The sequence below is a fragment of the Rhinolophus sinicus genome, chromosome 3, assembly GCF_057876585.1.
Source record: "Rhinolophus sinicus isolate RSI-liver-muscle chromosome 3, RSI-T2T, whole genome shotgun sequence".
Lineage (NCBI taxonomy): Eukaryota > Metazoa > Chordata > Mammalia > Chiroptera > Rhinolophidae > Rhinolophus > Rhinolophus sinicus.
Window position 1 is genome coordinate 19308340 of NC_142503.1, and position 72089 is coordinate 19380428.

Sequence of the window (72089 nt, forward strand, 5' to 3'; positions counted from 1 at the left end):
TAGAATGTTATTTGTTCTGGTATCTAATGATGTGTGGGCAATCTGTTTGTGAACATTATGAAGAAATTCAAGTTTATACTTCTTTCCATTCCTCTCGGGTAGAGCTCAGTTATAGGAAAGATGAAGATGCTATCTATTAGCATTAATCAAGTTGATGCTCTATTCTTAAATATGGAAAGACAATCAAGATTAGAAGGTATTTAGGGCTACCAGTACAGAGGGACAAATGAAGGTAATATAGCCAATCAAAAATATTGACCCTAAAGGAACCAATTAATTCATAGAGGGAAAGGTAATTAAAACAAAACAAAACTATGATTACGTGTTGTAGATTCTAGTTTTATCCCACTTTAGTAAAACTTATATCTGTGGGAAATCTGTCCATGTTATAAAATTGATCCACTCACTCGACTTAGGGATCTGCAGTCCATGGTTGCCAGAAATAATTTAATTCAGCTGTTTTCTTTCCAGGGTTCAACACTCTCTCCACTGCACCATTTTCACTGTGAGTCTATATAGACCTGTATTCTCACAGGTACACATATATATATGTGAGCACACATACATAATTTACACAAACTCATACTATTAGAAGACAACAAAAGAGAATCACTCACTTTCTTCTTTCCAAATTGGAAGTATTGGTAGAAATTCATAGCTGTTCACTTACTTATATGTCGAACATGTGTAATGAGAAATAGTTATTCTTGGAAACTAGTGCAACTCTCACCAGAAACTCCCCGTCCTTTCATTGGTCACTAACTTTGAAGCTTGTAATAGTTATTTGTTGATTTATGCCCTACCTCAAGTGGTGACCATATTGATTTTTGATATCTAGGTAAATTATTTTAGAGGTTATTCTATAATCTAATTTACTCTGGCATATATATTTACAACAAAATTCCAAAAATTGTACCCAGGACATATTAATGACTACTAGAAAGAATTAAGAATAAAATAACAAATTATTTTTAAATATGACAGCCAGCAAAGACAAAAATATCAATACAATATAAGCATCCTTGTTACTTAAAAATTATAGAAGCAATGTATTAGGAATCGAAAAGGATTAAAACCTGCTGCTAGGAATATTTACTTCTAATGAGGAAAATTTTTCATTTACAGTGGGGAAGGGTAATTTCCATCAAGACCTACAAACTCTTAAGATATACAGAGCTAATATATTTCTTTTCAAAGAAAAAGAAAAATTCAAGAGACATCTCAGTACAAACAAACTATAATAACTAACACATTGGACTTGGACTTCTCACATGTCATTCAATATATACACACTCACAAAATAAAAACAAACAAACAAACATAAAAACCCAGTTCTACAATTGTTGAAACAACAAATGTGTTAGCTAAGAAAAATATAAATCATTTTTGCTCAAGTACCACAGCAATGTATAGAAGTTCTAAAATGTAGATACGATACAAAGTACATGCATTAACAAAATAAGGACAATCTAAGATAAAATGAACTCAGAAATGCAAACTTTGATTAAAATTGTTGTGGTAAATATATTTTAATTATAGAACTACTATCAAAGTTATATTTTAAAAATAGAAGTAAACAGGCTTAACAATATAAAATAATATAAAACAAAACTAATTTGTACATTCAATAAATGGTAGTAAATAATTTCTAGTCTCATTTTTTATATTTACGAATTAAATATCTGTTTAAATTTTAAATATATAATTCAAAACCATAATACAAGTAAACTCAATCTTTTCCATCACTGTGATATTTTGGAAGAATGTAATTATGTTGAAGAAAAATGCTACTTAGATTACCCAATTTTTTTTCTTTTTCAGTTTTAGCTCATTTTCTTTGTAGTTAAACTGTGCTTCTTTGGTTTTTATCAAATATGGATAACTTTGAGGAAATCTATTTACCAACTCATACTTCTAAAAATGTTTAATATCACTAGCTCAATTTTCTAGGACCCTGTGGAATTTGATCTATGAAAGAAGTAACCCTGCTTTTATCTACTCTATTAATTATACTATTGTATATTATAGGACAATCACTTTTCATACTGAAATGTTTCAAACATATTGACCCTGAAATAAAAAGAAAGATGAGCTGTAGACTTCCTTCTCTCTTCTGGGAAAACCACTATCATTGATAAAATTTCAGTACTTTGTTCAAAAGCTATACATTTAAGTTTTTACAGAGGTCTGCTGATAGCTAAAATCATTTTCTCTACTTAAAAAAATACTACTAGCATATTAAATTTTATTTTAAAATATTTTTCTTTTCAGTTGAGGTTTTTGGTCTAGGTCTCAGATGACACATTATTCTAGGCATGTTGTCACTATTTACTGATTTTATAATAATGGAAATGTCAATTATTTTTCTGAATCTCGGGTGTTTTTCCAATAGGTAACATAAATATAAAATAGCAAGCTATTCTGTCATGAAGAGTAGTTGTGAGGATGAAATGAAGATTGAAAGACTTCATTCCCTGGGATAGCAAATGGTCCTGATTTTTCTCATATTTCACTGAGAGTGTATTCTCATCCTTCCTTGATAAGGCCTTCCTCTCTTTAACACCCCCACCTGTTAAGTGTAGCATCTCCCAGAATGTAATTCTTCCCTCTTTTCTCTTTTCTCCATCCAGCGCCTTGTTGCACTATGTCATCAATCTACCCCAAATATGTTGATATCCCTCAAACATCTATCTACTGTGAAAATCTCCTCCCTGCACTCCATAATCATGCATCTGTCTGTCGTGGATGTTACAGACATCATGAACTTTACTTATAGTAATATCTAAGTCTTTCCCACCATTTCCTACCTCAGTAAATGACACTGACATTTTTCAAGCTATTCACATCTCAGAACTCAAGAGTCATTCTTATCTTTTTTCCTCACATTTCAGCATAGTTTAAACACAAATCTTATTTGATCGAATTTCACAATAAATATTAAATCCAATCATTTTCCACATCTCATATACTACCATCCTAGTCTAACCAAAATGTCCCTCATGGAGCTTGAGCAATACTCAGCCTCCTAATTAGTCTCCATATTTCCTCTTCTGGTTCCTTATAATCCGTTTTTCACACCACCAATAGAGTGCATTATTCAAAATGCCAATTAGATCATGTTACTCTCCTACTTAAGATGGCCTCCCAGCCTCCCAACACAGTGGTATTGAAAGGTAAAGTCCTTTCCAATTCAGAGATGAGAATCAAAGTTTGGGTCTTTCAGAGAGGTAGAGTCCAATGATGGGCTTCAGGGGAAGAAATTCTCAGCTATGCTGTACACCCTCCCCCCATATATTTCCACACTGAAGGGTAATGTGTTCTATATGAATCCTCAGGTACATTTTAAAGGTATTTCAGGAGCTCAGATGTCCGTTTGAGCCATGTCATTGGGCGCATTAAAGGGATATTGGATAAAAAGGTTTTGGCATTCGGGCATTCCTAGATGTGTGGCTTAATGACATCTTAATCATGATCCCTTTTGACATGAGTCCGTAGGTCAGAGATGGTGTCCCTTGAGATGGGATAACATTCATGATGTTCCTTGTGGATTTTAGTTCATAATTTTAAAAAATCATAATGAAAATGACCAGTTTAAAACAACTCTGAAATATTCTGTCTTGTCTCATTCTAACTGTCCCCTCTTCTCTTTATTCTACTGCTAAATAATCTTCAGGTTATTATGTGTCTCTCTCCCTTCTCTTAAGCCTAAACATCATTCTTATTTCTATCCATGCCACTCCTCTATTTAAAATGCATTGGTTACTGGTCATTTCCTACAGAGTGAATGCTAAAGCACTTAGACTTTCACAACGATTTCCCTCCTGACCTGAGGCTGTCTATTCAGTCTATTCCTCATCAGGAACTCTCTTCCTCAGTAGTACTAAACCAGTGTATGTATTCTTTTAAACCCGTGTTTGCTTTTCTGGGTCCATAGTTCTCTTTCTATTTTCCTTCATCATGGGCATGTACCACATTCAGTAACTCGGTATCATTAAATGCTATTTATCATGCTAGGTCCATATCAAAAGCAATGCCTATATGAACTTTTTAAAATCACCCTAACATGATTCAATTTCTCCTTTAATTTCATATAGTCTATTTCGAAATAGTTTTAGCTATGTGACATACACATCAAATTCTTCTAATGATGGATGGGTCACTTGTTCCCTTTCATTGGCAATATGTAAGAATAGAATCAATATTTGATGGGACAACAATAGAAGACATTGCAACATTGCCTCTTGCCTGGGGATTTAGATTAAAAGAATAGCCACATGCCTTTTGATGCACTCAGTCCTCTCATCTTAAGTGACTTCATACATTTCTATGACAGGGTTTCCATCCTTCAATCCAGTACCTAACTACTTCCGCTCCAGGATTTTTTTTTTTTTTCTTCAATTGTGCTTTCTGGAAGGTTGATTTAAAGCAAAGCAAAACAAATTTCAAAATAGGCAAAAATAAATCTAGACAAATAATCGAATACAAGTGTTCTTTTTTAAAAACATCTGCTATTCATTAACTCTGAGACAGTTGCCTCTGCCTGCGGAGTGTAAACCCGGGACTCTCCGAAGGATACTGCTTCCCCAGTAGCCTCATGAGAAACACAGCTACTATCGTTATACTGAAATCAATGAGGTTGTAAAGGCAAAGCCTGCTCCTCTGTCAAGTTCCTAATGCTAGTTGTAGACCTATACAAGGCTGAGATTTCCTGTAAACTTGGGACTCCACAGGGTCTGTTTCTCTTTGTGTTTGGAGGGTAATAGTGACCTTCAGTTTGTAATATTCCATTCTTTCCCCTACTCCTGTCCTTTTATCCACAGCATAGCATCTATTCACTTTATCTCTCTGACCCCTATTTTCCAATTTTTTCTGACATTCATTTACTTTTTTATACAAACTAGTCAATTTTTGCGAGCAACCTTTCAACTTTGATCAGTCTATGTGTGCTATCCTGGTACAAATTCCTAGATTCTGTGGTAGTAACACAAATTGTCAGTATCAGGTCATTGCTTTACAGGATGGAAGCTGTCTATTGAAAGTATATGTGCTTTTTGCCTAGAGGTGTTTTTCTGGCCTGAGGAGATCACTGATCCAAGTTCAGAGAAAGTCAGAGCGCTGGAGCATATGTGCCCCTGAAAAGACCCTCATCCACTGACATTAGAGGTTTGGTAGATAAAATACCACATAATTCTTGTTCCTTAGTGGGAAGACCTCTGAGCATTTATTATATTGTCCCCAGAGCACCTACAGAGAAAAACTGACCTCCAGGTGCACACAGTGGTAACTGGTTTGATAAATGCACACTTTATTGCTCTATTTTTCTCCTTCCCATTCTCACTTCCCTACTCCCCTACTAATGTTTAATTGGGTCATTTTCTAAAGAAACAAAGTGCACTCAAATCCTTGTTGTCTCAGGTCTGCTTACAGGAGAACTCAAATCAAGAGAGTTTAAAACAAAAGAGGTTTTAGCAATAGACCCAGAAGATGGGATTGGGGGATCAGATCATTGCTAGCCAGATGGTAGGAAGCTGGGTATTGAAAAACCCTGGCTTGCTGAAGTACCTCAGTTCCTAAGACTTTATTAACCATGTGAATTATGGTAAGATATCGGTAGAAAGGCATCAACCAGTTTAATGAATACTTTAAGCACCTAAGACATGTAGCGATTGCTGTTGTATGAATCACAGAGTTGTCTAGCTATAATAAAAGGAATCAAACCTTAGCCACTTGAACAGTTGTTCTGCTGGAGGTAGTGTGATCAATTAGAAAAATTCAGCACACTTTCTAACACATTGTATACTGCTATTAGTTTGCAAATACATTCCTTCTGATCCTTAATGAGATGGAGAAGCAGGAGTATTTCACATTCATCTGACATGGACAGTAGTTCATATTAATGACAGTGCCCCAGGGACATATTAGTCCCTTTGGTATAAACAGACTTATTATATAGATATCCCACAAACAATCACAACAATCACATGGGTCCACTGTATTAATGATATGCTATGAACAAGACCCGGTAAGCAAGAAGTGACAAATAACCTGGATGCTCTCATAAAATGCATGCACATGAGAAGATGGAAATAAATCTTCTAAAGATTCAGAGGCCTGTTGGGGTGTTTATTTTGGGGTCCATTTGTCTGGGGCATGCTGGAACATCCAACATAAGCCTTTTGTACCTTGTATCTTTTTCCAGAAAAAGAGTAACAGCACTCACTAGGCCTCTTTAGGTTTTGGAAAGAGCTCAGCACATTTTGGAAAATAGATTGGAACCATTCAGCAAGGTACTTGGTGGTAATCTCTCAGTTTTAAAAGGGGCCAGAACAAAACTGGTATCTGTAGCACGTCAGTGCGTCAGTGTACATTACCCCAGCTGCTGGAGCATTTGAACAACTAGATCCCTTGTCCTGGAAGTATCGGTGGTGAATAAGGATGCAGTGTAGAGTTTCTCCACTCTTAACAGGACACTTTTGGTAGCAATCTACAGTTCTGGAGAGAGGGCATGCCATCTGCAGTTGAGAATTACTATGTGAAAAGTAGCTTCCAGCCTGATGAAAAGGCCCTATCTAGTAAAAACTAAATAGTAATAGGACTGCAAAAGCTCACTGATCCTCTGACGTCATTGATTTTTTATAGGTGAAGCTTCCTACTATAGTGGTTCATTTATTCATACACTAATTCAAAAATAATTTCTGTGTGTCTGGGGTTGTAGGCATAGGACTTGGAACTGGTGATATACTGTAGGAAAAATAGTCATATGTACCTGATTGCGCTTTAGTGGACCATGATGAGTATATTTTATTCTTTTGACATGCAATTAGTCTCAGTAATTCTCAGTGATTTTGACATCTTGATATTACTCATTATTATGTGATTAACTCAGCCCTGGTAATGAGTAATGAGCATGATTTTGATATTTAGGATTAACAAAATTGAGTGTTCTAAGTAGGGACACAGGTGATGTTAACATTTTTATAATTCAGTAAACCATACATTTCCCAGTAGAATTTTGTCAATAATCTTACAATGACATGGGCAGAATATTTATAGACTATGCTGAAATAGGAGATATTTTCTTTACTGCTGTCATCCTACTTACATGAAGTTTAAATTCAGTCTATGTAAATCTTCTCACACAGTTAAGCTTTTGAAATTTAGTTTTCTTAAAGATCTTGTCATAATTTCTTTGTGGGGCATGCTTAAATAAAGGAAACATGTCTTTTCTTAGTTTGATGTAGAGTTGTTTTTCTTTAATCTCTTTCAAATCCAATCTTTTTCTAAGTTTCGTTTTTTCTTCCTTTTTTTTTTTTTTTTTTAATCTGTATGATCACAAAAACTCGGGGAGAGAAGGAAGTGACTCTCAAAAGACTTTAATGGAGCTAATTTTATTTATTTTGCCTATTTTGTAATTATTGCTGGAAATAAAGATTTGCCAGTTACAGAATTAAATAACGCTCTCAAAGAATCTATTAAAGGTTATATTTTCTTTTATTTGCTCTTAACTCACAAGGATAAGATTTCCACAAAGTTCAAGAGAGACTATATTTGTCATGACATTTGGATTGTAAATCGCATGACTGCACCAGATGAATGGTGTTTTTTCTATAGAGTAGATATATCAATTTATTTTCCCCATGCATTAGGTAACTACCAATATATTGAGAAAAGAATGTCCAGGAATTAATAATATATTCTCTTTATCTGCCCCTCCTCCTTTCCCCAGGTAGGTAGGTAGAGACAGGAATAGATTCCCTTACTCCCCTTCTCCCACTCTCTCCTTCCCTCTCGCAATATAGAGAAATTGACATATAGATGTAGAAAAGTTCTCTCTATATTCATTTATAGAGAGAAATTGTATTTACATATAATCTCTATATCTAGGTCTCTCTGTTTACATATCCATACATATATATGTATGGATATATTGATCTATCCATAGATATAGACACAGACATAGACACAATATATCCAGAGATATAGATAAATAGGGAGATAGGTAGAAAGATAAATATTGATAGATAAAATGATGTAGATACTACTTGTGAGCATCCTATCAATAATTAAAAGCCTGTAAATACTTATTATATACATGCTAAACAAGGAATTTGGTGCTAAAAATTTAAGGTATATTTTCAAAACTTTTACCTATTGTCTGCTTCAATTGAACGACCTTACTAGAAGTGTTTTCTACTGATAGTCCATAGATCTCATTGAATAACACTGTTTACCATGTAAAATGTTAGCCTTAATTTTATCAAAGATCAACTTTTTTATAAATATATATAAGTTATATTACCCTATAATTGATATAGAACATTTTTTAACTATACCATCATTTAAATATATCTGCATTTAACAGTATATTTGTATATCTGACTTGAATGAAAATGTGTAAAATGTCCATTACTATATGTATAAAGCTAATGATCATTCTGTTAGGTAACATTTGGGATCTTACTCATAGGTGCCATTTAAAAATATATATATTTACATGTATGAACTCGTCCCATTATCTCAACAAGTTGAATTTATATAGAAATCAGGAATCTGAAGTACAAATAAATGAGATCAAAGTCATGTACATAGAAAGTGACAGAGCTGGAACTGATCACTACAAGCAAGTTACTTTTCAAGGCAGGATCATTGCTATCAATGTAAAAGAACTGTGAGGACTAGATTATTTTCCCTGATAAAAAATAATGTCAAGAACACATTTTACTACTATCAAGAAAATCTTAATGATGCAACAAAAATTCAGTGAGTATGAAAATGTTTTTAGCACATTTTTGATCCCAAACAAAAGCCTGTTACTGCTCATTTTGGCTTTTTATTTTAAGGCTAACAATTGTTTCTTTCATTGTACTTACTAGAGGTTTAATTTATTTTTCCAAAATATGTATGCATCCAAATAATTTTATTACAAATTACTTTAGAAATCTGACAGAGGCCAAATAGATTCAACAATCTGAGAAGTGTTTTTAATTATAAGGTAACATTTCATGAGATAATGTGTATACCAGTGTTTTTGTCTCAACTTTAATACAATCTTAAATATTTATGTGCCAAATAAGAGTGCTTCAACCTTTCTGAAAGCAAATGGACCGAATTAAGAGGTAAAATAAATCAATAATGATGACTGAAGATTTTTAAAACATTTATTTCAGTAACTGATAAAACTAATGATAAATTAATATCAGAATATAGAAGATGTGAGCAGAACTATCAAACACACTGGCCAAATTTGCATTTATAGAACAGTACAAGTAGCTGTTACAGAATAGACATTTTGCTTTTTTCTAGTATAGACTGACATTCAGCAATACTGACCAGCTATTGGGCCAAGAAACAAAACTCATTCAAATTTAAAGGACTAAAATATAACTTAGTCTGTGCTATGTTAAGTTGCATATTAATAATTATAAGTATCGAGTAAATCATTAAATATTTGGAATTGAATAACACACATTCAGTTGAATCAAGTGATCACACACAAGAAGTATATCAGAAATAAATCACCAGAGATATCATGAAACATTTCAAAATGAATAATGAAAATATAACCTATCTGAATTTGTGAGACAAGGTTAAGCCTTGGTTAAAAGAAAAATTTTACCACAAAATTTCTATATTTGAAAAAGGAAATGTTTAAAGCAATGGTAGATATTTCTACATTAAGATAATTTTTAGAATAGCAATTAAACCCCTACCTAGTAAATACATGGAAAGGAACAATTGTTAACTTAAAAATAAAAAGCCAAAATGACAGGCGACAAGCATTTACTTGGGATAAAAAATAAATGCAATTGCAGCAGCACAGATTCAGGCAGAAACCCAAATTATGTCCTGATTTCAGGGTGAGGGTAAGGGTTTTTTATGAGAAAAAGAAGGGAATAATTACATGAATAGAAGAAAGAAATTTCTATAGGTGCTAAGAAACTGAGTTACTCTTTAGCTATACATGCCTGGTTACTGATTCTGTCCTCAGAGAGTCCATAATCATCAGTCCTTGCCTCCAAGATGTCTGCTTTTACTCTTGGCTTTACAAACAACTGTTTGTAAGACACTGTTGCTATGGGCCAGTTCAAAGCTTATGTCACCCACAAGAAAGATTCCAAAAATGTCAAGGAGCAAGACAGGCAAGGCAGTTCCTCTGGAATGACTGATCTGACTCCATTTTAAAATGACTCTGTTTGTGTCATTTTTACACAATGATCATAAAAGCAGTCATAAGTGGAAGAGCAAAGTGGCAAAAAGATGCTTTAAAAAAGAGAAAACAAAGGCAAAAGGTAGCTATTTGAAAAAGTAAATAAAGTTGGTAAACTCTTTATGATAAAATGCTTAATTTATATTTATAAAATTTGAGAAACAATTTCAGAAACTTTCGAAAAGCAATGTACAAAACTGACTCAAAAAATAGAATAACTGATTAACCTCACATCTATTAGAGATATTTCATTTTTAACCACAAATCTTCCCATAAAGAAAATATATTAAAATTACTTTACAGGTAAATTCTAAATGAGAGAATACTTACCAAGCCATTTTTGAGGCTAGCATATATCTGATACCCAAATGTGACACAGATGTCATAAGAAAAAAAAAAAATTACAGACTGATATCACTTTTGAACACAGATACAAAAATCCTCAACAAAACATTAGCATTATAAGTGACAACATATTAACTGTTAAGTTGAATTTATGACCATGGATGTATATTTCTTCAATATTTGAGAAGCAATATAATTCACCTCATGAACAGAATAAAGAAAAAAGTAACTCAACATTATTTCAAAATTGCCAAGAAAGAATTTGCTATAATCAAAACCCATTCATGATTTTTCATAAGTCAAATAGGAAATGAACAAATACTGTCAGTAGTATAAAAGTCACTTATAAAAAACCTAGAGCTAGTATCATATTTAATGATGAAAGACTGAATATTTTCACTCTTACGATTTGCAACAGGTCAAAGATGCCCCACTCTAAAACTAACTACACTCCCCCCTCAAAAAAACAAACAAAAAACAACTGAAAGAAATCTAAATATGTACAATAAAGTAAAAAATTGATGTTGGCAAGTTTCAAAATATAAGGTTAACACATAAAACTAAATTTCATTTTTAGATACCATGGACAAAATATTAGAATATGAATTTAAAACAGACATCATTTAAAATAGTATAAAACCCAACATATCTAGGAATGAATTTGACAAAGTAACTACACTATAAATTATAAAATTGCTTTTAAAATTAAAGAAACAGATTATTGAACTAAGTATATAAATTTGGAGACTTTATAGCTTCACTTCAATCCAATCAAACCCCCAGCAAGAAATTTTGTAAACTTGACAATCTTTACAATTTATTGGAAATGCAGTTTGCCTAGATTAGCCAAAAAACTATTTTGAAAAAGAATTTAAACAGGGGTGTCCAAACTTTTTTCAATGTTTTTTACCAAGGGCCATATGCGGTAAAATACACAAACAGCCAGGCCACTCACTCGAGGTGAAGTATGTATTGCCTCAGCTGGTTTATTTAAGTAAACTAAATATATTTTTGGAATTTGCTGCGGGGCAATTAACAATGGATTGCAGACTGCAGTTGGCCCCGAGGGCCGCAGTTTTGACACCCCTGATTTAAAGGTTGTCAAACACTTAACTATTCACTGTCAAGACTTACAATAAAACTATAGTCATCAAGACAACATCGCTTTGGCATGAGTATGTTTTTATTATATTTGAATTATATTAAACTATATTTCATTTAAAAATCTAAATAAAAGCTAGTGATGTGTTATTGCAGTGATAGCTGCGCTCCTATAATCTAGCAAATGAAATTCCCTTCCATTTAAAATGCCAGAAATAATGTTTCAGCTGAATTGCATACACTTGCTGGGGCAGGTAGTCTCTGATATTTCTTTTGAGAAACTCTTTCCCCGCAGTGTGGTGAGCTTCTCTAATGTAACACTAAAAAATGTGCTGCACAGAATTCGGCTTCCTGTCCCCTAACGCTCATTAGTAGTTCATACCCCCTTGTATACTCACCCACCCACGATATACTGGTTGAACAAAGAAATAAATGACCCTGACCCTGCAAGCTGCAGACAACATACGAGACCGGAGAGAGCAAAATATTTCTCTAACAAGGGCAGCTTATGTCTAGAACTGCTAAAACTGTGGCCAGAGCAATACCCAATAGTTTTTTTTGTTTGTTTGTTTTGCCTCAGGCTCTAGAGAAACAACTCACTTGTTAAGGTAAAATATTTTACTATAACTTGTGTATTTTGCCATCATGAAGTAAAAACAGCCAACCTATCAGGCCACAGAAAATGACTGAATCAGGAAAAGACTAAATTGTGAAATTACTCTAATTTCAGTTTAGATGTGACTAATTTTCATGTATTTTGTGGAGTGTCCCCATTTTGGAGTTTCCCCCCATATTTTGACTGGTTCCCCCCAAACCTTGGGAACAAGTCCCTCAGACTTCAAAACGCTGCTTCCACCAGATTGGTCCAACAGTTTTGCCCCAGGTCCCTTCATATTGTCTTCATTTCACCACTGCAGGTTGTGACCATCTGGCAGGCTGCTTCTCAACAGGGCCAGTGTGTCCTCTGTCACATCCCACATTCCCAGGGGGTATCCTAAATAATTGCTCATCCTAAGCAATAACAACACCTCTTAAGGTGAGGAACAAGTTGTTTATATACTGCACTGCCCCCAGCATTATCTAGGCATTTAAATTGAAAAATTAAATAAGCATTCTATTGCTAGCTATTAACTACTACTCAGTAGACCTCTGGGGATGTAGGCCAGATACTGCTCATGCAAATCGCAGGGACCATCCCAGGTTATTTTGTTCCGGTGGACATGATGCAAGGAAAGTGATCTGTTGCTACTGGTGCAGAGATGAATTATGCAGAGATGGAAGGGCATCTTTGTATAACAGGTTTCCCTTCAATGGCCATCTTCTTTTGAGCTACAAGAACGTTCAGTAAGGAGCATAGATTCCATTGGATTTGAGTAGAGAAAATCAGAATGTGAATAAAAATCCAATGTGTCCTGAATGTCCTCACCCAGTTCCCTCCTGCATAATAGAGCAAACCATTAAATCTGACCTCATATGACTTTCCAAGGGTTTTATAAATGCAGTGTTTCACTGAGAGTGAAAAGGTATTCTATCAAATCTATCCAGAGAATTCAGAGAAGGTATGCTTTTAAAAAGTTTTTTAAAGTACTTGGAAAACTAATACTGATTGCTATGTTTCAGAGGGTTGGTATATTAGCAGAGATATAAGGATTGAGAAACTATTGGTGATAGGAAAAAAGTGTATTTAACCTAAAAGATCTGACCCGTAGATAGAACTCCTGCCATGTCACAACAGAAAGAGTATATAGTATATTTGTATGTATGTATGTATATGAATAGATATGTTTATGTATGCTGTGCTTTGAAAGAAACTACACTTTAACAGTGTAACAATGAATTCTTTCCCACTGAAATTACTCATGTTTAATTTTAAAACTGAATTCCTACATATTGCGTTGATAGAGCAAGTATATAAAAACCATAAAGATATAGATATTTGATCAACACTGTCAACTAACTTAAGTTCTGTAGATTTGATTGACGGAATCGACATTTAAAAGATGGATACAATCCACCATTGAAGCATATACATTCAAGTAACCATGCAACATTAAGATGAGTCCTCAGGTGGACTATAGAAACAACTCTAAATGAGTATAAATTAGTAAGTCAAGCAGAGCATATTTTCTGACCCATGTTTATTTCCAGTACTCTTGATTCTTTTTGTGTAACTATATATTTCCATCTGTTGTTACTTTCTTCTTGTGTGAAGAACTAGAACTGCATTTAACATTTCTTTTAGCACCAACCTCCTGAAGAGAATTATTTCATATTTTATATGTCATTAAGATATTTTTGTTTTCATTTTAAATGATATTTTCACTAGGTATAGAATTCTATGCTCAGAAGCATAGAGGGAAAATAAAAAAGATCGGTAGTGCGGAGACTTCAGACCATAATGCAGGGAGAGAAGAGAAGGAGAACTGTATAGAAAGAGCTTCAGCCTGCAGTGCTGCTCTGAGAAAGTGTTGGCCAGGATAATACAAGCCCCAGAAGAATGATATCCCGTTAGAGCCATCACATGTTAGTCAGGAATATCACAGCTCAAGAAACCCCAGCATCTTCAGTCATTGTCTGGGAAGGGTGTGGCTTTAATCAAATACTCTGGTAAATCCTGAAGTTGTGACAGCTGAAGACTGTCAACCAACTTTTGTTCCCAGCAGATTCTCTCTTGAAGAGAGTTGTGAGTGGAGCGCTAGGATGGCTGCCGGAGAAATAAACTTCCGAACCTGCATATGGAGCATCTTAGATAAAACTACAACTGATATCTTACTTATGATGAGACTGAAAACTTTCCTCTTGAACTCATGACAAGAGCTCAACAAGACAACACGGTCAGCTTTCACCTTTTCTATTAAATACTTTACTACAAGTACGATGTGTGTGTGTGTGTGTAAATGTGTGTTACATCTGATTCTTTTTGATGCTGTGTTCTCTGATATCTTTAAGAGTAGAAAGTAATATTCCTTCCTCATAAATAAACTGATTCTCTCAAGTTGCTTTAGTTTGTTTTCAAATCAGTTGTTTTTCTGATCTTAATCTGTAACGTATAAGACAGTGTTACTAAAAAGAAAGTTCAAATGGCATGCAGGTAGGAATCCTGGCTGTCACTTTTACTCTAGATTGATCTGGCTAGCACTTATCATTGTCAAAATAACTGCTGATAACATTTTCAGGTGTTTCTTCTTTTGTTGTTGTTGTTTGTATTTTTGGACTTCCCATACATTTTAGAGAAGCTAATGCCCATCTCGTTCCTGAAGGGTAAACACCTGTTTCCCACTTAGAATACCAAATAGAAGACCTTGGGTATCCCTTAATACTCACATAAACAGTGCAGGCTTCTAAGTTTCAATCTCTCCTCCCAGGCAAGAGAACGTGTGTTTTATACTCCTTAGAGTATAATCCTTCAGTCTTCTCTTAAGTACGGGGTGCTGCACTCACATGGCTGCATGGAGTGGAGACAGGATATTTAGGTATAATTTCTTCTCAATTAGACTTTCAACTAGTCCACCTGCTTTAAAGATCACCTTCCTTTACCTTTCAAAATGTACTGCTACCAATTACTATAGCTTCTGAAAGCTCTATGGGGATATATTAACTTCTTCCTTGACTTTCCTCCTGCTAAATTAAGATTCTGTCTTCTCAAGCTTACTGCATTTAACCAGAAGACACTTTACCTCTAATTCTTTTTAACACACTTAAGCTATATCTGTGTATGCATGTGTGTGTGATTTTTCCAGTCATCCTAGGAGCTCTGTTCTTCAGCTTTACTTTGAGGTTTTAAACCCAATAGCTTGAGTTCCCCCAGTGTGTGCGACTGCTGACTTTCACTTACCATGAATTTTGTAATTTCTGATTTTGAGCTTGTGAGCTCAATTAATCTGGCCTCTTTTGATTTTTCCCCTTTATAAATCCTACATGGACTAATGTGTCCCTCCAGAGCAATTTTGGATTTGATTTCTAGACCACACAGGGTTTGTACAACACCAGGATCATTTTTTAATTGCTACTTTCTCAGCTTGAGGTAACTTCATATCATGAGCATAGTGTAAATTCATGTTCAGACACAAAGTTACAGGACTGTTCTTTTGATTTCTTGTGAGAATTTTTGCCCTCCTCTCAGAGTCATGGCTAAGACACGCTTAATTTTCGCTGATGACAGATTCAGTTAGTTCTTTTCTCACTGATAAAAAAGGCTTTGATGGTTACCTACTCTGTAGGACGTTGAGGGGCTGGAAAGCACAGTAATAGTAACCATTACTATTTCAATAACTTCATAGGATTCTTACTGTATCATCTTAGTTACCTCTCTGTCTAGTTCTCGGTGCATTCTTCACTACTGGCATCTAGAATTTTCCCTTCTTTTTTTTGGTAAACTACTACACAATTTTTCAGATCATCGTATTTTATCTGGAATCTAGTTTTTATTTTTCAGGAAATAAATAATTGTAATTACTCTAGTTCATAACACATTGTAAGTAGTGTTGTAAAGAAACCATTATTTATTTATGTTTTGTATAGTGATATATATTCATTAATCTAAAGGACTTACTCAGGAGACCATGGCATGTGTATGTGTTCTCCTTTCAGTATCCTTTTTGAAAATATCAAGGTTTACGGTGCTACTGCATGCGTTCATGTGTTAGCCCTTTAGATCTATACTTACACTGGTTGTTGGTTTGCTGCACTAAACACAGAATTTTTCAGTCCTCAAAATAAAGTCTCGGCCTTTTTCTACCTTCTCATCTGTCTTCCTGGTGGAAAGTTTCGAATGTGTCTTAGGTCACATCTTTTGGCTTGACATTTACTCCCAGCTTATCCTTAAGTAAATTCTCTGCAACAAGTCAGGTAATAGTTGCTTCCTTTTTCTACTTTCATGGATCTCTTTGGGAATTTAATACTAGTGATCTAGTTGATCTGTAAGGCAGTCGTTTCAGTTTATGGTGAGGATGGCACATAGTGACATGCTGCAGCTTCTCAAGAAGCTAAATGTGACATCCATGGCAAGTCTGTGTTCACAGCAGGAGAGATTTTGTGCTCAGTTCTGCTCTATTGACCTTTTGCTCAATTTGTCCTTTCGTGCCATAAGCCATGTTTCAGAAATAGATGCTGGCTTTCTCTATTTTTCAAGTATTTATCACTTGCCAAATCATATACCGCATGACAAGGTTGCCTAAGAAGAAATTTGTGCAATTTAACGACATTTCTGATTTATAACATAAATCACTATACTTTCAGGTGTTTTTTTCCAGGTATTTATTATAAAACACATCATCAATTATGTTCAAATAAGTGTGTGTATATATGCACACAAAGTAAGTGTGTGTATATATGCATATGCATATATATGCACACATTAAACATATGTAGGTACAGGAAATTATAGAGTGTGTCTGTGTATGATTTTATTTAACTCATCTAGTTTCATGGTTTTAAATATCATATCCTTAAATTTTAAAATGTATATTTCAAGCTTCATTCCCTCTCCTAAACACCAGCCACACAAATCTATTCAATATTTGTACCCAACTGTGCAATCACTATGTGATAGAAAGTTCAAATTTTCCACTTTCAAAACTTACTGTTTTTTTTTAATCACCCAGTTCTGTTCTACACCAGTCTTCCCCATTCCATGTGATTCCCATCCTTTTCATTACTCAAGTGAAAAATCTTAAAGGTTTCCTTAACTCTCATCGCTGTTTGATAGTCCCCTGGCCAGTCAGTCATGACCTCCTGTTGGTGTTTCTTTGAAATATGAGTATGTCTGAAATCTAAAATTTCTCAACAGCTCCACTGCTAGCACAATATATTCATTGTCTCCCACCTGAATTGTTGTAATAGTTCCCTAAGTGTTCTTTCTTTTACTTTTTCATGCTTTCCTCCTATAGAGTATTATCAATACTCTAGTCAAAGTAAACTTTTAACATATTGAATGGTATCACTACACTCAAAAATCTGGGGCTCCCCATTTCACTTAGTGTAAAATAATAGCTAAGAACAGTCTTCTGGTATTGGCAGTATTATTACTGCAATTTTACAAATGGAGTAACTAAAGCACAGAGAGTTTCAGTTTCTTGACCCACAGTGCCTGGCTAACAGTGGTAGTCTAGAATTTAAGCCCAGGAAGTCGTTTCCCAGTCTCTACGCTTTTTGCGGTGACAATATATTACCTCTCAGCTGTAAGGTATCTAAGAAGCCCTGAATGTGTTGTACCTATTCTGTCCACCTACTTCTCACTGACTTTTCTTACTTTATCTCCTTTTGTTTTTCCACTTGTTCAGTCAAACTGAATTTGTCCCCAAATATTCCACTCATAATTCTGCATCAGGACCTCTGCACTGGCTCTTCCCTTCTGCAAGAACTCTCTTCCACCAGCAATGTGTTTGGTTCACACTCTCATCACATACCTGCACTCACATTACTCCTTCTCACTCAGACCTATCTGGACCTCGTCATTACAAATTTCAACATCCCTTCCCCCTACCTCACTGGTCTAGATTCTCTCGATGTTTGTTCATAAACTTGTCACCCTCTAATATTAATTGCACTCAGCTTAATTTGGTGTCATATAGAACAAGAGGAGAAAAAAATTAGTAATTCATGAAATGGTAAATGTCAAATTTTATATAGCCTAATCACTCTTTAACTTATATAGCCTTTTTCTCGGATTTCATTGTGAAATAGTCAATCTTGAAATACTTAATAATTCTCAATTACAATAAATGAAAATACACTTGAATTTTTAGTGCACAGTTAGATTAATTGAGGTAAGAATTTCCAATTTTCTATGGCTGAATTTAAAGACAAAATAAACTAAATAAAATGAACATCAATAACTGACATATTTATCATCCTTATCAGCATCACTGCAATTTCTCCTTCAAACAATGTTCACTATATACAACTACTTTCATAAACAGAGGTAAAAGTATTTTGAATATAAGCTATGAACAAATATTTACTGAGCACTTCCTATCTCTAAATAGGTTTATAGAATCTCATTTAATCATCACAAATGTTTAAAAGTTTTCATTCAATCCCACATTTTATAAATAAGGAATTTCGTTTACAGAGTTCAGTGTTTCAATCAAGTTTATCCAGTTAGTGATTCGTACAGAACATAAATTCAGTATTTCCTCTCGATAGAGTATAGATTCATCCATTGTCCACTGAGATCCCCAAATTTCTCCCTCTGTTCTTATATTGAGAAATGAAAACTCATGTGCATATATTAGTAAACCTAAGAATATTTATTACTATGGCTAGTGTCATTTCATAAATGCCCATTTTTATTAATAAATTATGTATCCTCAAATGTTTTCAAATATTGCTATAAGTCTAATATAATTATTAACTGTCCTACTGATTTAACTTCTTCCCAGGAAATCAAATATGTTCTCATGTACACAGATATAATTTATAAAGAGAAGATCAAATCTGAGACAAACTATGTTGGCAGGCATAAACATAATTAATCCCTGCTCGTTTTCATATGTATGCCCTGGAATTCTTTTGAGTTTCACTTTTCCCTGGGTATCTATTTCATGGTCTCTGATATTCAAGGATGTTTTTCGTCAAACTATCTTTATCTTCTCAATAAGCTTACCTATGGTGGACTGAAGTCTGTAAAGCAGAACGACTTTCAAAAGCTTTCACAGCATTTCTTGAATGTTAACATAGATTAATCCATAATGGAGCTCTTTATTGAAAAGACTAATATGTCCACATACATTAGCAAAAATGAGACACTCCATCCTTACCCTGTATAATCTATTAATGTTAAGATATTTTGCATTTGAATTTACTTTGTATCTTCTGTGTAAGTTAAATTAAAAAATAATATTTGAAGAAAAAATACAGACTTGGGATTTGAGATTAACATGTTTCAACCACTTTTTTTAGATTTCTTTGCTCAGATTGGAACATTATTTGACTTAGAGGTGAGATATATCATCAAAAATGGCTATGCACTTCAAATCTGTTCATATAGTTTAGCTCTTATTAATACGTATCTTGTCAAAAGTAAGTGGTTATTGAAACCATTCTTTGGACTATTTACCCAAATGAATCTAGAAAATAAATTGTAATATCTTCTTAAAGCATATTAAGAAAAATAATTGTGCTAAACATAATGGGTGATTTTACAGGGAATTACATTCAGAACAAAATCAAGGAAAGACAAAGAGTTGGGATGCCTCAAAAATAACAATTATTTTTAATTTAAAAAAAAATGTGAAAAACAGAGGAAGCTACAGTAAAGCTCAAGTATTGACTTAGCTAACTTCAATATATAACTGGCTAACTTCAACTGATTTGTTATTTGCTCATCTGTAATATGAATGTAAGTATGCCTTCTTGATCGTTCTTACAAAGATTTTGTAATATCAAAGGAGTAGACAAATATGGAAATATAAACTATTAAATCCAACCTGTTTAATCTATTTCTGCTGACATTTTTGATTTGGCATACACCTATATTACCACCTTCACCTCCAAACACATTCTATTAAACAAAGTATGCAATGCACTTCTATTATATCATGCACTGTTGCTGCAACGAATTGTAACACTGCAGAGCTGCTCGCCTGTGCTCCAGTGTCCCTCTTAAAGGTGTTTCTTCATCCTAATTTGTCTCTCTGTTCAACTCATTTCTGTTGCCTATTTTGTATCAGTCAGTGCAGACAGGAGAACTTAAGTACCTTGTGGATGTTTCAAGCATATAAATATTTAGTTACAAATTTGTTTGAAAGGCTTAAAATTGAAAAAACAAAAAACAGAAAAAAAGAAGAAGTTCCATAGAAACTTGGGAAATGCTACCACTCTAACTGGAGCCCACAAGTTGACCTTTGCCGCTGTGCGTCTGGAGCCTTCCCTGTTGCCACCACTGCTAGTGGTGTTGAAGCTCAGTTTCCTGGAGGTGCCCAAATCAGCTGTTGACTCTACTACCACAGTCAGAGCAAGAAAATGTCCTTTTCTCTTTTCTATTGCCTTCTATTTTCCCTTCAGGGATTCCAATAGCAACAAATAAGTAGAATGTAGAAACACAATCCTCCCAAGTTCCTGGAAAATTCAGAACTAGAATATTTATGAAAAAAGCTAATGTATTCCCAGCCATCAGTTAGTAAAACTTTTCTAAAAGATGTTTGTACTTCATTAATATATGTTTTATGTGTATTCCCAAGAATTAGCCTACAAAATGGGTCCTTAGAGTAACAAGATAAATCCATTTTACCATTCTTAATTTCAAAATTCTCTGAATCCCTTTCTCTAAGCTAAGGCAAAGGAATTCCACAATTTCTCATTTTCTTTAGTGTGGGTCAGGGTTGAATTCAAGTATTTACTAGCTCAGCTCTGTTTTTGAGTCTCTTTGTTAAGTGTACATATATCAATACCGAAAGCTTGAAATTACATTTATTTCTTATTCAAACAATTTTTAAATTTATTCCAAGTTTTATTTTATCCCTTCATTTGTTAATGTTGTGAATTACACTGAATGATTTCTGTATGTTAAGCCATATTTGCATTCTTGGTATAAATGTCATGTGCTCATACAAATTATTTTTATATACTGCTGAATTTCATTTGCTAGTACTGAATTTTCTCTCATTGTTCACAAAACATATTATTCTCTATATTTTTTCTTGTAATATTTTTGCGAGATTTTGCTAGTAGAACATGCTTAGATCAAAAATGAGTTGAGAAGTATTTCCCATTTTTAGCTTTTTGCAAAAAAAAAAATTTGGCTAAATACCCTCTCTCTGCCATTCTACACACAGATTTTTAAGAAATAATACAGTACTTCCATTTTAAGCTTCCAATTTGTATGGTTGTATTACACAATGGATACCTGAAACAGAGGATTAAGAGGGAACAAATGAGGGAGGAGAGCAAGAAGGCTTTGAAATGAGCTAAGAGTCCTGGATATAAAGGATGATGGGGCAATAAGCAGATTATCATCTTTGCTGCTCAGACTTCAATTTATTAGCAATAACAGTGTCGTGTCAGGAAAGTATAAAGTACTAGCATATTTGAAAACTCCAGAAAAAGAGATTTGAGCCTAGAAAATGTATTGTGTGAAATAGAAAATCCCCCATCTGTGTGGAGATAAATGAAATATAATGCATCGTTTCTCGGTGGAGAATAAAATCAGTGAAACTTTTGGAATTACTATTTTTTTTGTGCCTTTTGGGGTGTTTTTTTACAGATGTTTATATTTCAAATGAAAACACTTAAAAATGTATATCATCATTGTCAACAAAAATATTAAAAATATATATTATGAATTTCCTGATTCAAAGTAATTTTCCAAAATCTACCTGTATTACGATTATCCAGAGAAACATAAAACAGGTGGTGGGAGAAAGAGAGAGAGAGAGAAATAGAGATTTGTCTCATGTGGATGTTGGAGCTGGCAAGTCTAGCATCTTCAAGTCTGGTTGACAAGCTGTAAACCCAGGGAAGAATTAATGTTTTGGCTCAAAGTCAAATGCTATTTGGAGTTAGTATTCTGTTTTCCTCAGGGGACTACAGGTTTGTCCCTGAAGACCTTCAACTGATTGGATGAGGCTCACCCACCTGATGGAGGGTATTCTGCTTTACTCAATATCTGCTGATTTAAATGTTAGTTTCATTACAAAAGAAAAAAAAAAAAAAAAAAAAAACCTTTCTAGAAACATCTAGACTAGTGTTTGACCAAATATCTGAGTATAATATCCTAGACAAGTTGACAAAATATTACTATACTACCATTTTTAGAAAATAAAATGGTTATTATTAAAAATATAAGAAATAGCAAATGTTGGTGAGAATGCAGGGAAACCCTTGCACATTGCTGGTGAGGATGTAAACTGGTACATCCACAACGGGAAACAGTATGAGGTTTCCTAAAAAAAACAACATAGAACTACCTTATTATCCAGCAATTATACTTCTGGATATTTATTTTTTAAAAGTGAAAACAATAACTCAAAAAGAGATATGCACCTCAATGTTTATTACAGCATTATATATAATATTCAAGATATGAAAACAACCTAAGTGTCCATCAAGGAATGAATGGATAAAAAAGATGTGAGATACATAAACATGCATGTGTACACACACACACACACACACACACACACACACACACACACACTACTATTCAGCCATAAACAAGAACAAAATCTTGTTATTTGCAACAACATGAATGAACTTTGAGGTCATTATGCTAAGTGAAATAAGTAACAGAAAGACAAATACCATATGTCTCACATATATGTGGAATTTAAAATGAACAAACACACAAAAAACAATCTCATAGGTACAGAGATCAGACTGTAGGTTATCAGAGTCAGAGGTGTGGCGGAGATGAGCTAAATGAGTGAAAAAGTCAGTATATACAAACTCCCACTTATAAAATAAATAAGTCATGGGGACATAATATAAATCATGATGACGATAGTTAATAATAGTGCATTAGATATTTAAAAGTTGCTAAGACAGTGGATCTTAAGACCTCATCACAAGAAAAAAACTTGTAACTATGTATGGTGACATATTAACTAGACATTGTGGTGGTCATTTTACAATATATGAGATACTGAATTCTGTTATACACCTGAAACTAATATAATGTCATATGTCAACTATACTCAATTAAAAAATAGCATATTTTCATGTTCACAGATTTCCTACTTTAACTTACAACATGCCAAATTATAATAGTCAACTGAAAACATACCTCTGCACTGCACCTCAGATTTTCATTTTTAGGGGCAGCATTTTCCCTAATTAAATTTTACATTAGTAAATAATAACATAAAATATGCCATATAAAATTTTACATTACTAAATAATATAAAATATGCCATATTAGTTAAACTGCACCACTTTATTACTTCTAAAGAATTTGCTAAATTTAAACTTTCAAATAATGCCAAAGTATATATAAATATTTGTGATAGTCAACGAAAATGATCAATTTCTTGTCTATTTACTCACAATTTTCTGATACATAATTACACTTTCAGCCTGCCCATTTCTAACTTTAGTACATTTGAAACAAAATGGTGTCTATAGTAATTCCCTGGAAAGCTCATTCATGTTGGGGAAGTAGTTCCATCTTGCCCAAATGATATCAAATCCTGAGAACAAATTGAAGCTATGAATAACCTGAAACTGAGATTGACAATTGAAAACAATATGACAATGATTGTATTGAATTTGCCTTTTAGCCACTGAACGTATAACTCTCCATGTGATCATGCAGTGTTTCTTGTATGGAAGTCAAGGGTTTGGGGAAATATGTAGCAATGTAGAGAACTATGAATAGAGAAATGCACAGTTTCCAAATTTGCCTCATTATATTATATGTTAGTAGTCTTTACCTCCTTTACATTTAGAATTCTTTAAAATATCTGATTAGTGTTGATGTTTTCATTTGAAAAAAAAAAAAAAGTCTACAGAATTAGCAGATGTAATTAGTCTAACTCCAAAGCCATAATAAACAAAATACACTTTATTCTCCTCAATATATGCTATTCTTTTCTTCATTATTATTTGTATTTGTTACTCCTAGAAAACAACTATTTTTTGTTAACTTGCTCTTTTGTTAACAGTGTAATTAATGGGCTTGTAGAGTACTTTTTCTTTACAAATGCTGAAAGCACACCATCAAGGCTTAACAGAGTTATCTTCACAACTTTGTAATCTCATTAAAGACTGCAATTTTGATGCTATGCTCTAACATGGTTTGTGACTTACCATTTGATACAAGTGTCAAGCAATAAAAATGAGCACACAGGTGCTGCCGGATGGCTCGGTTGGTTAGAGCATGAGCTCTGAACTACAGGGTTGCTGGTTTGATTACCACAGGGGCCAGTGAGCTGCTCCCTCCATAACTAGACCGAAGACAACAAGCTGCCTCTGAGCTTCCAGAGGCGTGGCCAGATGGCTCAGATGGTTAGAGCATGAGCTCTCAACAAAAAGGTTGTCAGTTCAATTCCCCCATGGGTTGGTGGGCTGCACCCCTTGCAACTATAGACTGAAAACAGCGACTGGACTTGGAGTTGAGCTGCACCCTCCACATCTAGATTGAAGGACAACAACTTGGAGCTGATGGGCCCTGGAGAAGCACACTGTTCCCTGATAAAATTTATTTAAAAAAATAGTAAAATTGAGCACACAGTGTTTTATTTTATATATTATCAGCTTTGTCTAAGAAACTCCTTTCAGCAATGTGCCTAGAACACATAAAATACAATGAATTATTACACTACAGTGACATATTTTTAACATGAAGCTATCAATGATTTATTTTATGTTATTTTATCAATTTACTAAATTTAAAAATAGGAAAAACTGACAGAAGTAAGTAACTAAAATTATGTAATTAAATTCACTGTAGAGAAATTTAATGATTTTTGAAAGAGGTGGTTTGAACTCTTTGGATTAATTATATTTTTATAATAAAATATAATTTTCCAGCCAGTAAAATAATACTGACTTGTTATAAATTTATAATATTACATTCTTCATTTTTAAAAATATCCCTTTTAACCAATTCACATACAATATTATATAACACAAAGTTATGATTATATAATTTTTTTGTGTGTGTACACAAAGTAAATATATTTCAAAATTAAAGTGTGGTAATGAGAATAATGACCTCCTGAAATGATCGATATGCTAATCACCTTAATTTGTGAATACTTTAGGTTACATGACAAAGATGATTAAGGTTTCAAATGGAATTAAGGCTAATAATCAGTTGACCTGGAAATAAGGAGATTTTCTCAGATTATTCAGATGGGTTCAATGTAATCACAAGGGATTTTAAAAGTGAAAGAAGTAAGTAGAAGAGTCAGAAGGAGATATGCTAGCGAAGAAAGGCAGAGAGTGATGCGATATTGCTGGTTTTTAAAATAGAGGACTGGGAGTTCTAAAGGCTGGAAAAAGCAAGGAAACAGATTCTTCCCAAGAAACTCTAGGAAGGAACACAGCCCTGCAGACACCTGGATTGTTGCCCAGTGAGACCTATATCAGAATGATGTCCTTGAAACTATAAGATAATAAATTGTGTGTGTGTGTTTGTAAGCTTCTAAATTTGTGAAAATTTGTTATGACAGCAAATAGGAAAGTAATACTGTTTCCCCAAAAGTAAGACCTAGACAGACCATCAGCTTTAATGCGTCTTTTGGGGCAAAAATTAATATAAGACCGGTCTTATATTATAGTAAAATAAGACTGGGTCTTATATTAATTTTTGCTCCAAAAGACGCATTAGAGCTGATTGTCTGGCTAGGTCTTATTTTCGGGGAACCGGTATACCACTGAGTTTTCCTTGAAAGCATATACTGGAATGGGCATTTAACCCCCCTCCCCCGCATTTTTATTTTGCCAATTACCTTTATTGATGTAACACCATAAATAAGAGGACAGTGTCAGAAACTTGAGTGGGGTTTCTGAAGCATCAAAACTCAAGATATCTAGGTGTTCGAGGATAGAAAGCTGACACAGGACCAAAATTTTGATGACACAACAGGCAATAGATATGATACAATGATAGATTTAGAAACCTTTGTCCATTTAAAGGTGCCTGACTTATTGGGGAAAGTGGGGGGTGGGGAAAGGTAGAGGTACTCGATCTACCTAATTAATAAACTAAAACTTGCATTGGTGATCTAAATTATTTATAATCTTTCAATTTTGGAGTGGACTGTCTTTTGCATTTAGATAAATTTGAGAAGGGAGAAAATGTCACCCAGCAACTGAAAAGAGGGATATGATATACTGTTTGACACAAATCCCAGAACTGCAAAATATGTATTTCCAAATTTTGAATAAAGAAATAACTGAAAAAGGAATAATCATTTCTGAGAAATGAATTCATTTCCTGAAATAGAAACTGAATAAAAATATTTCATAATTTAGAACTAAGTCAGGAAAGTGGAAAATTATTTGTAAAAAAATCAAAGAAACAGGCTACTGCAAAATCAGTACTTATGGGGAAATTTAAAGCACTGAATGCATGTTAGAAAAGCATATCTAAAGTCCAGTAATTTAAGTTTCTACCTTAAGTAACTAGAAGAGCAAATTAACTCCAGACTAAGCAGAAGAAATAATAAAATTGGAGCAGACATCAATGAAATTGAAAACAGGAAATCAGTAGACAAAATCAATGAAACTAAAAACTGGTTCCTTGAAAAGATCCATGAACTTAAATAAGCCTCCAGCCAGGCAAAGAAAAAGAGATGACACAAATCCGTGCATCATTAATGACAGAGAGAACATTACTACAGATTCCATGGACATTAAAAAGACATTAAATAAATATTATGAACACTATGCCAGCAAATTTAATAACCTAAAAGAAATGGATGGATAAAAATGAACTGGCACTTTAAGAGAACTGATCCAGGAGCTGGGAGCTTCTATGGACAGAGCTGGGCTTCCTGTTGCTCTGTAGTCTTGACTTTCTGTTAGAACTCTATGGTTCTAACTTCCTGCAGGAAACTGGGGGGATATATAGCAGCTGTCTTAGAAGGGGAGCGGAACTGCACATGGGTGGCAGGCCGCAGGTGTGCATTCCCGCCTGCTGCTGTGGTTTTGCTTTTTCCTTCTCCCAAATAAACCCTCTTTTTGGCGGACTACCTAGAAAATTATTTTTGTCTAGTCAACAGGACTAATTTATTGAAAGACACAATCCGCAAATTCACATAAAAGAACAAACAGACAACAAAATAGGCCTGTACTATTAAATAAATTTAATCAATAAATAATAGTCTTCCAAAACAGAAAGCACCAGGTCCAAATGGGTTCACTGATGAATTCTATCAAACACCTAAAGAAGTCATACCTAGTCTGTACAATCCCTTTAACAGGATAGAAGCAGAGAGAATACTTCCTGACGCATTCAATGAGGGCAGTATTATGAAAACCAGACAAAGACATCATAGGAATTACAGAATAATGTCCTATGAACATAGTTGCAAAAATCTTCAACAAAATACTATCAAGTTGTATCCAACAATGTATAAAAAGAATTATACACTACAAACAAGTATGCCTTAATCCACGTTTGCAAGTCTGGTTCAATATTTGAAAATCAATCAATATAATCTATCATATCAACAGACTAAAGAAGAAAAAAAAATCCCATTTCATATAAATAGATGGAGAATGACATTAGGAAGTACAAATTGCCAGTTATAAAAATAGTCACAGGGATGTAAAGTACAGCACAGGGAATATAGTCAAAAATATTGTAACTATAGAGTCAAAAAATATTATAACCAAACAATAATTATGTTTGGTGCCATTGGGTACTACTAATTGGGGGATCACTTCATAAGCTATGTAAATATGTAACCACTGTCTGTGCACCTGTACACCGGAAGCTAATATAAAATAATATTGTCAACTGTAATTGAAAAACTAATAATTTAAAATAAAGAGAGGTCATCAGTTAACCACTGCAGGGAAAAATCAACAAGGCTTGCTTACATTCCTGACTCTATGTTGAAACTGACTTAATGTTCAAGTGGCTATTTCTGGAATTATTTAGCAGGAATAGTGTAGTCAAGTAGCCGACCACCAGGTATCTCCGCATCATGCTTATGGATGATCTTTCTGATTTGTTGCCCACAACCAATCCTGAAAGCAAACATTTCTTCCTTAGGGACTATACACCTATATCAGAACTATCCCTGCTTCACCTTCTCCCATAGCCCTCTTCACCCATAGCCAGGGTAAATGCTTTCCAAACAAGTTAAATCTTTCTTCCCCAAACTGTCTGCCTAAAAGAGCGCTGTCAATCCCAGGATGACCGACTTGCGGTCTTTTCGACCTATGCCTGCTGCTGGTGGTTCAGACTGCAGGCCCAGGACCTGGTCCTTTTCTTGTTTGTTTAACATACCATATTATATATAATTTTACTTTTCCATATTTTTAAGTGAAGTGTAGACTCCTTTTATATAAATATACTGACCAAGTATGAAATGCCAAGAGCTGTCTTAAGTGTTACGATGCAAGAGCTTAAAGGCTATATAGTAAGAAAAAAGGACGTCTTTTTAAAAACATCTAAAGAGTATTAAAAAAGAACGGAGAGAAATTCAAAGAATGTCAAGATTGACAGTCTATTCTAGTTTGGAGAAGATGTGCAGAAGAATGGGATACCTGAGCTATGCTTTAAAGGTAAGTAAGATTTCATAAGGTTGGATCAACTTGGGAAAGAAGTTAGAGAAAGGGGTTTGTGGAGGGCCTTGAATGTTTTGACTGTACAAATTTAATCAACAGGCATGACAATTTGAAAAGAATTCTAACACCTTTAAACAGAATCTTAGAATGTACAAATCTATATTCACTGAAGTGTTTCTTTTTTATAAAAATATTTTCTTTCCAGAGATATCATAACAGAAGAACCCTAATATAAACTCTCTCTTGTTGCTATGGTCCAATAGTTCTGACACTCCAGAGTAGTGGATCAAACATCCATTATCTTTACTATTGCTTAAGACACTCTTTCAGGAAAATTAGGTATTTCTTTTTACTTCCTTGATCTACTTACTCATAGGTTGCATTGAAATGAATGGTCAATCTGGGAACCTGGAATAAAACAAATTCATGTTGCTTTCATTTTGTTTAATTTATTAGCAAAGAAAGTTATAAAGTCAGGAATAAAGATAGGGAAGCAAAGAAATAACAGCATGTGTGGGACATACGATCACTGCCTAAATCTTCCAACAGAGGAACTTGAATCGACTTTGAAAAGCTAACTTTTGGAAAGCCTTTTCTTACCGGTTCCCTGTAGTTTAGTGCCTAACTTTGAGAATGGTAAACCTCGAGGAAAAAAAGCAGTGAGAAAAGACAAACTGGTGAGTCGAGTCAATTTGACAAAGCACAAGGCTAGCTTTATTCTCTTTTCCTTGCCAGCACTGGAAATACACATAATGTGTATTTCCACATAAATCACTATGTATGTGGCTTCCTAAAGTTTAGTCCTATCCAATCTCTATATTCTTTAAAACAGAACAAAACAAAACAAACAAAAAAATGAGAGAGAGAAAGGAAAGTTTTGAAATTATTGAAGCAACAAAAATAAGGAACGCTATTACTTTCAGCTTGGCCTGACAATGAGTCTTGACCTTCCACAGCCTTCAAAATTCTAGAAGGGTAGCTACCTATGTTTTTCTCAAAATAACAAATACATATTAGTAAACATTTTTAAACAAAAGAGATGCTGAATATTCTCTCATGTGTACCAATAGGTTAATGAGTCTTTTAGGAGAGTATCCTTGATTTTTGAGTAACACTGATATCTTCCACAAGCAATTTTCTCAAGAAGTTGGCAGAACTGAAGCTAGAATTAAGTGTATTTATAGAAATTTTTGGCTGGTATTAGAGTTAAGCCTATATGCAAAAATCAGTGCTTGTTCTTACAGTGATTTAAAAATATGCATTAATTAATTGGAAATAAAAATGAAACAGTAAAAACATATTTAAAATGTTAGTTGAAATGACAAACTGAGGAAAAGCTCTATCTAGAGACATGCATGTCCATACATACAAATTACAATTATTTTATATGATTCAAATATCATTAGATTCTTGGAATTACATCTATGAAGTACACTAAATCTGCTCTCATGCTACTATATGATGATGACATTAATATGTAAATTGTGTTACAATGATAATCACGTATCTGCCATGTCTTTGAGAATCAGCTGTGTCAATTTCTTAAAATAACATTTTCAAACATTGTAATGAAACAACAGATTATTGAGTAGGTTAGCTGTAATTAAACTTCAGGTGGCATAACAATAATTAAAATTTTAACATGTCTCCCAATGTCTGAAAAAATGATAATTGTTTAATATAACTATAATTCAATTTAATCAGTAAAATAAATTTTCATATTCATATTAAAATATAATGAAATACAGCATGACATGAAGTCCAATTCAAACTTACCAGCTTATAAATAAAAACTGGAAACAACTTCAATGCAGATGACAATTTCTGACTACTTTTCTTTTTGTTTGTTGACTACAATATTGGTACTTATGATATAAATTTAAACACCTTTTTTTTCCTGAGAGAAAATTTAAGGTAATTAGAAATGTATTTTATCAAGCTTAGAGACCATCATTGTAATATACATAATTATTCTATCTAGGGCTAAGAATATTGAAAAATAGCTATCAATAACGTGATATTTTCTTATCACTGTGACATTTTATTTACAAAAGGGCTCATTTATATTTATTTAGATATAGACTTCTGTAATATAATCACACTTGTATATGTGAAAAAGGAAAACATTATGAAGTCAAAATGCTAAAGTATTCCTAAAACTTTATCACTTATAGAATCCAACTCTTCCAAATATTGTTTTCTCCTAAGGTTATTTAAGTTTATGTTATCCACTTAATATTCTCCTCTGTGCCATCAATAATGTTAGTGGTAAAGAATTTCTTTAAAAAATGAGTCTTATCCTATCTCAGAGATATTTCCCAATGTATTTACATCCGTCCTCTAAGTATTAAGATCCTACTTTTTTTGACCACATTTAAAACAATGAAGATTGGCAGAAAGGTAGGTAAGATTCATGTTTTTCCCTCAAACAATTCTTAAATTATTGCTGACTAAAAGTTCAAACAGTTAATGGTGTTTAGTCATCCTAACAGAAATAAGATTCACCCAAGTAAAAGCTGTGACAATCAGTGATATTGAGACTACCACATGGCCAATGACAGTTGTAGTATGCTTTGTAATATGCCATTGAACTTAAGATGGGTCCTAACAGACACATAAACATATGAAAATATGTGTATCTTACAATTGAGGGAATATGTCATTAAAATTACAGAAGGATGCAATATTTTAATAATATTTTATTATACTATTAGTTAATGACTAGCTCTTTTTTCATTTGTCTTCTCCTTAAAAATCCCTCATTAGATTTACACAATATATTTATGACATTGTTCATAACTTTTATGTAAGTATATGTGTATATGTATACATATACTTATATTTGAGTGTATGCCATTTTTCATCTTCATCAAGGCTATAGAACCCTTTCACTTTCAGTTCCTTTTACTTAAATATTATTTGTTTTGATAGTTCTGCAGTATGTCATAGTAGCACAATTCCTTTAGTATTTATTGAAGTACCAAGTTATGATTCAGGAACTAGCATAAATATCTTTAAAATAATGCTGTATCAGGCATGCACAGTTATTTATGCCTGTGTTAGAAAATAAAACAAAACAAAATGGTGAAAGGTGACCGCAAAACAAATGGATAAACTTTTAGAACCAAAGTATACGTTATTTATTTTCATCACAGTCTTCCAGGCTTGAAACTTATAAGAAACAATGTGGAGCTGTATACCTGGTATCAAACAAAATGAAGACTCTGATTGCATAAAGTAAAGCACACTACACAATGTGTGGTAGCCCTTTTCCCTCCCGTCTCCTCTGGGAGCAAACATTACAATATCATATGAAAGGTAGTGAAATGATCCCCAAATGGCCAATGCTCAAATACATGTAAATCTTACACTTAATCCTTTTGAGTCCTTCTGCTAAAATTGACTAGTTTGATATATTTGTACATTTTCAGGTTGAGTAGTTTAAATTGTGTTTCCAGAAGCTGCGGCAGAAAGCTTTGTGATTACTGTTTTAAGGAGTAGTTATACACCTGGAAAAATCCAGTTCCGGATTGGAAATACCATATCTGTACAAAACCAAGGAGCTGCTGAGATTTCCTTGGTAGAAAAAGTGACTACTAAGGTATCTTCAGGCTATTATGTTTTAAAACATACTATTTAACTTTAAAGTATTCAGTAAATATGATGAGAAATGTTGCCACCCACACAGTACAAAAAAATGCCGAAAAAACTTTCCCATTTGTCTTGTATTCTTTCTTCTGAGTACCTTAATTTATCATTTTCAAATGTATTTAAAGTATGCTTTTTATCTCATTTGATTCTTACCCAATATTCTGAAGTAAACTGCGTGTTGGTATTACTAGCCACGTTTTAAACATAAAAAGGAACGAAGACTAGTGAGGTTTTAACAGCTTGCCATAGTGACAGAAGGAAAACTGGATTGAAGGAGTCGTAATTTGCCCAAAGTCACCCAGCAGGGAAAGACAGGCTGGGATCAAAATCTGGGCTACCTGGCCTGTGCTCCTCTCTTCTTAACCTTTGCATTCATCTGCATCTCTCTATCCAACTCCCAAATCTGCTTCTCCCTAATTTGTCTTGTAAGCACATGAAAGTGAGACTCCTCTTGTGTTCCTAATAAACTCTGCAATTTCCTCTGTCTTTCATCAAGATGTGTTACATATTTCTTTGTCTGTATCACTCTAAGCTCCTTGACTTTAAATTTTAACCCTAGCACATGCTTAGGAAAAACTCCTACTCAATAAACTATGCATGAGGAAGGAAAGGTAGGATGCTTGCATTATTGTATGTCAGCTATGTGCTAGGCAAGACACAGCTACTGTTAAAACAGCATTAAACAGAAAAATAGCAACAAATTATGTTGCCATGGAGATTATATTTGTTACAAAGGTCTTAAACACATTTATATAATACTGAAAGAATAAATATTATTTCAAGTTGAGTTTCCTGACATTTGAGGTTAAAGTGGTCAATATTTACTATTTTCTAAATTATGTAAATGTCCGTCCATTTTATTTTTTTTTTCAGTTTCATTGAGAAATAATTGACATGCATCACTGTGTAAGTTGAGATGTGCAGCATGACTGATATACATATATTGTGAAATGATTATCACAAAGGTTTAGTTAACATCAGTCATCTCACATAGATAAAATAAAAAGAAAATAAAAACTTATCTTTGTGGTAAGAACTGTTAAGATCTACTCTCTAAACAACTTTCCTATTTATCATAGAGCAGTGTTAACAATAGTCACCATCTTGTACATTACATCCCTTGTACTTATTTTGTGTACATTACATCCTTATGCCTTATTCATTTTATAACTAAAAGTTTGTACCTCTGGAAATCCCTTCCCATTTTACCCACCACCCAACCCCCTTCTCCTCTGTCAACCACCAATCTGTTCTCTATGTCTACGAGGTTTGGTTTGTTCATTTGTTTTGTGTTTCAGATTGCACATATAATTGAAATCATATGGAATTTGTTTTTCAAAAGTTCACTTAGCAAAATACACTCAAGGTCCATCCATTTTGTCATAAATGCAAGATTTCACTTTTTTATGGTTGAGTAGTATTCCATACCACTTTTGTTTTTGTTTTTTTTTATGCATTTATCCATCAATGGACATGTAGTTTGTTTCTATATCTTGGCTATTATAAATAATACTGTAAAGAACACTGGGGTGCATATATTTTTTTGAATTAGTATTTTCATTTTCTCTGGGTAAATACTCAGAGGAGAAATTGCTAGATTATATGGTTGTTCTAGTTTTAATATTTTAAGGAACCTCCATAGTGTTTTCCACAGTGGCTGTACCAATTTACATTCCCACCAACAGTACACAAGGGTTCCCTTTTCTCCATATCCTTAACATTTGTTTTTTTCTTGTCTTCTGATAATAGCCATTATAACAGGTGTGAGGTGTTATCTTATTGTGGTTTTATTTTGCATTTCCATGATGGTTAGTGATATTGACCATCTTTTCAAGTGCCTATTGACCATCCATATGTCTTTTTTTGAAAACCATCTATTCAGATTCTCTGCCCATTTTTTAATCAGATTGTTTGTTTGTTATTGAATTATGAGTTCTTTATGAGATACACAAATTGTAAATATTTTCTCCTATTCAGTAGGTTGCTGAATTTTTCCACTTTGTTAATGAATTCCTTTGCTGTGCAGCTTTTTAGTTTGATATGTAAACCTTTGATTTAAACGTGTCAAAACTATGTAACTTAAATCTTCATACAGTTTATTTAGACTTTGTTAAGATGTGCCACTTAAGCTTTTAACTACAACTTTTTAAATCCAAAATTACATATACTCTACTATCCTTATGTGTGTTTTTTTCTGTTTCTACTCCATAAATATCTACTTTCTGACAATTTCTATCCAATCATACACTGAGATAATTAAAACAAAAATCTCGCATGGTCAAAGTTCTTGAAAGAAGTGCAGGAATCAGATATCATCACTCTGGTCAATCTTATAGCTTATTTGTCACAGCTAAGTGTACCACTAAGAAGGTAGCCAAATGATTATCTTAAAAATTTTACAGTTGTCTCCTTAAAACCTTAGTATACGTTTGTACTGAGTATTGTAAACATCTATAATATTCAAAATATACAAACCTAAAAAGGAAATGTTTTATTATCTCACTTCTGACTTGAAAAGTTCAGTTCTTACCATATTTGGTATTACTAGTATGTATGCGAGTTACATTTGATAATTGTATGCCAGTAATGTAATTACTAGTACATTTGCTATTTATAAAAAAATTTTAAAAATGCTTTAATATTTCTAGGTGTGTCATTTTATGTTTTGTAGCAATAGAGTGCTACAAACTACAAGCCAAATTATGAGTCAGAATTTACCTAGAGTTTGTATATTTAGTGTGATACCTTTTGTTTTTGTTTTAAAGCTTCCTAGATGATTACGATCGGTGTGTCTTGGAAAGACTTACCATTTCTCAACTATGAGAACTTATGCATTTGACTTACCATCTTAGTGGCTAATTTCCTATTACCATCTCTAATGTAGAGATAATAATACTTCAGAAGTTTATGGAGAATAGTCATAATGTTATATCACTAAATGTGTGTAGTATAGTAACTAATATTTAGAATTAAATGTTTGTTTTATTTCCATATCTTGATTTCATTCATTAATTTATGAAAACTTTTGGGGCATCTTTTCATGCCAAGAACTGCATAAGTACTGGTAATTTAAAAATATTCAATAATACAGTCTCTACTTCGGGGAGCTAACCGAGGGTCATGGACATTTAAAATGATGACACAATATAAGATGTCGAATGTCAGATGGGGTTACAGCTAATTCCACAAATATGAAGTTCCATCAGTATGAACACAGGAATTAGGGGCATCGATCCCAATTAGACAGATAACTGGGGGGAAAGGGAGGAGAGGTATTGGGATTGATAAAAAAAAAAGAAAGGACAAGAAAAGCAGGTATATAAGAAGACAATGTGGTCAGCTCTAAAATCATAGATCTAAGTAGAGAAATCTAGAAGGCAGCTGAGATTCTAGAGGACTGTTGTAATAAGGAAATACGATTGGAAACGTAGTCAATATCTAAAGTTAATAATATCATCCAGGCAGAAGAGCAAATAGAATGAAAGAGCCATTTAGTGCCTAGCAAAGCGCATGCTAGATACACTAGCATTTAGGCAGCATGAAGAGAAATCCTTGAAAAGTAAGAAAAAGGCAGATCTGTCTTAAAATTATATGGTGGGTAGAATGTTTTCAAATATACAAGAACTAGGGAGTAAAACATTTTGCAAAGAGATCTGTCCATTTAATAATTGAAAACCTTTTTTTAAAATTAGTATTAGAAGTTCCTTAGTGACTTTAGAAATAGAAAAATTCAGTAGTCTATTTCAGTAAGATTATTTCATAAATTATTTTATATGATTATTTTAGAAGACTTTTTAAATACAATTTCATTGTACTAAATTGAGGAATAAATTTAAGGTGAGGTAGAAAGTTAAATGTAAACTACTCTTTCAAAACACAGGATAGAAAGAAAGGGTGATAATTGTCAAGTTCCTTACTTGACAATAATAACACAGCCTCCCACGCATATAATTAGATTGTTACATGATGCATCATCTTACACTTTCCTCCATTGACTCATATTTTCCACTATACAGGCCATTCACATAATCTCTACTCTTCTTCCAAAGAGACTTCATGTTTTCAAGTTTATCACCATGGATTGTGTTTTCGTCATGTAATATTTTTTTCAAAGACTTTACAAAATGGAAGACAAATAAACTCCCAGTGTAATCCCTGCAGAACATACAGATAAATTCTCCCATTTTGATTAACATATTCAATGAGTGCTAAATATAAGTTACATGCAACCTACAAGCAATATTTAGTGACTGATGAATATTGATAACATGTAATTTAAAAGCCTGTCTCTATTATTTTTCCTATTTAATTTTTAAATATGTAAATTTATATGTAAATTGCAAATGTCTAAATGTAATGTTAAATAATAGGCTAAATATTTTCTAAAAAAATGAGGAAATTCTCTTTAAGTTCCTTGCTCAAACTCTCCTATTTGGTAAATTTTCTTGTTGGGGATTTAACTGAACTCTTAGTCTTCCAAATTTTGCATGTTTTCTATATAAAATCCAGATGATTGTCTTTCATTTCTTTTTTTTTTTGTCTTTGATTTTTTTCAATTTAAAAATTAATAACCCTTCTTATATGCAAAATTCATATTCCCCTTTTCAGGAAAAAAAACAACAACAACAAAGAGTATTAGGACCTCAAGTTGGAAAAATTCACATATACTTTTAAGTATTTATCTTTCCTATGATTTTGTCATATTCTATCTCTTTTCTTTCTATACCACCTCTTGCTTCCTGCCCTAGTAAGGCAGTCATTTTATTTTATATAAAAATGTGGACAGGAAGGATGAGCCAATCTGAAATTCAATTTTAAAAAGTCAAACAAAAGCTGCTGAACTGTTTGGTTCTCAGATTATGACTTTTCTGAGTCTCTTTTCAGTCATTAGTTTCCTCGAGTCTCAATATCATTCATCCTAGGCTGACTGGTAGTCATGGATATTTTAAAATCACAAAATACTCAGATGATCGTTGTTTTCTATACTCTTTCTGCACCTATTATTCCACTCTTTCCTTCTTTAAGATGTATAATAAAAGGAACTCTACAAAGCTTTTTTTTTTCAATTACTTCTCTCTCTCCAATGTCTACCTCTATCGTTCGAGAACTCTCACTCCTTCTCTTTATTGTCATTCAATATAAATATCTAATTATGTCCCTTGTTTTCTTTCTTCCTATCTTTCTGTATCAATCTTTGCATAGAACTTTCTGAGATAATGGAATGTTCTCCATCTGCATTGGTCAATATGGTAGCGACTCAGCTTTGCTGAAAATTTGAAATGAGGCTAGTGTGGCTGAGGATATGAGTTTTTAATTTTATCTAATTTTAATTAACTGAAGTTTGAATAACCTCATGTAGCTAATGTCTACCCTACTGGACAGTACAGTATTACATCTTCTCATTCTTTTGCTTGTTACATTCTCTCTCTCTCACATCCCTCTGCCTTGGTCTCTATTTTTCCCTTTTCTCTGTCTCTATCTCTAATTCTGCTTAAATCAAAGGCAGAAGCTATCCCTCAAGTGAAAACACGAGGCACTGATTTTGTTCGAAACACAAACTCCTCTCCCAGCACCCCCAGGGGCTACTGACTGGAGCTGTTGGAATCTTTTGCTGGTTCAGTTGTGATAAACTCTGGGGGGTTCATCATGCATACACTTGTTCTTTTGGTTATTGTTCTTGAACTCCACAAAAATCATAAATCTTCAGGGCACTTTCAAGTTTATGATTCTTGAAGCGAGTAGAAGGCTAGGAATAACTTACAAAAGACTTTAAACTCATACAAGGTAGGCCTTTCGGCTCTCTGCTTGTATTTACTTTTATTTCCTACTCTTGTCAACACTGTTCTTCACGATATTTGATTTACTCATGAATCTTATAACTTTTATAATCTTATCTTTCATAGACATCATTTATTAAAACGTGTTTTCGGTCTTTTCTTACAGTACTTAAGCCATGTCCAGAATTTGGTTTATTCTGTATCTTAAAGAGTAAGTGAAGCCTTCATTGAAGCAAACACCATTCAATTTTAAATTTTAGAACATTATTTCTAAAACTACTTGTATTATAGACCCATTTACCTTTCAAACTCTTAGATCCATGAGAAATTATATTATCACTTATATATATATATTGTATATTTCACTGTTTAGGAGAAAATTGACATATTAATCAGACAAATGAATCAATAAAACCCTATAAATATTTTATCTAACACAAGTAAGAACATGCAAAGGATTTTTAAAAGGAGTAGCTAGGCTTGGTTCCAGTCAAACTTATGAAACATAGCACTTTCATGTTGAATTGTAATCTCTCAGTTTATGAATTCTATTATTTTAAATGGTGTAACTGTGTTTCCTAAATTTTCTTTCTTGGTGGTGAAAATGCTCCTTTTTCTATTTGTCACACACATATATACAGACACACACATAGGTTTTCAAACTTGTGTACTAGATTTGAAAAGGACCTGAAGTCAACAGAATTTAAAAATAGGTTACCAAACTTATGTGTTGATTTAAGAAGCTCCTAAAGCCAACCAAACTAGTTTTACTCCCTTTGAACTAAAATAAGCAACCTGTCGTCTACATCCTTGAAAGTATTGTTCTAAGAATATGTTTAGTAAAATGTATGTCTTTTAAAGGTTAACTTCCTTGGATTTTTTTTTATGGTGACATTCATATTCCATTTTGGAAGAATTTTCAGAAAAATCATAAAGCAGAAACTTTAAATTTCATTTAAAATTAATGTCTCTATATGTTTACATTTATTGGTCAATTTTAAGATTCCTGAGAAACCCCAATTTCCCAAATACAGTTGACCCTTGAACAACACTGAAACTGTGTGGATCCACCTATACACAGATTTTTTTTCAATAAATATATAGATGGCCCTTCATATGTTTTTTACATACTCCAGCACAGTATGAATCTGGTTCGAAATATGTAGATGCAGAGGGCCAACTGCATGCACTGTTCTACACCATTTTATTTAAGGGATTTGAGCATCCACATTTTGGTATCTGAGAGGGATCCTGAAATCAATCCTCCATAGATACTAAGGGATGACTGAGTTTGGAGGGAGTCGAAAATTCTACGCAGATTTTCAACTGTTTGGGGGCTGGGGCTAATAACACCTGCTCTGTTCTAGAGCCAGCTGTATTATTAAAACATATTATTTTAACCACCAAATGAAGTAGATCTTAAAAATGACTTCACTAATTCTGGGAAACCTAATGTTATCACCTTATCAACAATGACCAAAATATATTTGTATTTACAAAAGTTAAAACGATGTATACAGTGTTTTGCTGCTCTAACTTCAAGAGTATGTAAACAAGAATGACAATAAAATCAAATGTGTGGCAGGATGAAGTAAAGTTACTGGAATCCACTAGACCTTCTTGATGTCACCATTAAGTCATTCTGCTTATAGAGATAGCAAAGTCTGTTGAAATAAGATGACAGATGGCTAGCTCAGTTCACTTCCTAAGAGGAACACACAGAGGCATGACCATGACTAAGATCTGTGCCTCAGTTATTTCACAAGTTACTGTGCATTGTGGATTCTGGGAGTATCTTGTGAGTATCACGAGAAATAAACAAAAAGGTAATGTCTGCCAATACTAAAGTGTGTATTTCTTTTTTTTTTTTTTTTATCTGGACTGTTGTCTGTTGTAACTAAGAAAATTTAACAAATGTCATTTGTGGCTAATAGAGTTCCATGAGTACTGTGTCCGAACAACTGGTGCTCTTACTGCTTTGAAAACATTTTGCGATTTCCCTTGTTTCTGCTAAACAACTTAGACCAATGGAAGCAATTCCTTTTGTGGGCATATGAGTCATTGTTTTCAAGTCTATGGATTCAATTCTATTTTATAAATATTTGTGAGAACTCACTTTCTGTAATGCTGTATGCTAGATGCTTGCAAAACAGACAAATGAGGCACGATTACCACCATGACGGAAGTAACTACCATATTAGGTGATGGAGTTGTACAACAGAGTACAGAGGAGGGCTGCAATCTGCAATACCTCATTACCCACAGAATTATGCAGGCAGAAATATCAAAGTGGAAATTTTGGTGTTCATATTACTTTTCAGTACCACAGATAGAATTTCAGTCTGTTTTCTTTTCTTTTCTTTTCTTTTCTTTTTCCAGTTTCCCAGGTGTCATTAAGAAAGCACAATTCCATTGAACTATGACTACTACCCTTGTGAGAAGTAACTGCCCATGGATTTTAACAATCAGTTTCATAATGTGGGCAGCTTGGTTACAAAACAGTAAGCTAAATGGAGAGCCTAATTACAGTGACACTAGCTGGGAACATTTAGGATTTATTGAGAAAAATTAGAGTAACAAGTCTCCGCATGGATGTACATTGGTTTCAGGGGGCCAGAGTAACAATCTGATTGATGTCATTCTCCAATCCTGGATTCAAGTGTGTTACATAAAAATACATCATATGCTATGTAGGGTATTAAGTTTCAATGCCATGTCCCATAAATTAGGCATGCTTTTATATTATACCATAAAAATCATTTATCTCGAGCAGAAGCCAATCAACACATAAAAAAGGAAAGATATTTGATGGTATGAAAAAGAGTGAAAAGATAAAAGGTCAGGTAGTAAAGAATTACTGAGAAATGATTTAATGTGTATGCTGTATCTTTTCAAGTTCTGATTTGAGCTTTTAAGGATTTTTATCTTAGCAACATATCAATAGCTCTTCATGTTTTTATGTATCAGCAAGATTGCCTACGTCTTGATATACTGTGATTTTAGACATTTCTGCTAAAAGAGTCCCCTTAAAATAGAAATTGGATACTGAGATTCTAGACATCAAAGTCACAGAACAGGAACAATATCTTATTTTTCTTTGTATTCCCCACAGATTGCTTTGTAAATAATTTATTTACAAAGATGCAGGGTTTAATAAACAACTGAATAAACTAATAACTGATAAATAAATTGTACATCTTCTTTAGCTTGTCCATACATTTAGGAAAAATTCTCATCGACAGTTTATAGCATAGTGTCAAAGGAACTATATATTATAGGGAACTATAATACATATAAAACGTACGGAACATACATAAATGTTATGTAACTGGGATTAGACATGAGTTTTCCATGAAAAGATCATCTTCTTTACTTTTCAATCTGCAGGTGCTTATTTATTAAAATATACAATGTAATATTCTATCACACTCTTTTTCTAAATAGTCTGAGACTTGGAAGGTAAATTTAAATATGTTACTTTCACTGGTCTCAGTCTTTCCTAGCAATTGCCCACACTCTTGTTTCCTAAATTCAATGTTGCCCACAGCCTGGGGTGATGCTTTTCTTATTTAATAAAAAAATATTTTTGATGAATAAAAATCTAAGTCTCTAAAATAAGCTCATATTTTCCTATACTTGCCATAAATCATAATTACTATATAATTTAATTGACGCTGAAGAACTGAAAATTACCCACTCACTCTAGCTAAAGACTAGCCCAAACTGTTCCTCACAACCCCAATTGTTATACTCAAAGTGACTCACCAGTGAAGGCTAACGCATGGCCCCAGACCTGCTGCCTCTACATCTGATCCTGTCTTCATCATAATCTCACACAAATACTCAGAACAAAATCAATTTGACTGATCTTTCTCAATCTGTAGCATACGCACTACTACAATGTACTATATCATACTGTATTTATACTGCACCCAGAAGTCATCTTGAAATAATCTCATCTTGTGATATTTAATAAAGCGTCAGCGAATGACTTTTGAATGGCACTTCTTCTTACATAATATATAACTGGTCTATGCTCCTAATATTTATTGTACATAGATTTGGAATATTAATAGTGTTTGGCAAAATTTTTATGGTGAGTTGCAGCAAAACTTGGAAACATGTTGGTCAAGTTCAAGTTGTTTCTAACTTACAGAAATGTGTCTTTGTCCTCAAAAATTAAAAAAAAAACACACAAAAAAAACCCCAGAAACCTGTCCTCAGGGTTTTTCTACCTTTGTAATAATAACAGTAATAACAATTCTATCTGTGTATTGTAGTAATCATAATAATTATATTATTTATTTGGTGTAAATTCACAGTTAGAAACTCATTATTAGGCATAGCCATTTGTACATTTTTAAAAGGCTCAAGTAAAACTTGTCATTGATACTACTTTAAATTAATAGCTCTATTTTACAGATAAAAGCTCAGGGACTATTTGTTGTGTTTAAATAATTTTGTCATACCTATAAATTTGTAACATTTTCCTCTAAATTTTCAAAAGGTAAAGAAATAAAACAATTCCCTTCATTTATAAAAACATTTTATTCTCTTAAATACTAATTCTAGTAATGAATGTTAATTGAGAGCTTTCAAATATTAATACCAAATACAATCTAAAATATAAGAAAAGCCGGACATTAAAAACTCTGTGCCCAGTATGGGGACAAACCTATTATGAACACTGTGAGGCTCTGCTGCTCTATTCGAGGTTTTCCCTATGCAGTCATCCTAAACACAATCAAACTTCATGCCAGGGTAAGCATTATCCTACTTTTGGAAATGAGAAAATTGAAGTTCAGAGAAATGTAGTGATTTTCTCAAGGTTGAGTGGCAAGTCAATGGTGGGATCAAGAATAAAACTAAAAAAAAAATTGTACTCCAACCTCAGTTGATCACTCTTTTCTCTAGTAAGATTTTGACTATGTATAGATGATGCCCATATACTTCTTCAAGCAAGACTGACTGTGATGTCTATATCAAATCCATCTGCTAGCACCCACAATAATTACAATAACCCTAAAGTAACTCCTCCATGTTGGTGTATTGAGCTTACTTGGTAAATGGGAGTATGATATATTCTAGCAATGGTTTAGTAGTATTATCAGTTTAACACTTCCTGTTAGAGAATACTCTACTCGACTCCAACAGGCTGAACCTTCTACTGATTAGGAAAAAAATAAACAAGGATGCAAGAGGAATTACAAAAATTTATTTTAAAGGAAACAGCAACAGAGAGCTAAAGGAATAAAGAACAGCCATTAGAATAAAATTCCTTGGAAAGAATCATTCAGAAATTAATTCACAGTAACTACCATGTTTCCGCGAAATAAGACCTAGCCGGACCATCAGCTCTAATACGTCTTTTGGAGCAAAAATTAACATATGATCTGGTATTATATTATTGTATTATATTATACCCAGTATTATATATTATATTATATTATATTATATTATATTATATTATATTATATTATATTAATTATATTAATTATATTATATTATACCTGGTCTTACATTAAAATAAAACCAGGTTTTATATTAATTTTTGCTCCAAAAGATGCAATACAGCTGATAGTCCGGCTAGGTGTTAGTTCGAGGAAACCCGGTAGTAGTTTTCACTCTCTTGGCTTAGGTCAAGAATCAGGACTTCGCCCAGGAAGACAGTAAGAGAAACCAGAAACTGCTTAGACGAAGCACAGTACAAAGGTGATAAAAATGGAAATGAGCTTGGTGCTTTTCAAGGTAACATAAAACCTTTATCAAAATTATCTATATTCTTGGTTGTTGAAAAATTATTAACAAATTCCAAAAACTGAAATCATTCAGAATATCTATTTAAATTTATATTTATGATTACCCCATTCTAACAGTTATTTACATATAAAATGACCAATACGTTTTTGTTATATAAAGGAATGATCAGGGATGAATCTAGAAACTGTTTTAACTTTTGTCTTTACCATACTTACATATACTAATATACACGTACATATATTTTAATGTTGATACATATATATATGTATACAAAATATATTCGTATTTACATGTGCATATCTAGATACATATACTGTGTTTCCCCCAAAATAAGACCTAGCCAGACAATCAGCTCTAATTGTCTTTTGGAGCAAAAATTAATATAAGACTGGTCTTATATTATGTTACATAAGACCCGGTCTTATATTATAGTAAAATAAGACTGGGTCTTATATTAAGTTTTGCTCCAAAAGACGCATTAGAGCTGATTGTCCAGCTAGGTCTTATTTTCAGGGAAACACGGTATATATGCACATATATGTAACTATGCACATTTGCTAGAAATATACCCCCAAATTTCCATCCCCACAAAGTTCCTAAGTGTCTAATGCCCCAAAGTTGGTTTTCTTTGACTCTTTGAGAGGTCTAATATGAAGAAAATATGTATTCATTAATGAGTAATTGTTGTCTTTAAATGTCTAACTTCCCATAGATACTTGTATTTTTATAATTAAAACAGTTCAAATCAACATAACGTCAATAGCAACAACCACACATGAGTAGCCAGATCTTGGTTTGCAATAATATTCTCTCAAAAAAACCAGGCTCTTTCGAAAACAGCTGATTCTAAGACTGGAACAAAAAATGTGCAAGATGAGCCTGGGTTATCTTGTAGTGCCAGAAAGTAAGGAATTGATACACACACACACACACACACACACACACACACACACACATGCACACGCACGATGAGGGAATATAAAAGTGATACAAGGGCCAACTGAAGGGGCGGGAACAATTTGAGCAACAAAATAGTGTTATAAGTATAAAATAAATATTCATACATCCATATTGATATACACAAATGGTTGAATAAAAAATGATTAAGAATAGACAAATTTACTGTGCAGAAGAATTAAAAACCATATATATATATATATATATATATATATATATATATATATATATATGCATGCCACCTTTTAGGAGCTGCAGATAAGCCTCCCATTCCTTGAGTGTGGGCTGTTTATAGTGACTTTCTTCACTTTCCTCCAAAGAGTACAGTATGGAAATGAGAAAAAGTTATGCCACGGAGGGGGCAGAAGAGGGGGCAGAGAAATCTGATGAATACTACCTCAAGCCATGTGATCAAGGTTAGCATCAAAAGTTACATCTCATCAATGTACTCTTGATGCAATGTGATAAGAATTGTATTTTGCCTTTGTGGTCTTTCTACCAAAAACATATAACACCACTAGAATCATGAGAAAAAAACATCAGACAAATCCCACTTGAGAGACATTCTACAAAATGGCTAAACAGTAATCCTCAAAACTGTCAAGGTCATGAAAAACAACTGACATAGCCAAGAGGAGTTTAAAGAGGCATGATTATTAGATGCAAAGTGGTATCCTAGATAAAATGCTGAAAGAGAAATAGGATGGTAGGGAAAAACAGAGGAAATCATTATAAAGCATGAACTTTAGTTAATAATAATGTATCGATATTAACTGTGACAAATACACCATAGTAATATAAAATTTTAATCATAAGGGAGATTAGGGATAGGGTATATGGGAACTTTGTTCTGTCCTCACAATAATTCATAAATCTAAAACTGTTCTACATTAAGTTTATTAACACACATATATCTATATTTTACCAGAGAAAAACATACATAGCAGTCCTTAGAGAATCTTTTGGATTGTAAATATGCCATAATTTATAATATTTTTTGAAACTATTTATCCACTTTTTATTATCCTTTGGGGTGTAGTACACTCTCCTTTAGGTGGTTTGCTAATTTATTGCAACATAGCAGAATATTTCAGTGTGTAACTCAACTCAGATCAAGTATATGACCGCTGCTATTTGCTCTAATATATATGTATCCCTATTTATTAACTTGTTCTGTATTGAGTGACCCCAGAAGTCAAACTTCTAAAAAGGTAGGAGTTCTGTAATTTGGGAAAATGCCAACTAAGTATATATGCAATTTTAACTAGAATTCAAGAAATCAGTAAAGTTAAATATAGCTGAGATTATTTTGATTATAATCTTTTTTTAAAAATAATAATTTTAGCTCATCATAGTTATGTGTTTTTTCAAGATTTTGTGAAGCAGACCTGGTCCAATGTTATGGTCATGCCATGTGTAAAATAGTGCAAGCCAATGAATTATGAGTGTTGAAATGTGTTCATACATTAGGAGCTCCGGCTGTTTTTGTGAATATAGACTCACATACCTTGTTGACAGCAAGTGCTAATTATTTAACAGGAAATATAACCAGCATCAGCAGTGAATGTAGAACCATTTGAATATACGTTTATGTCTTGATTTTTTAAAAAAAAATATATGGTGTGTATTCATGATATGTTTTTGTGCAAATGTAAAACCAGGCAGATACCACACATACATGTAGAAAAACTCATGCATACAAGCACTAATATATAGATATCATATATATCAGATATATACTTTGGTCAATGTTGCTCAAGCAGTAAGTAGTTCACCGCAATCAGAAGTGTCTGGACACTGATGGTAACCAATTTGAGCACATCTTGTAATTGCAGAAGTCAAACGTGATTTGTATTCATCTTTTGTTATGGGTATATATTGAGTATTACAATTTTAATACAGTTTTCCTTTCTTAAAATATTAACCATTTCTCAAATGTATCACTGGGAATTTAAACTATTCCAAAAGTGATTGTTAACATATTTATTGAGATATCGCATACCATAACATTTGTGGTCCTTGTTTTCTAATTGTTATCATGGAGAGTAAAAATAGTTGGCTCCAATTTTTTTATGATGCTGTTTATCAAAAGACTAGGATTTCACACTGTAAAGTAGGAGATAGGAACCTCTTTTTGCCTTCTTTTTAAAAACCTCCATTCTGTTATCTTGTCACTCTAAACTCATATTCTTCAATTGGCTCTATACTTCCAGCCTCAGGGAGCTGATTTAGGTATCACATTTAAACTGTAGGCTTCATCCTACTAACAGAGTCTATTGATTGTGAAGTTAAAGCCTAAAACCTATCAATAATCAAGTGCTTTTGCTTTATGGCTTTGTTCTTATTTGTTCTTATTTGATATTTTCTCTATTGAGACTCTCAGGAGAAGGTGTATTGTCTTAACTGGTAACAAGCCAGTATTAAGGAATCTTAGGATCATCACACCAGTATTAAATTATGTCAAGAATGTGTAATAAATTATGGGTTGTAGAAATAAATCTGAGATTAAAATACAATTGAAATAAAAATATAAACAATTTTGAGAAACATCAGCCAACTTAGTTTTTTTTCAATGATTTATCTAAAAGTGAATGGTGCCAGTGGTTCAAAATGTCATTACATCCTTGGGCAATGCAGGAATGTAATAGATTCTGAGGTCTTTAGACATACTTGGTAGAAATATAGCAAAATATATCAGATGGAAGATGGAAAGTAATATTTAAAGTAAAAAAAAATCAAAAACTCTTCATTTTTGTTTAATTTTTTTTATAACAAGTGTTTGTGTGTTCCCAATTAAAATTTTAACACATTAGTTTATATCCCTATGGTACTTGAATTATATCAAAAGTATTATTAGTTATGCTACTACCTGACACTATAAATACAATCCTTCCACAAAAGGAATATTAGCCTCTCAAAGTCCTATAATACGAAGGTCTTAACAAAAAACAACTCATTATATATGGGATAGTGCTTAAAAATAATTTAAAATAAGAATAAATTCTAAGAAGTTGTTAAATGTTCAAAATAGTATTTCAATAAATGTCTGTACATGTTGTAGTTCATACCACTTTTGATGTAGTTCCTTTTTAAAATTTCTATTATTGTCCGAAACATGTCCTCACCCTCAGCCCAGCCTGGTAAAGGTTTCTTTAGGGGAAAAAAAGAAAAATGTTAAAAGTGGCTTCTTTGTAACCAGTAAAAATACTGCAAAGCTGTGACTGCTAGTCTTACCAATGTATATGAGGTGTGATCAAAACATACTGTGAATATTTAAATTAAAAAAAATTATTAGAGTAAAAGACACATTACAATTAATCCCCCCAAAATCCTCCCCCCTCGCTTCGAATACACTCATCACATTGTTCTTGCCACTTTCTGAAGCAGTTCTGGAGGTCCGCTTTTGTGAGTGTCTTTTAGTTGCACTGTCATGGCTGCCTCGATGACCTGAATCAATTGAAAACATTTACCTTTCATGGCCATTTTGACTTTGGGAAGGAGCCATAAGTCAAACAGTGCCAAATCCAGCCAGAAGCGATGTGTGACATGGAGCCTTTCCGTTGTGATCACAAAATACGGTGAGTGCTGCTGCGCAGTTCCATCCAACAGAAAGGCAGGGATCTTCAATACAGGAAGCAGCGCTTCAAACCTTAGTGACAGTGTATGACAAGTTTCCACTTGTTCGGTTCAGTCAGTTGGGTGTGAGCCACAGTTCAGAGGAGGCATGTTTTAACGTGTGCTGTAAATCACTCTCCATCATGACCACACTGTGTCACACATCGCCTCTGGTATATGGCAATTTCTGTCATATAGAAACATTACGGTGTGTCCTCATTTACCTTATTCCTTGGATCTGGCACTGTGTGACTTCTGGCTCTTCCCCAAAGCCAAAATGACAATGAAAGGTAAATGTCTTGAATCAATTCAGGACATCGAGGCAGCCACAACAGTGCAACTAAAGACACTCACGAAAGAGAACCAGCAGAATTAATTTAGACAATGGCAAAAATGATGAGATGAGTGTGTTCAAAGCAAAGGGGAATATTTTGAAGGGGATTAATGGCAACGTGTCTTTTATTGTAATATATATTTTTAATTTAAACATGCACTATATGTTTTGATCACACTTCATATACTAGTTGGCTATTAGCTTGCTATGCATTACTAGAAATGTACTTTCATTACTAAATTAAGATGATAATTACTCATCAATACCCCACCCTGAATTTTGACATTTTTATTACTGTATCTATAATCCATAAAGACAATTTTGAAATATATAAATTAATTGTAAATAAATGTCTGACTCGCAAAACATAAGACTTTAGACATCTTTAAGGCACAGATAAGGAAATAATTTACAAGTGATTATAAAATAAAGTAGTCTACATGACAGATATTTCTCTTAAACACACATCACTAGTAAAGAAAATACAATATACCCTATATTTATTAACTATATATTATAGCTACTGTTCTTGGCTTGTTTATTGCTTTTATCACTTGATAAATATACCCATTACTAACATACAAGTTTACTTATAATTTTAATAGAGAAAATGTTACACTGGTCAATCTAATTTTTAATAAACTGGACATCATGAAGTGTGTGTGATATGAACACATTGATTATAATTAAAAATGGTGGCATGTTGCTCACCATCATCTAAATACCATTTATCTGTATTCATAGAAATATTTTTGTAATTTTTGTATTCTACTTTTCCCTAGGGTAAATAGGGACTATTATTGTATCATGACATGATGAAGCTAAAAAGGAATCAGATAATTTATTTCATTTTTAAGGGAGAATTATTGAGGTATACTTTACATAAAGTAAAATTTATCATTTTAAAATGCACTTTTCTATGAACATGTAGACACTTTTCTGGTTACTGTTTTCTGGTGTATCATAAAATCCTCAAAAAAAACAGGATGTATCTTGATTTCCTACCCCCAGTCCCTCTAGCATATGCTCTAAGTGTTTTTTTCTACCTAATTTATTATACAGCAGGAAGAGTCACCCTATCCAAAGACCGCCCTGTCTTCCCCTCACCTTCCATTCCCTGGTTCTGGATCCCATTCCCTCCAACATCTCAACAGAGTTATGCCACCATTTACTCCATCTTTCTTTCCTTTTGTATTGTCACCTTTTTCTTCTCTACAATTTCTATGAGCATGTATACATGTTCCATTCACTTTGATCTAAAGACAAGCAATCACAAAACCTAAATCAGAGAACCACATATACATCTACAGCTCAAATCTAACTTCCTGAAAGCCCTGTCTGCATTTAGGGTCCTGAGTGCTGACTGCCTCACCTCTCGTTTACTACCCAACCATCCCCTCCATTTCCCCATCACACTACTGAAGGTATCTTCATCCTTTGACTTATAAGCACTACAGTCTCTTATCCCATAAACACTTTGTCTGAGCTTCCAAAGTCCATCTTGTAGATTTCTGCTCCATGGCCTGATCTTGAAAATTGAGCATTTCATCTCACCAAAAATGTCTCAGTGAAGATAGGATATTGAGAAATTAAATACAGCATATGATGCAGTATAGATGAGAAATATTTGTTGAAAGAGTGTGGGAGGGATGAGGGTGGAAAAGAAGGAAGGAAGGAAGGAAGAAAGGAAGGAAGGGAGGAAGGGAGGAAGGAAGGAGGGAAGGAGGGAAGGAGGGAAGGAGGGAAGGAGGGAAGGAAGGAAGGAAGGAGGAAAGAAGAAAAGAAGGAAGGATGGTTGAGGGAGAGGAAAGATCAATCAAATTAATTCTCCTAATTGTCCCATCAAGATATAAAGATTATTTCGTTTTCTTATTAGAAAAAAATGTTTATTTTTCAATTAATTACTGTGACTATATGTGTATAATGTCATGCATTGAACCAAATACTAGTTGGGACCCAAGAATTTAATTCCTAACTACTGACAAATGCAAAGTTTCAATCACTACGATAGTAACTTGTTTACTAAAGTATCATGTGTATAGAGACATACAGAAAAAGTTTACAAACTGAATTGCACAAGGAAGGACACCCATCTAATCATCAGCAGATGAAGAAATAGATCATAACCAGTATACCAGTTTCCTCTCTCATAAACCCTCCCATAATCTAAACCTCATTCTCTTTAAAATGATTACCCTTCCAATTTCTAACAAAATAAAATAATTTTAAATGTATATGTAGTTGTATCTTATGTGGTTTTTTGTGTCTAGCCTCTTGTGTTTTGTGTTCAGCATTTTTTTTTTTTTTTTTTTTTTTTTTTTTTTTTTTTTTTTTTTTTTTTTGGCTATGTTGGCTACAAATACTTTTTGCATTTTGATCATTTGGCTTACAAACTGGGAAATCACCTAAGTGAAAAACTGGTTGTAGAATATCACACTCACATTGATGCATTTCCTTCCTTTAGGATTTAGTCCATCAAATCAAATCTAGCTTTTTATTTCTCTAATGCCCACAATTATATCCTTTTAATTGAACCAACTGTCCTAGTTTGTTTTTGTTTTTTTTAGTTTTTATTTTGTTGGGGTTTTTTTTTTTTGTTTTTGTGTTTTTTTTTTTGTTTGTTTGTTTGTTTTTTTGCTTTTTTAGTGAATGAGTTCATCTGTTCCAAGCTAATCCAGTGTAAAAAGCAGAAAATATCTAAATCCATGTTACCTCCATAATTTTACTACGTACCTAACTCCCTGTAATGTTTCCTGTGCAAGTCCTTAAAGTTAACTGCTTTATGAAATGACATCATTCAGAATGAAGAAAGGAAAGGCTTGTGTCGCTACCAGCAAGAATTCAAACTTGCAGTAGGGTTAAATTTAGAAAACACAATAGATTAGAGAGAATTTTCCCAGAGAATTGTGAGTTTTATCATTGTCATACTTATTTCTAAGAAGCACTAAAATATTTCAACCAAAGAGAAGGATAGCTCTATTTATAATAATACTAAAATTAAATAAAAGAGGATACTGGATTGAAACCTGGCTTTGTTCTAGTCATTAGAAAAAGGAGTTAAAGACAGAAATACAGAATGACTGAGACACATCCCACAAATGTAATCTTCTGGGAGCTGGGATTAAACTGATTTCAGAGTTTGTAACCACTATAACATACTAAAGCAGGGTTTGCTTTGAGATACAATTAAACCAGTAAACTGACAGATCTAACAAATGAAGTAGTGGAACTGGCAGAGGCAAAGTAATGATCCAGCGAGGCCATGGCACCAACACATACCTACTGTAATAACCATCCTCAGGAAGAACTCTGGAAGCATGAAGATTATCTACCTTGTCATCATGTGGAAACGTTTTCCCTATTCATTTGCTAAATTTAATATCTTTATTTACTAATTCTTCAGTGCGAACTTTTAGTTTACTTAACTGAGTTAAAACATAGGAAGGTCTAGAAGGAAATAAAATAATTTTTCCTGGTTTATGTTGTACTAAACTCCCTTCGCTAGCACTTACAACCTTGCAGGTCAAGTTCAAACCAATTTATTTTTAAAAATGGCTCCTATCGTTGCATTGGCTCTAATGGAACCCCTCCTATAAAATCTATGTCTGAATTTTTTTTTTTTTCCATTTGAATGTCAATTCCAATCTTATCAATATTCAAATAAATACCAAGGCATGGCTGGTTAATTTTAAGCAAACATTTACCAACCAAGGGGGGTTAAAAATTGTTAGCATTTATATGCCTGTATGGAAAAAGAATGAAAAATTAGAGTTAGGAATTATAGTTCCTTCCACTCCCAAAGATTTTAGATCATAAATATTATTCTACAGTCCCCCTCATTTCTATACATTTCCATACAGCTCGTCTTGCTGAGGATTCATCAAGACCATTGTACATATTATCACATATATATATGTTAATAAACATGAACTTAATAAATTTATGTATAAAATAACATGCCCATTAAAATATATAATAGGGTTCCATTTCTTTGTAAACTTCATATGCATAATATATTGCAGATGTTCTGCAAAATGTTTTTCTTTTCAGTGTTCTAATATCAATATGCATATATATTGTTTTACATGACTGTATTGTTTATTTACTCTCTACAAAGAGATATTTAAGTATTGGCCATTATTTTAAATATATGACTGAATTATTATTTCATCATCCATGGTTCTTTGGACTCATAAGAACATTTCACGAGATTCTTATAATTGTAGTTGCTCCTCACTAAATTGCAAATTCACTAAATTGCAATTCACTAAATTGCAAATTTAATGAATTTTCAACTAAATTGTTAACAAAGGGTTTCACACAATGTAGGTAATCTATGAGTGCCTCTTGTTTCTTTATCTCTTTGTCAATACTTTATTGGAGAGACTATTAGGATATTACCATAAACAGAGTAATAGGTGTTACATGGCTACTTTTTAACTTGCATTTAATAACTTTCATGTTTTCATGTTTAGTTACCCATCAGGTTTTCCTACTTTACAATTTCCACTCACAAGATATTCTTCCTTCGCTCTTCTACTCAATTTTGAACTATTGTCAATGAGCTTTTGTTAAATTCTTCATATAGGCTGAATACTTACCTGTTCTATATCTGAGGTTGTTCCATTTCTGTTTATTTGTTGCTACTCTCCTAAGAGAAGGCTTACATTTTGGTCAGTTTAAAAAATGCTGTAATCTCTTAAGAATATATCATCCTATATTTTGTCCAAATGATTTTGCTCTTCATATTCAAGTATTTAAAGAAAATATATTTAACATGAGACGGATATTTAATTATCTTTGTTTGCCATATGGATAACCAATTAGCCTATCATGATTTATTGAAAGTTCTGCTTTTCCTACTGATTTGCAATGCCCAATATGTTGTATGTCACATATTCCATCTGCAGAGTACATCTGTTTTTGAGCTACATATTCCTTTCCATGGGAATCATATGACAGTTTTACTATCCTCACTTTAAAAAATTATATTATTTTATATTGCTTCAATTATTCTTGGTAATTTATTTTAATAATAATTTTATTATCACCTTGTCAACTTATAAATAACACCCTATTAGAGTATTCAAAATACTGGCATTGCATAGTAACTTAAAGAGGAAACTCCCTTGTTTGTTTCCATCTTTAAGGAAATGATACAAACTTACATGTGCTTTCTGCCTTAAGTTTCCAGGTAAGAAAGTTTGTAGATACAAGAATTCTTATTATTTGACATGTGTCAAATATATATAAAATCTTCAACTCAATATTTAAAAATAGTACCTAATATTTTTTGAAAAGAAAGAAAAATTTGAAGAGCAAGTCACAAAAGGAGATGCACAAATGAACAAAAAAACACATGAATGGTTACTAGACATTATTATTCTTAGAAATGCAGTCTAAAATCACAATGCTGTATTACTAGATATTTATAAATGCAAAACAAACAATACCCAGTATTTACAAGAATGTGAATAACTAGATTCTCTTGATAGGAACCCTTGACAGGAATGTAGAAAGGAATAAAAATTCTGAAGAATTTTTGGCAATTTTTAAAATAAAGTGAAATTTACAGCTATCCTGTGACCCAACCATTCCACTCATAATGTCCGCACAAAAACTAGTACACACATTTCTAGAACTCCTTAAGCTGAGACAATTAAAATTGTTGAGCTACCCATCAAAAGATGAATGAACAAAATGTATATCTGTATAATTAAATAATATGAAATAATGAAAAAATGAATCCTTATATGCTGATAACACTAATAAATTCTTAGTGAAACAAGCCATAAATGAATACATACTATATAATTCCATTTATATTAAATTCTAGAAAATACAACTTAATCTCTAGTCAAAAAAAGTAGATCTTTTGTTTTAGTTTCTTTTGTCTGTAGTGGTTGAATTTAGTCCTAGGTTTTCCATATTTTATAGTAGGAAAGGACAAGTTGCTTTGGTCCATTTCAAAATTCAAAATTCCTTGCATTTAGATAATTATCTTAAAAGTAGATCTGTGTTTGTTCCAGGAATGGAGAGCAGAAGCAGGATGGTCTACAAAGTGAAAGTAATATTCTACACCTGATTGTATCAGAGATTTCAGGGGATATTTGTCAAAACTGAAAGAAAAACTGTATATAAATTATACTTCGAAGTTGAATTTAAAAAGTTGAAGTTGAATTTAAAGAAGTTAAATATTCTGTCACAAAATTAAATTTATAGATATATAAATATATATATGTATATATATATATATATATATATATATATATCATTACAGATAAGTTTTAGAAGTCTATTCTCATAACTTAAACTATAATAATTAGAACATATGGAAAAATTTTCAACAAAATTATTGTTGAGGGAAACGCAAACATAAACATAAAAATATGAGATATCACTATTCACCTGTTAGAATGTCAAAAACAAACACTTTTATACAGAGAAAAAAGTATTAATTTAAATATATCAAAAAATAAAACTACTGAAATAGCTAAAGCAATGTAACACTCAATTCCACAAAACCAGAATTAGCAATAAAACAGATTTCATTAAAAAGATGAGTTTTTTCTTTGTTGTCTTTCTCTACAGAATGATTTTATTGGTATCTCACTTTTTTCAGGATTTTTAGTGATACTTTATATATGTAATTTATTCTATGAGAATGATTTTTAATCTAAAATTGGGCCATTTTATTCTCCTGTCATCACAAAACGATTACTATTTTAATACAAAAATTGGGATTCAATATGAAAGGGAGGGCTTGAAAAAGAATAAATTGTGGTGCCCCAAAAATACAAACTGCATCTTTTTAATAAAGAGACAGTAATGCTCTTAAATTCTAAATTAACCCAAAAGTCAAATGGTAAGAGTGCCTTTTCATTAAGATTGAAATCACTATGATCAGTCTAATAACTAATACAAAGATATTTTTTTTTTAAATATTCTGTTTCATTTTTTTTAACTCATTAAAAATTCTAATCCTAAAATTTTGGCTGAAATAAATTTAGGAAATAGTGTGAATCTTTAATTAAAAGCAAATTTATTTAATTTCAATATAGGATAGCTAGTAGTTCTGGCATACGTAGAATTTGGGGATATTAAAAATGGAGGAGAATTTTGGAGATTATTAAAACATCTTTTTAAGAACATTTGGAAAATATAATCAAATTATAACACATATGCCATAAAAGTGCTTTTAGTAAACACATTTTTTTCCTGTTGCATTGTTTTGACATTGCTTAAAATGGTGGAAAAGTAGGCTCTAAAGTTTTTCAAATAGAGAGGGTTAGTCATTAAGGCATTTTAATTGCAACCACATAAAAAAGTAGACCAAATGACCTTAGTATGCCTTCTGGCTTTATGCTTCTTTATAGCTTTAGAATAAATATGTTTTGATTATTATTCCCTTACAAATAGCAAGTGGGAGTATGAGTATTGACATTCCATGCATAGTAATCAAGGTAATATCTATTTTATGAGGGTACACTTCTTAATTAAGGTTGATCCAAGCGGGTCACCTTAGGAAAATAATGACAAGTCCAAGCCCAGGGCTCAAGGTTGTATTACTTTATAAAATGTTTCTTATGTGTTTATACTCTTTATAGTCCTATATTAGTATGCCTATTTTTACATGTTAACAAAAATTTTTATTTTATTCTCATTTTTAAGTGAGGTTTTGTTGTTATTGTTCAAGCCTTATAAAAATACCTGATTATTTAGTAAATATTCAGAATATCATTGGGTCCTATCAAGGAAAGAATATGTACAATTTTCCATTATCTCCTATTCCCACACTTCCTCTTCAAAGATAATCTCACACTATAGACATATTACCTTATAGGTGGACATTTTTCAATATGAGTTGTATGTCTGGTGATAAGTTCAATGTCTTTGCTTGGACTATGGCTTGGTTACCTTGGGGCCACTTATCTCTAACATGTACTTGTTGGAAAATAAGGAGTAAACTTGAATATCACATTCATCCAACGAGTAAGTCATTCAGCTCAATGTTGAGACGGGGGCTCAGAACTCTCCTATTGTCTACAGCTTCCTAATAAATAAGCCACTGTTTTGCAAGGTTAGATTTATGGGTTTATTTGATCTGCCCATGTAGTTAAAGAAAGAAGGCAGCCTTCTTGTTTCAATGCCCTTCATCAGACCCTATACCTTTAATTGGCTTAGGGTGTATCTGGAACTGAACCCTATTAATACACCTATTTTGTTAATGAGCAAACAACTGTTTAGGAATATTAAATCATTACCAAATAGCATACACTTACTAAATAGATATGGCTTTAACCCAACCAAGGATTTTTCTTTTTTTTTCAAACATGTAAAAGTTTTTATCTAGTCTATGAGTAAATCAGTCAACAGATTCTAACCAAGAGGTATTACTGTAAAAAAAAACGAAAGATAAGCGAGATATAAGATTAATGAATCCTCTGCAAAGGAGTCAAATGTATGGATGGAATCTTAGAATTAGTCTATATAAACTCATCACTCTGTAAAAACCAATTTAGACACCTTATGTGACTTAAATCCTAAAGGGAAAAGAAGAAAACTAGAATATTTATTTCTTTTTCTCCTCATCTCCTCTTGTACCTATAATCAGAAATGATCAACTTGCCAACACTAGAAATAGAGGGCAGATGGGAGCAGGTTATGAAACATGGGATTGCAATGGAGAGAGTGATAGTAATTGTCAGCCCACCCATTGATGACTAGCATTTTATTTTTGCCTGGAGAGAATGACATGTAGTTGCCATCATATATTATAAACCATTTATATGCATTAAATACTTTCACAGATAACATTAACTTATTTGAGCCTCTCCACACACTGAATTATGTGTCAGTGTTTCCATTTTCCAGTTGTGCAACCAGAAGTTCAGAGAAATTTAGCTACTTACCCCAGGAAGCATAGCTGAGGAAATGTAGAGCTTGATTCAATCCCGGCATCACTCTTTCTAACTCCTGAAGGCATTCAAACATATTGCATATTCTCTGTTCAACCCCTCATGTATAAAATGTGTACCTGAAAAGTCATTGTTTCATAGAAGAATACAAAGTGGATTGGAGGAGTATTGTTAAGAAGAGGGCGGGGTGGCCAGATGGCTCAGTTGGTTAGAGCGTGAACTCTCAACAAGGTTGCCGGTTCAATTCTCCCTATGGGATGGTGGGTTGCACCCCCTGCAACTAAAGATTGAAAACAGCGACTGGACTTGGAGCTGAGTTGTGCCCTCCACAACTAGATTGAAGGACAACGACTTGGAGGGCCCTGGAGAAACACACTGTTCCCCAGTATTCCCCATTGGGGTGAGGGGAAGACAGCAAAAACTTTTACATAGTTTTATTTTATAAATACCCATGAAGGATAGAGAAAGCTATATATCACATATACTAACTTTCCAAGACAAAAGGTACGATATATGCTTTCAAGTATAAGGAACAAACACAACAATGACCCTATTTCAAGGAGAACCTTCCTTTGTGCCAAATATTCTTCACACTTATCAGGAACAGTTCCTGATTGATGAAATAAAAATAATGTTATGTTAGCTTACATATAAAACATATGACATGAGGGGTGATGCTGTGACCGACTCAGGCCTTGCATTTCTTTTTCCCATCCCCAAACATATTCATATGTTAGGCCATTTATTTTTGCATATCTACTGTTTCAAATTTCACAGTTCATTTTCAAGTTAGAAAAAAATACTGATGTATTCCCCTTCTATTTATTCCTGAACATATTTGTGTTGTTATCTTTTTGTGCAATAATGAATCATTTTTTGACACATTCCAATATTTCTTTCTTTTTTTCAGCTCCAAATAATGAAATCATCACTGACCCCACTGGCATTCATTTCTACTCTGATGTGTGCGAAGAACTCTTAGATTGAAGGTTTACACTGTCAACAACTAGAGGGGTTTGCTGTGATCTTGTCACAGTCTATTTGTTTTACACTGTTTCCCTTTTCCCTCCACACATTCCTTCAACGTAATTTCATGTGAAAATATGAAGTTAGTGGGCTGCTTTACTTATTTTTCTGGATCGTCAATGAAAATATTAACTCTGACAGGAATATAGTACTCTACACCATCCTACTAGATAGCTTCGTCATGAGTTTATTATTTACCATCATCCATTTTCAAAATCGCCCATTTTATAAAATGTGTGCACATTTTACTCTAATACCCTCCAATTAAATTTGCTAATAAAATGTAAACTATTCTATAATTTGACACAAATATAAGAAGGGAAGAAAGGAGCTATCCCTTTTCACGATCAGATTCAACTTCTAGAACTGAGAATTTTCTTTTCCATGTGATACAGATTTTACCAGTCAAGTTTAGCAGGGCACAAAATACTTGCATTTTATGTCAAATGTATTTAGCATATGCCTATTATTAGTATTCCACTTCGTAGTAAGGTATTATTTACTTGAAAGAAAACTCAGAAGCTTTGCTGTATTACAGATGAACACAAATTTGGCAACTAAAAGAACCCTGTATTGATTATCTCAGAGTTCTTGTGAGTCAGGTGTCTGGACATGGCTTCACTGGCTATTCTGCTCAGGATTTCAAAAGGCTGTTAGCCATACAACATTATCATCCCAGGCTTCACGAGGGAAGAACCTGCTTCCAACACTGTTCAGGTTATTGGCAGCAGTCATTTGCTTGTGACTGTATAACTGAAGGCACTGGCTTTCTGCTGACCCTCGGCTGGAGGCCAATTTCACATCTTAGAAGCTGCTAGGAATTCCTAAAGACGGACCACAGTTCTTTGGCAAGGGGTCTTCCTTGGCATAACTACTTACTTCATCAAGACAGCAAAAGCAATTATCTCACCTCAAGGAGGCCACAGTCTCTCTTTTAAAGGCTTTCATCTGAGTAAGACAGTCCATCCCCAAATAATCTCCATTTTGGACTGTTTGGGAATTTAATTATACTGGCAAACTCTTTTCACCTTTGTCATATTCTATTACCTACCACGTTTCCCCGAAAATGAGAAGTAGCCAGACGATCAGCTCTAATGCATCTTTTGTAGCAAAAATTAATAAAAGACCTGGTCTTATATATATTACATCATATAAGACCTGGTCTTATTTTACTGTAATATAAGATTGGGTATAATATAAGACCAGGTCTTATATTAATTTTTGCTACAAAAGACGCATTAGAGCTGATGGCTAGGTCTTATTTTCGGGAAAACACAATAGAAGCAAGTCACAAATCCTACCCACACCTAAGAGAAGTGATTATAATAGGTGAGAAAACTAGGGAATGGAAATCATGACAGACTACCCTAGGATATGTCCACCACAGTTTGCCATCGTGGGTCCAAAACAAGTAAAAGCAACCCATTGAAACACTCGCACATATATCACACACAGAATGCAGACATAAATTTTTGACTTTACCCCAATAATTCAAAAACCCTTTCTATGTTGATATGCATTCTCTACCTTCTCCCAAAGATGGTACCCCATTAACTTTGTTCATAATCTCCTCTTTGTCCTGAGAATTTTTGAAAAACCGTTTTTCTCTTCCTTTCCTACCTCTCTCCCACAAGTGAAGTCAGCAATTCAAATGCACTCTAAATCGGCCCTGTCCAATAGAAATATAATGTAAGCCACATATGTAACCACATAAAACTAATTTGCATAATATACTTAACTCAACATATTAAAAATAGCATCACCTTGATATGAACTCAATATAAAATATGCATACGAAAAAATTTGCATTCTTTTCTTCCTACCAAATCTTGAAAAGATATCTGAACTCCCTTGTTCATTGCAGCATTATTTACAGTAGCCAAGATATGGGAACAATCTAAGTCCATGGATGGATGAATGTATAAAGAAAATGGAGTATATCCATACAATGGACTATCTTGCAGCTTTAGCAAAGAAGGAAATCCTGCCATTTGCATTAGCGTGGGTGATCCTGGAGGGCATTATGCTAAGTGAAATAGGGCACACAGGAGGACAAATTCTACTTTATACCACTTATGTAAGGAATGTAAAATAGTGAATTAACAGAAGCAGAGAGTAGAATGGTGGTTGCAAGAGGGTAGGGTGTTTATTGCTATAAACATCCCTTTTAGTACTGCTTTTTCCATATCCTATAAGTTTTGATATGTTGTGTTTTCATTTTTTTTCTCAAGATTTCTCTTTTCATTTCTTCTTGAATTCAATTGTTGTTCAAGTATGTATTGTTTAATTTCCATGTATTTTTTATTTTTCCCTTTATCATCCCTTGTGTTTGATTACTAGTTTTATTCCATTGTGGCTGAAAAAGATGAGAAATGCTTTTAATCTTATTAATTTGCTAAGATTTGTTTTGTGACCTATCATGTAATTTGTCCTGGAGAATGAATGCTCTGTGTACTCTTGAAAAGAATGTATATGCTGCTGATGTTGAATGGAATATTCTGTGTATGTCTATTAGGTCTATTAGTATATAGTATTGTTCAAGAATGCTGTTTCCTAACTGATTTTCTCTCTGGATGTTCTCTTATTGAAATTGGAATACTGAAGTCCCCTACTATGTGTATTACTGTCTGATTCTCAACTCAAACCTTTCAATGTTTGCTTTGTATATTTAGGTACTCTGATGTTGGAGATTACCTATTTGCAAAATGGTTATTTATGTTTCTATTCAAGTGATTTGAGAAACAACAGTCTTTCTCAAATATTACTTAAATCTAATCAATCTCTTTTACATTATTTAATTCTGGGCAACACTAGGTAGCCTAGATATCTCTACTCTCGGAATTTATATAATAGCCCTTAGTCCAGACAACATTCATTATGTTTATTAGTAGACTCCATTGAATGCAGCCTGCTTATGAAAGGGGAGCTATAATTTCTTAAACTTTTCACAAAATCACTGATAGTAATTTATGCTTACTGTGAATTAGTGAAATTTAACACAATGTAGCCAATGGATTTAATAAATATTCCAATTTTACATACTTGAACATCAATACCAGGAAATCAATAGGATTATAAACTCTTTCACCATTTTGTTATTAAGTGGTTCTAGTTACTGGTAGTTATAATGACCTCTGTGACAGGAATTTCATGGGAAATGTTTTATTAATGATTGAAGAGCATTTTGAAAATGTGAAGTGCCACATAAATACTCAATTATTCCTGACATAAGGAACTAGACTATACCAGCTGTCCTACCAATAAATGTCAGATCATGGGATTATTTCTGGAAAAGAGCTGCGGTCTACTCTCTGTACCTTCTGCCTTTTGAAGTTGCCAAGGTTTCATGTTTTATCATTAAACTGAATAAACACTACTAGCGTTGCTACCTTAGAAAACTTAATAAGATCACAAAAATATTAGATTAATAATCAGGGAACGAAGACCACTAGGGTTAGAAGAAGGAATGATGTGAAATTTCAAAAATAAAACAAAAATATATGTAAAATATCAATATGAAGAGATTCTGTTCAAAGAATTAGCTAATTATGACAAGCATAAGGGGAAGATGGGAGCTATGGTTCAACATGACATACTGATAGGTAGATAGCTCCACAAATAAAAAGGATTCTTTGTAACAGGTATAATGACTGAAACTGTTGTAAATATGAGAATGTGTTAAAGGCGTACTAGTCATATTTCCATTTGCAGAGAACAGGGCAAATAGACCTCCATAAGTAACAAAAACAACCAACCATAAAATCAACACAAAGGTACTGTGTTATAATTTTTAAAAGCTTTTAAGAAATTAATTGAATGTAAAAAATAGGAGTATTTGATGTTGATACGAAAACCATTCTCTTCAAGTATCCTAAAGCTACATTAAATAGACTCAAAAGGAAAGAAATTAAACAATAGGATTAAATTAAACAATAAAGTTACTATAAATCAAGGTTATGGTTTTCTAACATTTTAAAGCAACTTAGAAAAGTGACAAAAGTGTTATAGTTTCAGTACAGGATATAAATGTATAAAGTTAAGAATGTTGCTAATTTGAGTAACATGAAGTTGAGGCAAAAATGAAAGAGGAAACACAAAAATATCATATATCATATCATATTAAAATTACAAATGTTACAAGAGATCTTTAATTGTATTATGGCAGACTGAACTCTCATTAACCTCCACAAACTCACAAAACCCTCCAAAAACAACTGAGTAAGTTTTAAGGACTAAATTAAAAATGAAATAGGGATGAAAATTCAACGTTTTGGAAACTACATAAATAATGTCTGCATTAGTAGACCTGAGACCTGAGAAAGCAGAATATTAAGCCAGACGTGTGGAAAGCTGAGGAACAATCTGGTTTTTGGGTTTGCACTCCCAAACATTTCTGTAATTGGCTGTAACAAATAAATCTGGAAGTGGGAGTGAACTTGATCTGAAAACAGGAAGATTGAGGGTAACCAAATAGAAGTTGTACCTCAGTCCACCTGCCCCGTTTCATGCAACCCACACATGATTCCACTTCTAACTAGCAGAAGACTCAACATAATTATCTCACAAGGGTCATAAAAGGCCCTGGAATGATGGATACCAGGTATAGTTTAAAGAAACGTTTACATTCCAAATATTATGAATTTTGGAATCCACCTTCAACTTTCCCTGCTAGAATTCTAGAATTTTTGAGACCAGATAGCCAGGCATATAGACTTCCAACCTGGAAAATCTTACCAGCTCAAAAGAAGTTTCTAAAAATCCTGACAGTAAGGATTCCCTAGTGAAGGGATCAGCCAGCTGATACCTCAAAGATCACAGAAAAGAAGCCCCATCCACATTTGTAGTATTTTCAAACAGTATTTTTATTTTCCTGCTTTTCAAGATAAGAAAAACACCAGGGATCTCTAAAGCAGTACTTTAAAAAAGAAACACAAAAAGCCTTCATTGTAGTAAATTGAGACTGTAACCAAAAAAAGAGAGCGAGAGAGAGAGAGAGAAGAGAGAAGACAGTGGAGAAATAAAAGACACGGTGCAGAAGGATAGCTTTAAACAGTTTCTAAGCATTAAAAGTAGATGCCATAAAAAAGCAACACTCAGAAGGCAAAAAAGAACTTAATAGACATTAAATAAATCACGGGATTAAAAATCTCCAATAAAGTAGAACAAAAACACATGAAATGGAAGTTACTAGACAGAGCAAAATCAGACAATTCATCGACAAAGTATACACAGAATTAAAAGAAGTTCTAGAAACAGAGGTCAGAGTACATGGAGGGGAAGGGTCCTGAGAGCCCAAAAAGGAAGACTGACAAGGCAAAGAATGTGCCAACAAATGAATCAGCACAGATCCATAAAGCATATCAACAGAACATTTCAGAAAACTGGCAGCATACTAATGTAGACACTTTATCGGTCTCTCCCCATGTATACTTTCTTCTTCTACTTGCAGCAGAGATGACTTTCCCTGATCATCTCTTACTCTCTGGAAATAGCATCTTTTTTCTGGGTCTTCCTTGCTCTTTTGTTTTTTTTTAACGTTGAAATATCCCAGGAATTGATATTCAGATACTCAGATTTTTTTCTCTGTTCTTTTTCTTTTCATTTTCTTGGTGTTCCCTCCCAGTCTTGTGGATTTAATCTAACTGTTAACTTCCCAAATGGCATTTGCAGTACTGGCCTTTGTCTCAGCTTGTTTATGCAAGTTTTGTCTATTCAGCATCTCAAATTAACATGTGTAAAATGAACTCCTTCTTTTCTTTCTCACTTCAATCACTCCTCCTGAAACTATCCCTACCTCATTTGATGGCAACTCTACGTGTTCAGCACAAAAACCATGACATTGTGGTTGAATCCTCATTTTCATGTTTCACCTCTAAGCCCTTAGAAATCCAGTTTGCTTGCATTCAAAATACACACAGATCTCTGTACTTTTCACCATCTCAACTGCTACCTATGAGTTTTATTCTACCAACATCTTTGCTGGGATCTCACCACCGTTCCTTCTACTCCTTCATCTGCTTCCCAACATTCTATTTTCAACAGAGAAGCCAGACTGATTTTCTTTCTTTCTTTTTATTTTTTATTTTTTTTAAGTCTGATCATTTCTTCACTCACAATCCATTCCACTCATAGGAAAAAACCAAAGTTCTTACGGTGGTTCACAAGGCCTTTCATGATCTACCCATCTATTTCCTCCCTCCCCACGTATGTTTCTGGCCTAATCCCCAGATCTAAGCCATGTTCCTGCCAAAGGAACTTTATGCTCATCATTTTCTCTGCCTCGAATGCTTTCACCAACATAGCTGCATATCCAATCCTTCCATTTCATACACATCTTTGTTCAAATGTCACTTTCATATATAGGTCTTCCAATGCCTGGCAATGTGTTTAAATTGTATCCTATGTTTCCTACAAGGAATTCCAGATATCCCTTTTTTCGGCTCCACTTTTTTTTTTCTTTTTTTTTTTTACTTTGCCATGGTATTTATTAACTTCTAATATTATTTTTAATTTACTTGTGTTTATAGTTTATATTCTTCTCTTTAATGGTAACTCGATAGGGTGAAGTATTTTATGTATTGGCACTTACCAATGGATCTCAAATGCTAGCATATAACAGGCACTCACTAAATATTGCTAGGTGAAAGAAGGAAGGGCTACTGGATATATTCATGTTGTCAGAACAATATAACTACTAAATAGTGATCTAATAAAATGTATAATGTATCATCTTTCAGAGGATCAGAGGATGAAAAACCAGGTCTGTGACAGAGTAATAGGAAAGACTACACATGTAGATGTCATAGATGGATATTACTAGATAATGACTAAAACATTTAAAAAAAATGAGTACAAATTGTTAAACAAAAACATTTGAGACTGAAAGTTGACTTGAAAGAAAGGGTTTCTTTAGCCATATGCTAGCCAGAGAAAGGACCAGGTCTCGGGACACGCAGTTTAAACCACCAGCAGCAAGGCTAGATGGAGAAACATGTCTGCCATCCTGGGATGGACAGGACTCTATAATACAACGAGTTTGGGGAAGAAAGATGTAAGTCATTTAGAAAGAATTTACATTGGCTGTAGATAAGGTGGGGGAAGGGTAAAACAGGGAAAGTTCTGGGATAGGTGAATAGTCTATAAGGAAGGAGTACTCGTTGTTTTAGGATTGGTTGTGGGCAGCAGTCCAGAAAGTACATGCGTAAGCAGGATGGTGGTGGTGTCTGGTGGTTGGCAATTCTTTTTAGATAATTGCTGAAATAGCTGCCTGGAAGTTGATTCAAAATTTCAACCTACATTCAGAAATGTGGGCAGTCTTTTGCTGGTTGCGGCCTGTGGCTGCTAACTGATTAAATTCTGTTGTCTCTTCCTCCCACCCTCCGGCCTGCTGTATTTAATTTAGGACATCTCCGAATTTCTTTTCTTGTCACAACATAAGCATGCAATTTAGAGATAGGAAAAAATGCCAAAAGAATCAGCTAAAAGTGCTGAAAGTTGTAGCCTGTAGGCAACAGGAATTAAACTGATTCTGGAGCAGGCTGATATTTTCCACCAAAAGCCTTATAGAACTAAATAATTAATTATCTGCAAAGGTAACTAAGATATAAATGAACATTAATTTTAAGAAATATTTTCATTAAATACAAGAATGAAAATTAATATTATAACGTTCAAACACATATGGGGTCAGCAATAGAGAGATGCCAATACAAGTTAGTTAAATTTCCATCTTCCATAGCAAGGATCAATACTCTCTTAAAAAAAATTTTTTTTAAAGTACTGGTATTATATCCTATCAGGTTATGGAGCCAATTCTCAAACTGAAGTAGAAACTTAAAAATAAATAAATAAATAAAATATTATATATATCTATACATACATACACACACACACACACATATATATATATATATATATATATATATATACATACACATATATATATATATATATATATTATATATATATGGCTTGAGGAACAGGATAGAGAATAGAGCTGTCAAATGTGCTATTTCTTGTCATTCTTAAATGTTCTGTAACATTTAATACTAGCACATTAAAGAGTATGGATTCAATAGCATTAAAAATAAAGTGTCGTTATATCTCACTTCATTACTTTTTCAGCCATTTTATATTAAATCACCCTTCCTATACCTTAATTTCCAAGTATAAGAAAAATCTCATTTTCATTCTTCATACTCAACAGAGCCATAGGAAAAGTCAAAGCGGTCACCACTCCAATGATTCTCTTCATCAAGTGAGTTTATCTTTTGATTATATCGGTTGTTCAGTCTCTTCTGATTATATTGATAGGATGGGGTGAAGGAAGTAATATCAAGGAGTTAGTGCGAGTATTTCTTAATGCTTAGAAGGTGACACTAGGAGGTGGGTTGCCCTCTATCAAGTGTGCCTATTGGCCTCCACTTTAAACGTGTAGTCAAAAATTTGAAAAAAAGAAATGAAAAAAATGCCCAGGACTTTTACTAAACATATGTTATACATATAAAATACCTGATGAGGGATGCATGAAAGGATATTGTGACACACATCCACTATTCTTGATTCTAGTATTTATCTTCTCACCTATATATATCTGTGGAAGTAGGATGTGATAATGGAAATCAATCAATACCATTAATTTACATTCTAGTACACACCTTCTATACTATTTATTTCACTTTTTACAGAAGCTGCTCCCATACAATTCCTCCTTCCCTGGAAGGGCGTGCTTTCAGTATTTTTTCCTAGCTTCGCAGATGACTTTGAAATCCTGACTAGGTCATTCTGATGGTTTGGAGCAACTTGATATCTATATACTGGGATGGTTTCGAAAGAGACTTACATGCGCTAATCTATATTCTCTGCCATTTTTCATATATTTCATAAATACGACATTTATGAAAACGGCTGTGGAGTGCAAATGCTTACCAAGCACTCATATTCTAAATCTGCACATAGGTGAGCAAAGTCTCCAAATTATTTTACCTCCGTGTCTCGAATCCCATATCTATAATGAGGGATGACAGTACTTATCTAATAGAAATATTGTGATAATTAAATGAGTTAATACATGTAGGACGTTTAGGACAGTATCTGGGTCATTGTTAGTACTGAGTATTTCCTATTAGTGTCATTAATTTTTATTTGGCTTTATTCCTACAAAGATATGCACTGGCTCTTTGACTCTTAGTTAATTCCTAAGTTTTAAACCTTCAGGCATTTGTCTGTGTATCTTTTATCTGGCATCTTATAGACAGAACAAAAAAAATGTTTTGTGCAATGAATCAACTAAGTGTAGTAATGGTATTATTAAATTTCGCTTTTGGAAAAATAACCCAAAAAGGTAGAATGGTAAGTGGTAAATGGACAGGGAAACTCTAAGAAACTCTTTAATCTATATAAAATAGAAGAGGATTATCAACTAAGGATGCTAGAACTAAGGGGATATAAAGAAGAGGTCAGATTCCCAAAACATTTCAAGCAATAACTGATAGATCTTTAAGGATATGTGACTCTCAAGTTTCATTTCCACTAGCCTGAGAAAGTAATATAGGAAGAATGGACATGCTGAAGGATGGTAAAATTTAAGTTTGAATTACCTACGGAAGTCCTAGATAGAGAAATCCAAAAACAGTTGAGACACATCAGTAGCTCAAGTTAGGATGGAGTACTGGGTAACACATTTTAAATACATGCCAGATATGAGCCAGGTACAAGTATATTTTAGTGACATGAGGCATTACATTTACTGTGATGGATAGATAACTGGGTACATTAAAACCTTTTCCACTGCGGTATAACGTACCACAAAACTTAATGGCTTAACACAAAACAAAAAGTTGTTTTCTCTCATATTCTGTAGGCTGAATAGGTCCATACAAGCGGGTCTTGCTAAATGCCTCTCGCAGTGGTTGCAGTTGAAAAGAAGCTGGGACTAGAGTAATTTTTAAGTTTGATGTGGCAGGATATCCAAAGTGTCTCCCACTGCTGAGAGTTGATCCTGGTTTTTGGTTTGGAGCTCAGCTAGAGATGAAAAACGCTTTTTTCTCCTGTGGACTCTACATGTAGTGTGGGGCTTCTCATTGCATTAATGTGTGTGTTAAGAGACAGAAAGCAAAAGCAGACTGGGCCCTGAAGATGGAACTGCATCATTTCCTCCACATTCTATGAATGAAAGCAGTCGAAGTTTGCCCTCATTTAAGGGAGGGGTCCTTTCACTGGAAGAGTGTCAAAGAATTCATGATAAACTGTAATTCATCAAATGATTACAGAAACACTTAACATTGGGCTTACCCTTTCTTCCCAGATTTTCAAATATTTTTTTGATGCTGTTTTTTGTTGTTTGTTTGTTTGTTTTTTAAGTAGAGTCACTGTTATCTATCTCTGTTTACTCGAGGAAAGGTTAGATGGCATTTACTAGTGTGGGTGGAGAGACAATCTGCAGTAGGGAGAAATGCCAGGAACCAGAGTGGATGGCCCTGGCCAGTGAGAAGAACAAGGAATAATTAGGTTACTTCTGGGAAAGGGAGGAAAAGGGCACATTTGAGATGATTGATTTGTTTTGAATTTTCTTTACCTTCATTACCTGACCCTTACATTAGCACTTTGGAGCAAATATAATACCGCACAAAAGGTGAAGTCTGTGGGCTGTGTATGACATCCAATGGGCCAATGTTAAATCCTGGACACCCCGCCCCAATCACTAACATACAAATACTGGATTTCCTTAAACCTGCTTTTCCATCTGTAAATAATATCTAACTGTATTGGCATTTTATGTTAGGTTCCATTCTCTCTCATTTCATATTTAAAATCAAATTCTCCATAAATAAATTGGCAAATTCTCTCTAAATAAATTGACAAGGAAATGCATTTGCCCCCAAAGCTTCACAGTGGAGAATTTAACCTAGATCCAAGTTCTCTGATTCCTGATGGGTTTACTGCCTACACATTGCCTTTATGTAGATTTATTCAGACATTTCATATTGTCACCTTTAACTTGTTAATTCACCTGCAAAATCTGAGGCTTAAAAACATTGTCTCCAGCCAAGTTCTTTTGGTGATCAGTATCAAGACTCTCAAGTTTAGCCTTGCACTTGGCCTTCACTGACATTCTCCTGGCCGACACCACTGAAATTCATTAATAGATGCTGTGACTTTGGCAAAAATTCTGCATGTATTTAGATGTCAAGCAGCATGTTTACTACTTCAAAGTAATGTAATCCGGTTACCATGGAGCTGGGAGAGGACAGTCAGTGTTAAATCACTGGACGATTTCAAATGGACAGGCCTATAATCCTGAGCATAGTGCACTGCCATCTTAGATAAATGACTAAATAAAATTTTATAATAGTTCTCATTTTCAACAGAAAGAGAAATTCATTGCAAATTGTAAGCTCTTTCCTCAACAGCTTCCACAGTTTATGAAAGTACTGGCAATAAGACATGGCAAAATAACAAGAACAATTGGCAGAGAAGTTTTAATTAAATTAACATACCAATCTTCCCAAGTTTAATTATTTAAATCACTAACAGCACTGTATGGATGTTACAAAGCAGCAAATAAGACCCCAAATAAAAAGGAATCATTTAACAGTAGTTACTTTGCCTTTGAAAATGCATTCTCTGAATATTTAAATAGAGAATCTAATTATTTGAGGAGGTCATAGGTGACATTTTAGTAATGAATGCCTAACCATGTAAAATGACCTTGATTTTATGCTAATTAAGTTAGTTTTCTATGTTCTTTGACAGCTACATGGAAGTATATAATGTTTATTATTTTTCTTTTAAAGTTTATTGGTGTGACAATTGTTAGTAAAGTTACATAGGTTTCAGGTGTACAATTCTGTAATACATCATCTATATCTCACATTATGTGTTCACCACCCTGAGTCAGTTCTCCTTCCATCACCATATATTTGACCCCATTTACCCTTTTCTAGAGCCTCCTTCCCCCCTTACTCTCTGGTAACCACTAAACTGTTGTCTATGTCTATCAGTTTCTGTTTGTTTGTTTTTTCATTTGTTTGTAATGTTTATTTTTTTAAAAAGCAATTTATTGCCTCTGAGTGTGAGTGTGTGTGTGTGTGTGTGTGTGTGTGTGTGTGTGTGTCTGTGTGTTTCTTTTTTTCCCTCTATTGCTGTGGGCTTCATTAGAGTACAGGAATCTTAAAATTGCAGATAGAAGTGTAAGTTTCCTTGTATATATTGAAATTTCTCAATCTGATCAACATAGGTCACTTTCTTTTTATTCTTAATCCATTTAACAAGTGTATGAGAGTAAACAATTTAGGGTCTGTATAACTGAAAGCAATGAACATAAAATAACTGATTTCTTGATAGTTTTATATATACCATGAAATTGGAAGTGCAAATTCATGCTTCCTTCTGGAGACGGATCAAAGAAAAACTCAGTGAGTGGAATACCGAACAAAAAATAATTGTGAGCAAAGGCCAATTTAAAGAAAGGTAAGCAAGATTCCAATGGAGCTCACCACCTACTTGTACATTTGACAAGCCAAAGAGAGTACTTTCAGATGATTCCCTGGGTGAGTTTTAAACGTGCTTTGATTTTGCTATTCCTTTATCTTAACAGGAGGTAAGATTTCCTTTCAACTGACAGCACTTAAGTGGGATATTGCTGGAAAACATCACCTATATGGGTGAGGAAAAAACTTCCTTCTACCCTCAAGATTCTTTCAGCAGGTCTAATAATTAAATCTACATGTGACAGATTAACGGGAGAAAGTAACCAAATTTAATACATATGAACACATGGGAAACTCACATACATGAAAGGGTCAGGTACCCCACATACATAAGAGGTTCAATGAAAAATATTAGATATATATGACCTTCTGAGCAAAGGATCACCTTTGTAGGTCATTGCAGGATGATAAAAAAGAGCAGATGTGTTTAATTAGTAGTTTGCCCTGCCATATAGATAGCTCAAAAAATGTTATCCCTGATAATCTCTTATTATGGACAGTCAAGGACCCTAATTCAAATTCTTCTAGGTGTTTAAGGAGTGGCGGGGGCAGAAGTTTCTCTTGAGCCCACAGGGTCTTGGTTGCCCTTAGCTCAAAATAGTCTGCATATCACAGAGGCACATCTTGGGGTGAATCATTCTGAACCCTGACACCCTTAACTACTGGAGCATCTTTTCTTGGTTACTTAAGAAATTATTGGACTGAGAAAAAGATGATTGGAAAATT